Source organism: Cnephaeus nilssonii (assembly GCF_951640355.1).
Source record: "Cnephaeus nilssonii genome assembly, chromosome: 11".
Lineage (NCBI taxonomy): Eukaryota > Metazoa > Chordata > Mammalia > Chiroptera > Vespertilionidae > Cnephaeus > Cnephaeus nilssonii.
The window spans coordinates 66376446-66448534 of record NC_137082.1 but is presented as its reverse complement, the minus strand read 5'-3'; the positions used below and the strand labels follow the sequence as shown (position 1 = coordinate 66448534).

The 72089-nt window shown below is 45.1% G+C and overlaps 2 protein-coding genes across 2 annotated transcripts in view; both read right to left on the bottom strand.

Moving 5' to 3' along the window:
* H1-10 (H1.10 linker histone) overlaps window positions 1-775 on the bottom strand; it is a 1520-nt gene extending 745 nt beyond the window's left edge. The window contains exon 1 of the mRNA XM_079783779.1: window positions 1-775. This exon is cut by the window's left edge and continues 745 nt beyond it. Coding sequence (XP_079639905.1) covers window positions 1-283 — 283 coding nt within the window. The 5' untranslated portion in view covers window positions 284-775.
* A 17958-nt stretch (window positions 776-18733) lies between these two features.
* On the bottom strand, window positions 18734-64361 carry RAB7A (RAB7A, member RAS oncogene family). Its single transcript, XM_079783584.1, has 6 exons — window positions 64152-64361; window positions 37576-37636; window positions 34993-35119; window positions 28710-28928; window positions 26778-26906; window positions 18734-23055 (listed from the first exon to the last, which is right to left on the bottom strand). The coding sequence occupies exons 2-6, from the start codon at window positions 37626-37628 to the stop codon at window positions 22960-22962; spliced, it is 624 nt and encodes a 207-aa protein (XP_079639710.1). The 5' UTR covers window positions 37629-37636; window positions 64152-64361; the 3' UTR covers window positions 18734-22959.
* Between the last annotated feature and the right edge of the window lie 7728 nt (window positions 64362-72089).

Genomic DNA, 72089 nt, shown 5'->3' with positions numbered 1-72089 from the left:
GGGCCTTGATGGAATACTTCAGGTAGGTGCGCCCATTCTGCTGGTCGAACCACGGCACCTTCTTGGCCTCCGTGTAGATCTTGGCCAGCGACGAGCCGTTGCGCTCGCCCAGCCTGCGGATGGTCTCCACCACCAGCTGGCTGTACTTGCCCGGCTGGTTTTTCTTCTTGTTCTTCCTCTTCTTGGATGGGGACAGCGCCGCCGAGCCGCTAGCTTTGGCCGCCTTCTTGGCCGCTCCGTCGGCGGTCGTCAGCGGCAGGGCCTCCTCAAGCTCCACAGACATAGTGGCGAGCGGGTTGGTGGCGGGCCGGACGCGGAAGCCGGGTGGCCGCGCCGGGAAGAGGAAAGCGAGGGGCTGAGGGGACGCCGGGGAGCTGGGGGCGCGCGGCGGCTCCAGGCGGGAGCGGCCGCGGCCAGGCCTGGAGCCAGGCGGCAGGGCTAGGGCGGGGGCGGGGGCCGGGCCGGCTGGCGCCCCGGGCCGGGCCTGGGCCGGAGAGGGAGGAGGAAACCGGAGCTGGGAACGCGCCGGAGCGGAGAAGCCGCCCGAGGGAGCTGCCGCTGCCACCGCGGCCGCCAGAGCTCTGTGAGCGTGCGCGCTGCGCTCCGCCGGGGCGGGTGCCGCTGTTCCCTTTTATGGCTCCGCGGCGGACCACGTTGAGAACAACAACAGCCTGGTCCGGAGCCAGCTCCCACTTGTGCTTTTTGGAGCCCCTTCCTCGGCCGCTGGCTTCCCGCTCCGCACCTCCCCGGCCTCGGCGCGCGCTCAGTCCAGCGTCCCGGACAGTACCCGAGCCCGAGGGGCAGCGAAGAGGCGGCCTGTGCCTGGGAAGGCCCCGGCATTGGGGAACGGAGGGGCGCACCCTAGGCTGCGGAGCGCGAGTGGAGGGGGGCACCCGGTTTGGGGACGAATAGCGCAGGTCCTGGGGGAGTCCCCGCGGCCCTGAGCTTGGCGGGTGGCAGCCAAGAGTGCGCCACGTGCACCCACGCCCTGGCCGCGTCCAGGGAGCCCCCGTCCTGCTCGCGGGACCAGCTTTAATTTGTCCGAACTAACACAGGGCACGCCCTCACGTGGCCGGCTGGGGCAGTAGCTGGGACGTCTTCGAGGGGGCTTCGGCCCGGCCCGCCTGCAGCCGCCAGCCCGCGGCCTAGTTATGGGGCCTGAGTACTGCACCGGAGGAAGCCAGGAAGATGGCTGTGCCTCTCTGAGCGCGTTTTCTTGCCTCCCTCCCCCCACCACACACTGTTGATGTTCCAAGTACCCATTTTGTGAGTAACCACCACTGCCCCCCCTCCAAGCCAAATGGGGGCTCCTGGGTGGGACTGAATGGAGGGGTGTAAGGCCGCGGGGTAGTTAGTTGCTTTTAGCTCCCGAGCACACCCCTGCCCCCTTTCTAGAAAGGGAAGCTGAGAGTGGGTCCTGGAGAGACCTTACATACCGGGCGAAGACCCCTGCCGAGGCTGGTGGACATGAGCTTTGCTGGACCCAGTATTGGAGGCGCTTAGGAGGCGCGCGGAACAGTCTTGAATCCAAAGAAGCCTCCACTTTGGGGAAGCTGAGACTGCGGGGAGACACTGGGGAGGAGAGCTGACCCCCTTTGGAGTAAGTGATTTAAGGCCCCGGACCAAGGGGCCACTGCAGAGGTGCAAACAAGAACAAGCCCCCTGGGAGCCAAGCATGAGGAAGAGGAGGTGGATGGCAGGCTAGAGAATTAGGGTTCCAGAGTGCAGGGAGCTGGAGGCTACGAGGTCTCTAAATGGTGGGGGCATGGCACGTTTCGGGTCCTTCTGCCCCAGCAGGCTCCTCTGAGCGGGCGTGATGGTCCCCTCCTCTCTTGTAGGTTCTCATCTCTTTCATGGCGCTTACACAGACCCCATTTGCCCTCAGAGAGCTAGTGCATAAGCCCCAGGATGAAGCTGGGAAAGGTGAGCCGGTGTTCTTTGGGGGAGGAGGAGGTGGGGGAGGAGGAGGTGGTGGTGGTGGTTCAGGAACGGACTCCTGCCCCTTAGGGCAGTGCCTACATGCTATAGGAGAGAGGATAGATTGTAGTCCAGGTCCCTGCAAAGAAGGCCAACCCCTTCTCCCACAAAGGAGGACCCCCTGAATGGAACTATCTACCTAGATTTCTGAAAGTGACACAGAGCTGAGCCCCGGAAGCTGAACTGAATAGTGGGAAGGGTCTTGCAAAGACCCCACCGCTTGAGCAAAGACCTCGAGTTCTGAAATGCAGGGTGTGTGCTGGCTGGAGACTGGGGGCCGGGATTCATAGAGATGAGAGAGAAGTGGCAAAATGCAGATGCCACAACCACCCCACAGACACGTGTCTGCCCAGCGGGGGAGCCTGCCAAGAATGAGCAGAGGGCTCGCTGGGGAGGGGCATGGCGGCCCTCTCTGGGTTGGCCAGAGTGCCTGGAGATGGGTTGGGGACAGGGACACCCAGAAGAGAGCGGGCCAGAGGAACCCAGGTGGAGAGGAGGTGGCCAGGTGACTGGCTGAGAGGGGCTTGAGCTTTGGTCTCTGAAAAGTCAAAGGGAAAGCAGAGGGGAACACCCCTGATGGAACCCCAGTGTGGGCGGCAAGGGCGCCTCCCAGATGGACGTTTGTGCCGCCATCACTGGAGAGGAGGTCGCTGGAAATGTGAATCTGGAGCTGGTGGCAGCAGCATGGTGGGAGGGAAAGGAGGACGTGGGAATGGTAGGAAACGGAAACTGCTCCTTTGGAGTCGGAGGAGAATGGGCAAAGAGGAAGGAAGAAACCAGGTGTAGTTGGTGTCGTGGAGGCAGAGGAGGAGGGAGTTTCAAGAAGGAAGGGCTGGGCCATCAAAGTGTCACCCTCTCAGAAAGTGGATCTATCATCAGAGCGGAAGACTCAGCAAAGCTGAGGCGCCTGGTGAGCTTCCAGCCACAGAGGCCAAGCTCACCACTCCCAAGACCCACAGGCTGGACTCCTCATTTCACCCAGTGTTTTTGTTTTTTTAAAAAACTAAATTAGTTCCAGGATTTTTAAAAAGCAGGCGATTTCAGATAAAAATGCAGTCCACATTTCCGATTTCCCTTTTTAAAAAAAAATCTGATTTGACCTGGGTTGGGGAGAGATGGGATGGGCTTCCTGCAGATAAGCCAGACTCCCAGAACCGTGTGGGGCAGAGAGAAAGTTCTGGAGCCCTGGCCATAAGTGGAGGAGAGAAGGAATCACTGGCGGCCCAGCAGGCAGGCAGTGTGGTCCAGGCCAGCGCTGTTCAGAGTCCATCCCAGCCCTGACAGATCCCTTGTCCTGCCAGTGGAGGGGGTGCTTTCGCCAAAAGGTGGGCTGGCCGCCTGTGGGCCTGTGGGCCTGTGGACCAGGGCTCAGGAAGACTCATTCCAGGCTTTGGGAGCTGGCAGGGACCACGTGGTTTTATCCCACGGGAGGGAGGGGTAGTTAGTGGCTGGGGCTGGGGTCCTGCTAGCCTTCAGGATCCCAGCCCTACACTCCCAGGCAGCTAACTTCCCTGCCACCCTTCTGAGGAAACCATGGAGAAGGCCTCAATGGCTAATGAAAAATGGCAAAGCATGAAAAAAGGAGCACCTGGAAGTGGGCAGGAAGCTCAGGGGAGGAGTTCTCTTTGTTAGATTTGGGGCCAGTGACGCGGTTTGTGAAAGAATTCACAATTAAGAGAAGAGATGTAGCGAGGAAATTTATTTTACTTTACAAGGGAGAAAAGGGCCAAGTATTGATTGATAGGCAATACATGGTGGGGAAGAAAGAGTTGGCACTTTTAAAGAGCAAGCAGTTGCTGTTGCTAGGCGACAAGGGAGGGCGGGGATTGTGTTAAATGAGCGGTTCAGCTGTGACCAGATACCTGGAGTTGTCTTTGAAAAGTCACCGTTTCTGTGATTTCCAGGAGACAGCCCACAGGTGTACCAAGGAGGTGTCTTTATCAGCATTTTTTCAAGCCTTTTAAACAAGCTTAGAACCAAAGTTATAAAAGAGGCTTTTCTGAAGGGGAGGGAGAAGGGAACTTTCTACTAACTGGAGACTCCTGGGGGGGAATCCCCCTGGAGCTGGTAAAGCAGCGGGGGGTGGGGGGGTGGGGGGTGGGGGTGGGGGGAGGGCAGCCTTGAGCACAGCCCTTATCTGTCTCCATGTTTGAATAGAGAGGCTGCTTGAATCCTAAGAGCCGGCCAGCAGTCTCTGCGTTTAATCACCAGGTGCTTCTCATAAATTGTGGAAAGGCCACAACACAAACGGAGAGGCCTGTTTTATGTTCTTACGCTCTTCTCTGCCCAGGTGAGTGAGCTCGTCCAGGCCTGGGGCTCCACACACACCATACAGTGAGGACGCTCCCTTTCTGCCCCAGCCTTGATTTCTTCTCTCTCCCAGCAATAGACTCTGGTATCCGGCGGCCTGCGGCCCTCTCCACAGCTCTTCTGTGCAGCGGCTGAAACAACGGGTTTTCTCTTGAGAACCTGCTCCTCCCCCGGCTTCCACAGAATGTTCTAGCCCGGAAGCACGCCCCCTCTCATTTATTTTTTCCCTCTACCAGGTACCTGCTCACCCAACCCATCATCAGGTTGGCCCCCAGTTGGCCCCACATTCACCCACTTCTCCCAAGCCACTGTGCTCTCCTCCCCCATCCTTCACTCTGGCTTCTCTAGCCCTCTCCTTGCAGCAGCAGAGGGAGTGGTTAACACAGTGATGGGCAACCTTTTGAACTCGGTGTGTCAAACTTCGCCAAAAAACTGAGCATAACTCGGGTAGTGTGTCCCTTTGAGGAAAAAACATTATTTCGCCATATTTATAGTTTAAATAACATAAATGTTTCATCCTCGGCATGCGGCCACCTCAGCGGCCGCGTGTCATCAGAAATGGCACTGACATGCGTGTCAGAGGTTCGCCATCACTGGGTTCACAGAAGCCCAATCCAGTGGGTACTGCCTCTCGTTGCTAAAAGGCCTCCGATGAATTCTCATCAAACTTCGGGGGAATCTGCACTCGGCCACGCTGGCCGTTTTGTTCCTCACACACCCCGGGGGTTCCCATTTCAGTTCCTTTGCACTTGCTGAGTGGCTCACTGCTTTCATGCAGATGGCGATCCGTAATACCTCTCCAGAGCGGCCTCCCTGCCGGCTGTGCCAGCATCCCTGCCGCCACCCTACTTTATTTTCTGCACAGCACTTATCATCATCTGACCCTATCTTGCCTGTTTCCTTGAGTGCTGGGAGCGAAGAGCAAAGCTGGGTCAGCCTTGCTCCCTGCCAGGCCCCCACCTGGGCACACCTTTCCCGGCTGACACAGCGCCCACTCGCTGTTTTCTGAGCCCGAGCAGACACAGGTTTGCCTGGGCAGTGGAGACAGGAAGGTGGACCGGAGTCAAGTCCCTAGTTTGGCCTGAACCGCTGCTCTCCCACACATTCCGTGTGTGACCCACTACTCCCACCCACACTGCCCGGCCTGTTCCCCCGTTTCTGAAAAGGAGTTGGCTGTTTGGCGTTTGAATGATCCCTTTAGCTTTAACCGTCTGAAGCTGGACTTCTGAACAGAGATGGATGGCCCCGAGAGAAGTAAGGACCCGGAAGACTGCAGCCTGGCTGGAGAATGGGACAGAGCCGGAGGCCCAGGTGTGAGGGGCGTTGTCTGCGGGGTGTGGTGGGACGTCCAGGACTGGAATTGCACAGCTGTGGGCTCTGGGCGGGCTCTGTGTCTCTCTGGGCCTCAGTGTTGTCGTCTGTGAAAGGATCACATGCACATGAGCTGGAAAGGTGTCTGAAAGCCTGGGCAGGAGCCCAGGTGGTGGGGAGGCTGAGAGGGGGTGCAGGAGTCACAGGCCTGGGAATGGGTCCCGAGGCCCTGCTGCCTGAGGGCCCTGGACAAGGAAGGCCCTGATGGCTTGGGCCAGGCTGCCGAGGGTAACAGCTGAGGGCCAGAGTCTGTCTCCCCAAAATATGTTTTAAATCCAGAGGTTGGCTCCAGACTATGCCTGGGCCGGAAGGGAGGATAGCGGTGCCCCATTTTGGACTTAAAATGTAAGTAGGAACTTAGTGCTTTTCCACATTTAAGGGGAGACAAAGGGAAATAACGGGAAGGTTGCCTTTAAAGCGCAAATGTGTATTGTGAAGCCCTGAATGGGCGGTGAGCTGAGGGGCAAGACGGTGAAGAATGAGGTGGAAGGGCCCGAGATCAAAGGGCCAGGGTCAGAGTTGCTGCTGAGGAAAAGGAGGGGCTGGGATGGAATGGAGTTCCCTGAGGTCCAGGTGGAGGGAGCCTGGGGCTGCTCCTGCCCAGGTGGGAGTGGGGGTTCAAGGAGTTGCTGGGCCCAGCTCTGCGGGGGGACTGGGAAAGCACCGGGCACGACGCACTCTCCGCCATCTGCCCGCAGCCCACACCCAGGGCACGAGCAGAGCCAGAACCTCTCACAGGGTTCTCATGTCAGAGGCATTACTCAGAGAACGGGGTTAGAAGCACTCATTACGGAAGGGACCAGACCTGGCAGGACTTCACACAGCATCGGTGCTATTTGTACTTGGAGTCACATTAAGGGAGAGGGCCTGGGCCCCAGTCCTTAGCTGCCCCCGGCCCACACGCACACATCTGCGTTATTGAACCTCAAGGGAGGGCTTCATTCCGGGGACCAAGCACCATGATGCCAAGGAAGACTCCCCAACCTAGAGATAGGACCCGAGACGCTGCAAGAGTTGTGCACGATTGGAGATTTGAACCTGTCGTCTGAAACAGGAAGTTTTTCATCTCCAGAAAGGATGTAGCCACCTCCCTCTGTCGGTTCTCCAAGAACTGTGAAAGCGCTGGACCGGGCATTGTGGTGGCACAGGAGAGAAGGGAAGGTGGGAGCCCCAATCCCGCTGTGAGTCACACAGCCTTCAAAAGCTGGTTAATCTTGCCCTGGCCGGTGTGGCTCAGTTGGTTGAGCGTTGTCCCGTGCACCAAAAGGTCCCCGGTTCGAGTCCCAGTCAGGGCATATACCCAGGTTGTGAGTTCAATTCCTGCCAGGGTTTGTGTGGGAGGCAACCAGTGGATGTTCTCACATTGACATGTCCCTCTCCCTTCCTCTCTCTTTTTTTAAAAAAAAAAATCTGTTTAGTTTTTTCTTAAAGTCATTCATAGTGTAAAATCCGAGTGGTATAGAAGGATGTGTAGTGGAAACAAAGTCCCCGTCTGTTAGGGTCGCCACCGAAGGAGGAACGCACGAGGCCAAAGGTGTGAGGGATTATTAATTTATTAGGTCATCTGGACACCAGATGGGCTGAGCCCCACAGTGGCGCCAGCACCCGGGGCAGGGAGTCAGAGACTTTAAAGGACTCTAGGCGGGCTTTTTCTGGGTGGGGAATTCTCTGGGCAGCTATGGATCCTGGGAAGGTCTGGAGGGGAAGGATAATGGTCTTAGCAAGTGGCATGGGCTAAGCGAAAGGGAATGTTCCTTGTGACGTGGCCTAAAGGTCAGTTCCCAGGGGAGGGATATTGATTCAATTATTTGATCAGACCTAACACCGTCCTTACTCCCATGGCCGGGATATGGCCACAGCTTGTGGGGGGCATACAGCCGGACCTACCCAAGTGCACACATCAGTGACCGTCACTCTTGTGTTGCTTGCAATGGGATACACATACGCACTTCTGCATCCTGCTTGTTTCCTCTGAGCATCTCCATCACTTCACCTGGGTGTAACTTGTTCTTTTGAATAGTTGCAGAGTCCGCCAGCTGGCTGGGCTGAGTTTGTTTAACCAGTCCTCTTGATGGCGCACAGTGCTAACACAGTGCTGCAACCCCTATCCTTCTGCTGGCCAGAAATACCTACAGGATCCTTACTAATGAGGTTTCTCTGTTAAAGAGAAATGTTAACCCTTGACCTGTGACCAGGCTGCCCTCAGAGCACGCACCCCTCCCCCCTTCCTCCTACCCATGCCTGTGTCCCTACCTGGGGCCCGATTCCACATATCATGCCACCTGGTGCGAGCACCCACACCTCAGGATCCGTTTTCCATCCCTCTCACCATTTGTGACCGACCAGCTCGGTTTACACGTGTCCTCCCCTGGACCCCACTTCAGGCGCTGCCATCACTGCCAAACTCTCAGTGACCTGGCCCCCCCTCCCCCTCCTCCCCCTCCCCCTCCTCCCCCTCCCCCTCCTGGTCTTCCTGCCTGTGCTCTCCCCTCGCCCCACTGCCATCTCTTCTGGGCCATTGCTCAGTCTTTCTTGGGGGCTCGAACGCATGTGACTTCATGTGCCCTTCATAGTCTGGCTCGTGCCCGCTTTGCTAGCTTCATCTCCCATTCTTCACTCCCACCAGATTCCACTCCTGCTCTCGGCAGCACCGCGAGGGGCCCGCTGCCTTTCCCCTGGGTCTCACCGGGGACTTACGCTGCCTCCCCCAGAAGCCTCCCTGCCCTCTGCACCCTGCGGCACAGAACTGGGGCTCCTGCCTGGCTCTCCAGCCTGTTGGCTGTACAGGGCCTGGTGCTGGAGCTCAGAAAGCTTGGACCAGGGGTCAGGGATGAATGAGGGAAGGAGCATTGGAAACTAGCTAATGGCTTCTCCACGCCCTGCCCTCAAATAACTGGCAGGCGTGAGTCAGGGTAAAAGAGCTCCTGGCCAGTGGAGAGGGAAGCTCGGAGGAGCTCGGTCATTCAGGAAACATTGTGGAGTAAAGGCCTTGGAGGAGAGGGAAGCCAGGCTCTTGCAGCACCAGAGAGCCTGGCTCCCAGTCCCCGCTATGTCTGCTTCAGGGGGTTTCCTTTACTTTGGGGGCCAGGGTCTTCTGGGTACCATCCTGAACCTCCGTGACCCGAATGCCAGTTGAGAGGCTCAGAGAGAGCACTGGCCCGGCTTGAGCCCCCAAGGACCCCAGCCGCAGCGTCTGTGGCCGCCTGGCCTCTGGGAGGGCCCCTCAGTGGCTTCCATGCAGGGGCAGGGTTGTCTTCCAGCCTCAGAATTGGGGTAGAACATGACATTTCTTCTCTAGAAGCCCCAAGGATTGAGAGTCAGGACAGGATCAAGAGATCCTTCTGGCAGGGGGTTCTGGGCAACCAGGACGAACCCGACAGAGAAAAGATCTTCCAGTGTCTTCCTGTGCAGTCAGCCCCGGCATCCTGCTCTGGCCACCGCTGCAACGGGGCCCCTCTTGGCTGAGGTGCAGGCAAGGGAACCTTGGTTTTATGTCTCTTCCTTCGAAGCAGCCTCATTTTGTGGAGACTGCCTTCCTGGGGAAGAACTGAAAGCCACAATGGGTGTGGGAGCAGCCTAAAGCCACATGCGCAGCAAGACAGAGCGGAGGCACCACATAGCACGGTCTGCTTGCCAGGAATTGCACATTTCTATGGAGGGGGTTTTTCTACCTCCACTGTCCAGATGAAGAAACTGAGGCTTGAGAGAGACTGAGTATTACTGCCAATGTTATCTGGCCTGGAAAAGGTGGCAAAGCATTTGCTGCTCACTCCACTTAAGTCACCCCTCTGCCACCCCCAGTCACTTCCTAGTACTTTGTTTTATACCACTTATCATTTTCTGAAGTTGACCTGTTCCATACCTGTGACCTCTGCTACAGCAGGAGCCCTAACTGCAGCTCAGGGCCTGGCACATAGTAGGTCCTCAATAAATATTTGTTGAATGAGATGGGATTCAAACCCAGCTCTGGCTCGGTACTCTTGTGCTTCCTGTCACAGCACTAACCCTATGCAGGTCCTAACGCAAAGTGTGGGTGCTGGGCCCCACGAGGCCGCCTGGCAGAGCAGGTAGTGCCACCCCCCGCCCCGCCCCAGGGGTTGTGACACCTTTGAAAAGCTTAATGGAAAGCCTACTAAGACATTTGCAAGGCTCACAAGTTTATTTCATACAATTACTACTTGTCCAGTCTTGGGGATCCTGAAATTTTCTTCTAGTCAAGAATGGGTGAACAGCTGAATTGAGAGTTTCCTCCTTAGATGAGAGGTCCTCAACCTCAAACCAGACTCTGCTCCCCAACTGCCATTATCTGGGGGGGGGGGGCGGGGGGGCGCTGGGAGAATGGAGACATGGCTCCATCAGGCAGAGTGTAGCAAAGGGATTTACGGCCACCTGGCCCATACTACCATCATCTTCTCCTGCCTGGTCCCCTGCCTCCCCGCCCTGCCTTCCCAAGTTCACTCCAATCCTTTCTCCACTTCGAGGCAGCCAGCGCGGCCTTTGAAAAAGTGAAGCAGAGCTTGTTGCTCTCCCGCTCAAAATCCTTCAGCAGTTCCCCCGCCAGGCTCTGCAGCATCGGGGCCGCTGCTGATCTCTTTGACTTCATCTCCCAGTGTTCCTCCCCTCCCCGTGGCCTCCTTTCTCTGTCGGGCACAGTGTCTGATGGGCTGCGGTGCTGCCAGCTGTTCTGCCTGCCTGAACCCTCTCTTCCGTGCCTCCCTTAATCTCCACAAGCTTCTTCAATTCTGTCACCCTGATTCCTTTTCTCATACATTTTCTGCAGCTAAATTACCTTTTATTTACAGGCTCAATATATTTCCCTTGACCCCCAGGACCTTGTCTGTTTTGTATAGCATCAAAGGATGAGAATCTAGAACTGAATCTAACTCCTGGTCCTAGTCAGGACTCAGAATTGTATTTGTAGAAGGGAAAAAAAAAATTAAAAGCCAACCAACCCAGTACCCAATCTGAGAGCCTGATATAAATGGGTCTAAAAAATGTGTTCCTTCATCCCCCTCTAATCAGGTAATAATTCTTGAACAAGGCAGCCCTTGAAGAACGCTTTGGGACCACTGAGGGGTTGAATGGTAAGGATCCTCAGACCATCTTGTTGTCTGCCGTTTCACATGAAGAAGCCAAGGTCCAGGGAAGAGGCAGGCCCCAGCCAGTGTGTTTGGATTATACTCCAAGTCTAATTCCCAGTCCAGTGCTCTTGCCCCACCTGATCCTCTTGTCTGTCCACTTAGCTGGGTGTGGGGAAGGGGAAGCAAGGTCAAGGAGAAGCCACAGGCTGCAGTCAGGCATTCGGCTGAGCGCCTCCCTGGTGTGGGTGCAGAAGACAACCCCTGGAACCACGCCTCACTGGGAACAGTGTGAGGAGGAACTGAGCACTCTTCTGACATCCACACTACACTCTGGACCTGCCCATTTTGTACAGTTTGCCCCAGATGGAGGAAGCCTCAAAGTGGGTCTCTTTGTCGCCAGATCTTCACAGAGGCCCAGGTTTTCTCAAAGCCCTCAGTGGATCCTGCCTGCTCTGCTAAAACACTTGGGCAGCCTCCCATCACACTTAAGAGTAAAATCCAAAGGTCTCTCCTTGAATGCCTGACAAGGTCTGAGCTTTCTTCTCCTCTTCATGGCCTGCTTTACTGCCCATGCCTTGGTCAGCTGAGCCCAACCCCACTGCCGTGCCTTTGTGTGGCTGTTCCCCCGCTCCCAGACTCACAGGTCCCATCCCTTGTTGCCCATCAAGTTACTATCACCTCCGTAAGGAAGCCCTCCCTACACACCCCATCTGAAGTAGGGTCGCCTCCCATCTTTCATTATCACGTTCTCGTGTTTTTCTTCATAGCACTTACAACTACTTGGAGTTTTTGCATTTTTCCTAGTTTCTCCGTCCCACCCAAAGATCAGCTCCTCTGTTTCATGTATCACTGAATCTTCTGTACCTGGCACACAGTAGATGCTCAATAAACATGTTTGAAGAAAGGAAACATGAAGGGCACTCATGGAATACAGAGATTTGGCCTAGTCTTTTCTGCCCAAAGTATTGAACTGGGTGTCTGGAGAGCCTGGAGGTGAGGACCAAGACAGCATCTTCCCCTGTCTCTCCTACTTGATATCCTAGGATTGGGGGTGAGCTGCCCAGCTCGGCGAGGACTGAGCATTTACAAAGGTGGAGACAACTTCTCTTGGTCTGTCTCCGCTTCCCCACTGTAAGCTCCCCTGAGAGGGACAGGCGCTCTGCGCTGGCCCAGTGCCTTCGAGCAGTGCCGATTTGAAGGGTGGCTTGGAGTGGATGTTGACAGAACATGCACGCCAGGTGTGGCATGAGGGACAGCTTTGGTTCTGGGGAGCTGGGATGGCTCTCCCCAAGGACGAAATCTTCAACCCTAGTGTTAAAAACGGCCTATGAGGATGTTGCTCAGCTCGGTAGGTAAACCGAGGCCGGAGTCATCGTTTTGGAGGCCTCTGGGGAGATCATGAAAACGACCCCTGGTTACACCTGAAGGAGGTTTAGTGCTGGCTCCTAAAGATTCTGGGCCCCTGAAAGGATGGTTCTCTATTCCAGGGGGGAAGCGGGAGCAGGTTCCCAACTACCACCATATTTAGCAAAGTTCAGAGCCTCTTCAGAGTGGGAGGATGTTCTCCCAGTTAGCGCCTGCAGTTTCAATGGGGCGCCCACACCGCGCTCCGCTCGGTCCTGGACGAGCGGGAGGCGCGGCCCGTTCTGGCCTTTGCCCAGAGGGGTCACAGGGCCGGCCTTTCTGCCCCTCTCGCCCCCACACCACCAGCTCCCTAGGGTTAGATCCCGACAGGGCAGGTCCCCGGGCTGGCACTGGCCGCCACCGGATCGCTGGGCTCCGCCTGGTTCCGAGCGGCAGTTAGGCGTTGGGCGCGCGCCCCTCCCCCAGTGTCACCGGGCAGGGGCCTCGCTGGCGTCTTGTCTCCATGGAGACCCGCACGCCTCCCAACGGCAGTGCCGGAACCTGAGCTCCTTGCAGCAAGCGACTCCCCCCACTCCTGGGACCCGCGCCTTTCCTGGGCTCAGAGGGCTGGAGTCTCCAAGACTTGCCAAATCCTAAAACCACTGGAGACGTTGACTAACATGCAGACTCCCAGGCTCCGTTCTCTAAGGAGTCAGTCAGTAGGTCCAGGGAGGGGCGTGGGATTCTCTGTTTTAACAAGTAGATTCTGATGATCGATGATCAGGCAAGGTTGGCAAAGGAAATGGACTCAAAGCCTAGAGAGTTGGGTTTCTTGGGTATTGTTACTAGTAGTCCAGGACCTACCTGCACTAGAGCTTTTCTCCAACAAGGCTCTCCGGAGGCGTGGCTAATGTTTCCCTGGGGTGGGGCCCAAGTGTTTGTCCCCTGGGCACAGATCATCCTGATAACTTGCCCCATTACAGACTGCCTTGCAAAGGATAGAAGCCCCAGGGAGGGCATTCTTGCTTTGGCAACTGCCTCCCCTGTCCCCTTAAACCCTGGCCAGGCCATCACAGTTCTGCAAAGCTGACCACTGTCTTTGATCTCTACCTGGGAGTCTGAAATAACATTCTTCTAGCACCCACCTGCAGCCCCTCACACCTAAGCCTGCCAAGGAGACCAATTGCTGGTCACCGCACAAGACCCTCTGCATAGACTTTTAGATGTCCAGAGTTCCAGTAGAGCCAATGGGTTAAAAATATACTGGGGCAGGCCCTAGCCAGTTTGGCTCAGTGGATAGAGCATTGGCCTGTGGACTGAAGGATCCCCAGTTGGATTTCAGTCAAGGGCACATGCCTGGATTGCGGGCTTGATCCCTAATGGGGGTGTGCAGGAGGCAGCCAATCAATGATTGTCATCGATGTTTCTCTCTCTCTCTTCCTCTCTGAAATCAATAAAAATATATTTTTAAAAAATATACGGTGTGTGTGTATATATATATATAAATACTGGGGCAGACTGACCTGAAAGCTGACTTCTAGGGTGATCTGGCGAAGGGAAAGCTGGTACAGTCCTGATGCTGCCTTCAAGGCCTGTGTGGTTGGACCGTCAGCCCCTGTGGTTAGATGGACACTGGGGAGTGGTGCTTCCCAGGCTTGTCTGATCAGAACTCCACCAGAGATGTGTTTGCAGGTAGAAGTACCCCACTCCACCTCAGTGTCTTTCTTGTCCATGCTGCCCGTGCCTCTGTCTGGAATGCTTTTTAAACTTTGTCCCAGGAAGCCAAAAGAAAACAAGGGTTTATTTTTGTATGTTCCAGAATTCACAAATTTATAGGCCCACCTGGACAGGTAGATAGCATAAAAAAATGAAGTGATTTTCGAAGGACTGGTGACCTGAAGGGCATAGTGGAGCCGTGAGGAGGCAACTGAGGCCAGCTCCGGCTGCTGTGCCAAGCAGAAGGTGGGCCCCGGGCTGCAAGAGATGCTGAAGAGAAGTGGAAAAAGTGTTTTTAAATGTGTAATCTCTTGTCTTTTAAACATTGAGCATTTAAAGTTCAGGTTAAATAAAAAATTGTACGAGGTGAAACAAAACGCGTCTGCAGCTTTGGGTTGGCCCATAGGCTGCCTGTCTTTTAATGACCCTGGACTTCAGTGCAGATTCAACCCTGCCTGTCCACAATCTTATCGAAACCTCATTTAAACACCTCCTGTGCAGACCCAACACCCTTCTCTGCTTGTAGCTGGTGCCACAATGATTCCTCCATTAGCAGGGCTGTCTGCCCCATGAGCCTATGAGCCCCTCCCTACCTTACTTAGCTTCCTGACATGGTTCTCCTGATGAATGCCAGGAAACCTACTGCTCACTGAGGAGCAGCAGCTGGCCAAAGACTCTACCAAACTGACCCGGGAACCCAGCCTGGAAGGAGCTGCCCCATGACAAGAGGGAGCTGGTCCGAGGCCCCTCGGTGTGTCTCACCGCTAACGGCCACTCAGCATTGCCAGGGTGGCTGCCAGGGTGCTCTTTTCTCCCTGTAAGTTTCCACCACAGACTTGGAGGCCAATTTCTCCGAGGCTTCTCCTCGCACCGCTGAGCCTAGAGTTCCGGGGAGAAAGCAGTACAGCACTCGGGCAGTGCACGCCGGGCGACTTCCACAGGTCTGGTGCACAGCCAGCCCCGACATTCCCAAACCCGGTGCCGAAAACCTGCAACTAGTTCTTGGGCCACTTTTTGGCTGGCTTATGTGCTACTGAGCAACCTGCCTTTGTTCATCACCCAGCAGGGCACTCAGGTGCGCCAGCGGTCAGCTCAGGGACCGCATTTTTCAGGGAGCCCTTGCCTCCTCCAGATTCAGTTTGGCTTCCCCAAGGAATGTAATAGCCACAATTTCCTCCAGTACCATATCCATGTGCACACAATAAGGGGCATGTGAGAGCAGTTCCACGGGCTTCCCCTCCTAACTAACAAAGGAGAAGGGATTTTCTCATTTCCTACACAGAAACACACAAAGCAGGAATAGAAAGAAACCTCTCGTCTCTTGCCAACCTGTCATCTTACAGGGCAACGGATGCTGGATACAATTCTGCAGCTCCTTTACTAGTTTTGTAAGGAGTCGGCCATGATTTCAGGGAAAAGGCTTTTTTGGTCTTTCATCACTGACGATGGTGTTTGCTGTGGAGGTTTTCATAATGACTTTCAATATGTTGAGGAAGTTTACTTGTATTGCAATAGAAGTTTAAGTGTTTTTTTAAAATGAATGTTGCATTTCTTTTTATATGATTGACATAAAACACACATATTGTTTTGTTTTGTTTCTTAAAACACAGGAGCCAGGCAGGTAAGTTTTTGTTTTGTTTTTTTTTGGGGGGGGGCAGGTAAGTTTTAAATAAGGTGGGTCCTCAATTACTGATCACTGTGAGGAATTCACGAATGAGATCAGTGTTGTATTTTCTTCCCATTTTTAAAAAACAGCTAGAAAACTGGATTTTGTATGGTATCTTCTCATTTTAAATATTGGTTAGATATGTGTAGGGGAGTGGGTCAAAAATATGTGCAGAATTACAACGGTGGTGGTAGTGGGTGGGGTTAGAGCACATTTGAGATCTTTAATTTTTTTTTTTAAAGGCTAAATCTTCTGTCATGAAACAATAATGAGCCTTACACATTATTGTTGTTCAAAATACTTAGGGAAATATTTTTATAGCGGTTCAACTCTGACTGCCCTTTAGAATTACCTGGAGAGGTTTCAGAAGGATGCCTGGGCCCCACCACACCAGTGCTGTCAAGTTCAGTAAATTAAGTAGGGTCCAGGCTCTCGTTAATTCCAATATTAATTCCAGCCAGGTTTGCGAAAGGAGCCTTCTCCCAGCCAACTTTTGGCAAGTAATGAAGTAGTTTTCTCCCTTTACAGAGGGTAGTTTGTACCTTAACAAGTTTTTAATTCTTGGAAAGGGGAAGCCAGCTTTAAGAAAGTAAAAGTTATTGTGACTGTATTTGGAGACAGGCTCCTTAAAGGTGTAATCAAGTTAAAATAAGGACATATGGGTAGGCCCTAACCTGGACACCTTTCTCTGTATGTGATTGGTGCCACAAAGATCCCTCATAAGACAAGGAGATTAGATATACCTAAAACTAGTATTTCATGTCAAATGAAATTGAAAAATTAAAAATATAAATATTTAAAGAAGAGATTAGGACTGACACCCGGAGGGAGGTCCAAGTGAAGACATGGAGAAGATGCCCATCTACAAGATAAGGAGAGAAGCTCTCAGAAGGAACCGATTCTGCCAACATCTTGATCTGACTTCTATCCTCCAAAACTGTAAGACAATAAAATTCTGTTGTTTAAGCCACCCAATCTGTGGTATTTGTAAGAGAAGTCCTAGCGAATACAAGAGCCATGAAAAACAACAAAATGGGATCTTTAGGCAACAGCAGAAAGAGGACGCCATAGGAAAAGGCCTCTAGAAGGGCACGTCATGGTCAGGATCAGAGTTGGCTTCACGATCAAGTTGAAGGTGTGACAGTGAAGAGCAGAGTCATGGTGAAGGTAAAAGTGAGGGTAGATATCAGAGTCAGTCACTGTTAAGGTCAATCTTAAGGCTAAGATCATTTAATAATTGGGATGGGTCAAAGTATGAATGATGGTCTGTGACCCAAGGATGGTAAAGATCAGGACAACACAAGGTTCAAGGTCAAAATGGGTCCTTTTCAGTACAGTAGCAGGATCAGTGTACAGGTAAGATTATTTCAAGGCCAGGCTGAGAAAGGTCAAGATGATTGTCAGTGTCAAGATGAGAATTTAGACCAGGGTCAGGTTCAAAATAAAATCAACACAGGAACATAATGTTCAGGATCAGAATCGGTCAAATTAATGAAAATAAGAATAACAAACTCGAATTCAAATTCACTTCAAAGTCAGAATGACTCAAGGTAAGTAAGACTTCGTGTAAGGAAGAAGGTCATGTTAGGAATCTGTCAGATTCAAGGTCAAGTCAAAACTTAGGAAAAGTTAGTTAGGATGCTGCTTGGCCTCAGGATGAGGGTCAGGTCAAATGTCTGAAAAAAGCTAAGGATTAGGGCCAGGATCAAAATAATTTTAAGTTGCCCAAGCCGGTTTGGCTCAGTGGATAGAGCGTCAGCCTGTGGACTGAAGGGTCCCAGGTTTGATTCCAGTCAAGGGCACATACCTGAGTTGCAGGCTCAATCCCCAGTAGGAGGCTGCAGGAGGCAGCTGACCAATGATTCTCATTATTGATGTTTCTATCTCTCTCTCCCTCTCTGAAATCAGTAAAAACATATTTAAAAGATCATTTTAAGTTCAGGGCAGCTCAAAATCAGGTCTATCAGTGACAGGATGGCAGATTCAAGATCAAGGATAAATTTAAGGCATGACATGACCAGGACAATGATTAGGGTGTTTTAGATTAAGGTTCAAGGTCATGAAAAGCATCAGTGTCAATATTTGGTTCAGTATTACAGTCAAGGTCAGTTTCAAGGAAGAGTTAAAAACAAGGGCAAAATATGGTAAGAACGATAGGGTAAGAACAAGGGTCAAAATTAGGGCTTGGTTCAGGGTCACTTTCAAATTTCAGATCAAGTTCACGGTCATTTCAAGTTCAGGAAGGGTTATAAAGTCAGGGTGATTATCAGTGTGCAAGGTTCATGATCAATGTGAAATATTCAAGGTCAAGTTCAATTAAAATATGGTGAGACAAAACATTAATGGATCAACGTCAGATTCTAGGTTAATTTCAAAGCTAATACAACGTCACTTCAGGGGGATAATGGTCAGGGTATCCAGCATATGAAGGACAAGATTGGAGTCAAGAAGTTCAAGGTTAAAATCAGTGACTGAGGTCCTAGCCGGTTTGGCTCAGTGGATAGGGTGTCGGCCTGCTGGGGCATGCAGGAGACAGCCCATCAGTGATTCTCATCATTGATGATGTTTCTCTCTCTCTCTCTCTCCCCCCTTCCTCTCTGAAATCAATAAAAATATATTTTTAAAAATCGGTGACTGCCCTGGCCGGTTTGGCTCAGTGGATAGGGCGTCGGCCTGCGGACTCAGGGGTCCCAGGTTCGGTTCTGGTCGGGGGCATGTGCCTTGGTTGCGGGCACGTCCCCAGTGGGGGGAGTGCAGGAGGCAGCTGATCGATGTTTCTCTCTCATCGATGTTTCTAGCTCTCTGTCCCTCTCCCTTCCTCTCTGTAAAAAATCAATAAAATATATATTTTAATAAAAAAAAAATCGGTGACTGAATGTATACACTGGTGGGATGATCTGAGTCAGAATAAGGGTCAATGAAAAAATTTATTTTAGAATTCATTATTGTTGAAAGTATTACACATGTCCCTCCCCCCGCCCCTGCCATGGACCCCCTCCTGGCCACTCCCACCCCAGGCCTTCACCACCCTATTGTCTGTGTCCATGGGTTATGCATATATGCATAAAGGTCTTTGGTTGATTACCTCCTATCCACCCACCCTACCCCGCCTTCCCTCTGAGATTCCACACTCTATTCCACGCTTCCATGTCTTTGGATCCAGTCCGTTCATCAATTTGTTACTAGATTCCACATCTAAGTGAGATCATGTGATACTTGTCTTTTTCTGACTTATTTCACTTAGCATGATACTCTCCAGGTCCATCCATGACATCTGAAAAGGTAAGAGATTCTTTTTTATTGCTGCATAGTATTCCACGGCATATACGTACCACAGATTTTTATACACATCTATTGATGGGCACTTGGCCTATTTCCAGATCTTAGCTATTGTAAATTGTGTTGCTAGGAACATAGGGGTGCATACATTCTTTCTGATTGGTGTTTTGGGTTTCTTAGGATATATTCCTAGAAGTGGGATCACTGGGTCAAATGCTAGTTCCATATTTAACGTTTTGAGGAAACTCCATACTGTTTTCCATAATGGTTGCACCACCAGCAAGTGTACTGGGGGTTCCCTTTTCTCCACATCCTCACCAACACTTGTCATTTGTTGATGGTAGCCATTCTGAGAGGTGTGAGGTGGTACCTCATTGTCGTTTTTACATCTCTCTGATGATCAGTGACTTTGAGCATTTTTTTCACGTCCCTTGGCCATTTGTATGTCCACTTTGGAGAAATGTCTATTAGGTCCTTTACCCATTTTTTAATTGGATTGCTTATCTTTTGTTAAGTTGTATGAATTTCTTATATTTTTTGGATATTAACCCTTTTTCAGATGTATCATTGCCAAGTATGTTCTCCCATACAGTGGGCCCCCTTTTCGTTTTGTTGATGGTTTCTTTTGCTGTGTAGAAGCTTTTTATTTTGATGTAGTCAGAATAAGGGTCAATTTTAAGGACAACTTCGCATAATCAAATCCATAGCTTGTTGGAATAAACTGAGATGAAGGTAAGCACAGCAGTATTTCACATCCATACTGTGAGAGTGAATTTGGATTAACCCAAGCAGAAGTATTGAAATGAGTTCGTGTTAGTGCAACAAATTCATTCCCATTCTTCTCAAAAGTAACTTATTGCTGCCGGGCCTGTGTGGCTCAGGGGTTGAGTGTCGCCCTATGAACCAGGAGGTCACAGTTCAATTCCCAGTCAAGGCAAATGCCTGGGTTGCAGGCTAGATCCCGGGTGTGTGTGCACGCGCGCGAGTGCACATGCATGCAGGAGGCAGCCAATCGATGATTTTTATCATTGATGTTTCTCTCTCTCCTTCTTCTCTGAAATCAATAAAAATATATTAAAAAGTGACTTACTGTTAGAGCAAACAGATGAATGTAAATATAGCAACACACATTCATCTCAATTCACATTCTTTCTGGGCGGCAGAGCAAATTCAAATGAACCTCAGTATAACCGAAAAGAATCCTTACTGCTTGGTGAAGCAAATGGACTTGTTTCTCTCAAAAGCACATTTATGGTGAATCTAAGTAGGAATATGGAAAAAGACAGTGTATTAGTGCCAACTTCAGTTGTAGCCATTGCTTCTTACTGTAGATGAACCAAATTTAGATGAGCAGTGTGTATGTGTACAATTTAGGTATAAACGATAAAGTCAAGGTCAGCCAGACATTGGGCTGATGGGATATTAGACTGATTAGTCCCAGGTTGGAGTGTAAGCAGAGTTGAATATTAACTTCAAAGTCAGGATTGATTAGGGTCCGTTTCTTGTTTTTAATATATTTTTATTGATTTCAGAGAGGAAGGGAGAGGGAGAGATAGAAACATCAATGATGAGAGAGAATTATTGATCGGCTGCCTCCTGCATGCCCCCCCTCAGGGATCGAGCCCACAACCCGGGCATATGCCCTGACCAGGAACTGAACCGTGACTTCCTGGCTCACAGGTATTTGCTCAACCATTGAGCCATACTGGCTGAGCAAGGGTCAGTTTCAATGTCATTTCAAGGGGACCATGTTTATAGGATGGCCATCAGTAACAAGATGAGGGTGAAGATCAGAGTCAAGGTCAGTTTATGATCAAGATTAAAATTAGGGTGAACTATTAATGGGATCAGGGCCACCTGCAAGGTTACATTCAAGCTTATTTCAAGGTAAAGTAGGTTAATGTTAGAATGATCAGTTTTAGAATGATGGTCAAGATCAGAAGTCAAGTTCCATTTTCATGTCATGTTCAAGGTTAAGACTAGAGGAACAGGTAGAGGAACAGTAGCCTGGTTTGTAGAGCTGAGCATCACACCAGGTCCATATACCATAGCCCCAAGTTGGAGAGGACTCTGTTTCTCTAGAAGCCAAACAGAACACCAGTTAGGCCCAGCTCAGGGAGTGGGACCAGAGAAGATTTAAGCCACAAACCCTTAGCCATGATGGAATTGTAATGGTGAGCTCCTAAGAATGCTATTTTTAATTCATGAAGTATGAACCAAATGCAGGTACAAGAAACCAACCGAGGAGCCTGAGAATACAAAATTCTACACCAAAGTAGAATCCAAGAGCTATGTAAACAGGGCAATTCTGCAAAATCTACACTCACCCACTGACCAAAACGCTGTACTTTATAAAACTGGTTCTAGGTGGCCTCTCTTCAGTTGCAGTTGGTGGCTTACATATGCTGGAATACAGGGCCCCTACTGCCAAATCTATGAAAAATCAGAAATCCAGAACTATGTAATATCTAAGGACCAGTAAGTACACCAATTAAAAAACAAAACACAATACAACACAAAGGCTAAGTTACACTCAGGCTGTGCCTGGTCCACGGGTCACCAGCAGTTTGTGGCTGCTCCTCTAAAGGGCCAATATGTTTTCCATTCAGGCCCCCCTTCCCCCCAATACCATGATTAAAAAGACAAAACAAAAAAACAAACAAACTAGGGATAGGTACTGCAGGACTGGATATAAGGCCTTTCTGTCTCAAAGAGCCACATGTACCTGGTTATGGAGGGCTCTTCTGCTTAAAAAAGCATTGGTTATGACTAGCTAGCATGGTGTCTACTGAGCCAATGGTCTAGAAGAAGGAAAAAAGACAGGGAAAAGGCAGATGACTTTGCTCTTGTTACATTTTATTGGCATCACGTTCATCTCTTTACAGAAGAACTCGGCCCACACCCTAAAATGTAGACCTTTGGAAAAAACGGAAGTGCTTCATTAAGCAAGCTACAATGCAGGGGCAGATCCTAGGGAGGGCGCAAAACTGCCAGGGTTCCATACCAAAGAAACAGGTTAAGCAATAACGGGCAATATTGGGGAGTCGGTGGGGAAAAGGAGAAAAAGGTTTGCTAACCTAAGGATGCCACAACCCTGAAAGGAGTGCCTTCTAGAACAAAGGTAAAATCACTAGGACAGATCTGTTAGGATTTTCCTTTTCCTCATATAAGCAGGATGGTGATCTAATGGGAAGTTTCAAAGTGTGGAGCAGGGGGGGAAAAAAAGAATGAGAATTTTAACAACAGTCATTTATCCACTGCACACACCACTGTATTATGCAAATCAACCTTTTGGAAAATTTAGATACAGAAGGGAACTAGATAGGTTTCCCCCTGGAGAGATGAAAAGCTTTTTGGCTCTTAAGTCTTTGATAAAAGGCGTACATAATTCTTGTGCCTACTGTACAGAATACTGCCTCTAGCTGGATTTCTGAATTCTGAGTTGCTAACAATCTGCAATCCAGACAGGGTTCAACCCTCCATCTTACATGCCTGCATTACAGGACTTAAACACATAATCCAAGAATTTCTTACACTAATTTATATATTTTTAATTGGTTGCATATATTAACATGTACTATAAGATTCTTTTCTAAGAAGCATTACATAATAAATGGATACTGTAAAAAGATCTGATTAGTTAAAAGTAACAAGCATTAACAGATACATACAAAACTCAGCCTGATCAGACTGGGTGTGAGCCTGTAATGAAGCATGGGGCACCAGCCTTCCCAAGTGATAGCCTTCACAGAGGGGGGAGGGGAGGGGTAAAAAGATCACAAGACCGTTTTTTTAAAAAAAATCAAGATAACTAATTAGACACAGATTAACTGTAAACAGTTCTCTCTCCCTGGTGGACAAAAAGAATAGGCTTCTGATTCGACTCTACACCAGAACAATTTCTACAGCTGGCCCATCCTGTTGCCACATGAGGGCGGATGCAGTGTGTGGGGCAGACCCTGATGGAGCCACCACAGGCCTGGGCTGCTGGAGTCTGTCTGCTGTGCCTCGTGTGTGTGTGTGTGTGTGTGTGTGTGTGTGTGTGTGTGTGTGTGTTATGGAGGGGGTGAGTGTGTTTGGTGGGATTTCTTTTGGCAGCTGGATATGAGATTGCTGTATATGTTTTGTTTGAAAGAGGAGAGGGGAGTTTGTGTTGGAAGGCCTAAGTGTGTTCTTGGTTTGTGAAGGGCTCTGTGCTCTGCTCGGACTGCCCATTCAGCAACTGCAGCTTTCTGCCGAGGCTTTGGCTCGGTCGTTCTTGTCCAGTTTGATGGGTTCAGGAAATTCATTGTACAGTTCCACCTCCGTTTCCTGGGTAAAGAGAGAGACAGAAAGGTTTGTTACTCAGGGCACTGGGGAATCCCTGTGGCATATTTCCACCTAGGCACAGCGGGTAGAGAGTGGGGACAGACCTAGCAGTGAAGGGAGGTCTCTGGCAGAAGGCACCCAACCCTCAAAAGCTGAGCAAGAGGAAGAAAGGTTTTGTGATAGTTCCAGGACAATGAGAAGAGAGAAATTCACAGGAACAGCAGCAATTGACACTGGGCACTGAGGACAGAAGGCCTGCATCAGATCACAATCTGGTGGCTTGGAGACCACAGCCAGCTCACAGGTGCTTTAGTGTGGTCCACAGTCACCAACACAAAGAAGATGCCTGGACTTGGGCAACGCCACAGGCAACAGTGAGCTAAACCCAAGTGCTAGCTGCTCTCGGTTCCAAACATTCCTCCAGTTCTCTATTTGCCACTCATTTTTCTGGACTTGGGGTCTCTTTTCTTTTATCCCCAAAGGTTTAGGAGAGTTATGTTTCCAAATGCTGCATGTTTAGAAAGCAGCTGTGGATGAATTTTATCACCATCTGTGGTAAGAAGGGACTGTGACAGTTTAGTGGGACTTTTGCTGAATAACATTTTTTCCAATGAGGAGCAGGTTTCTACTTCCTGGTGTAGGAAAACAATTTGTCACTTAAGCACTGAGTACCAGTGTGCCAGGAACTGTTCTAGGATCTAGAGATTGAAGCAGGGATGTTTCTATTCATTAAAAGTTCCCTTGGAAAAATTACTCCATTCGCAATAGCTAAAGTAAAAGAGAGAGAGAGAGAGAGAGAGAGAGAGAGAGAGAGAGAGAGAGAGAGAGCGCGCGCAAGCGCCCTGTCTCCATCTGACATTCCTAACCCTTGCCAACCACCTATCTACTTTCTGTCTTAACAGATTTGCCTATTTTGTACCTTTCATGCAATGGACGTTTGTTTGGGCTGTTTCCACGCTTTGACTATTATAAATAACGTCATCTGTGTACACGTTTTTGTGTAAACCTGTTTTCATTTCTCTTGGGTATATACTTAGGAGTGGAATTGTTGGATCATATGGTTATCTTACATTTAACTTTTTCAGGAATGGTTTTCCAAAGTGGCTGCACCATTTTACATTCCCACCAGTACATGGGAATACATTTAATAATGAAAGGCAAAGGATCTGAAAAATTAGACAATCTTACTGAAGGATATAACACAAGGCCTAAAATAATAGCTGTTATGGACTGAATGTTTGTATCCCTCCAAAATGAATATGTTGAAGTTCTAACACCCAATGTGATCGTATTTGGATTAAAAGAAAGTAATTAAGGTTAAAGTGAAATCCTAAGGGTGGGGCCCTGATCTGACAAGATAATGTGCCCTTTATAAGAGACATCAGAGTTCTCTCTGTCTCTCTCCACTATTCCCACCCCTCTGCATTTTCACACAGGGAAGGCCAAGTGAGGACAAAGGGAGATGGTGACAGTCTGCAAGAAAGGAAGAGAAAAAGAATTTTCTGGCACCTTAATTATGGTCTTTTGGCCTCCAGAATTGAGAGAAAATAAAATTTTGTTGTTTAAGTTACCCAGTCTGTATTTTGTTATAGCCCCCAGAAGATACTAATACAACAGCTATAATGTAATTCCAATCAGAATCTCAGTAAGGTTTTATTTTCGGGAAGGGTGAGGAAAGAAAAAGGTGGAACTAAAATAAAATTCTTAGTCTTAGTCTAAATGGAAAATGTACCAAAATTGCCAGTAAAAACAACAGCACATAAACAGGACTGTGAGGGGAGACTTGGTCAGATCATACTATAATGGTAGTCAAATCAAGTTGGTCCAGGCAAGAACAAATAACTTACCAGAACAGACTGGGAAGACCAGAAATAGATCCCAATATATATATGAACATTTAATATAACAGGTAATTTTTCAACCCAGTGGTGAAAATAGTTTATTTAACAACTACCTACTAATATTTGAGATAACTGGCTATCCCTCTGAAAGAAAAAGGTGAGTCCCTGTTTCTTGCCATAAGCCAAAATAAATTCCACCTGAATAAGAAAACACGTGAGCTAGACATAGGAAACCCAGAAATTTAAAATGACATACCTAACTAAAAAATTACTTTTTTCTTATGGCTAAAGGAGATGTATATATCTATACATATCTATATACATACACTATACTTTATATATAGTATATAAAAACAGCAGAGTTGGGGGAAAAATTACTTCCAATACAGGTAAAGTTAATTTCAGTTCACAAAGAGCTCATGAGAACGGACAGGTATCCAGGTAAGTGCTGTACTGGCTACCTGTAAAACCCAAAGACTGGCAGAGTGTCAGCAGAGTTACAGATGATGCCTACCACCTGCTGTCAAGGAGGTAAAAGAAAACTTGCATTGCTAGTAGGAACTAAAGTATTACTAACCCTGGGGAAAGCAATCTGGTATCATCTCTTAAATGATACCAATCATCTCTTAAATGATATCATCTCTTAAATTTAACAATCTCACTCCTGAGAGGCTAGTTTATAGAATACAAGCATTATAGTAAGGCTATAGAGACAGCAATATTCAAAGAGAAAAACTCCAACAGTGATGGTAGTCAACAGGGAACTGGTGGAAAACAATTTCTCATACATATTTAGTTTTGCATGCAATCAGGAAAAACACAATAGGTGATTAATCTAAGTGTGAGAGTGGGTTAAAGGCAGGGGAAAGGGAGACAAAAAGGCAGCCTGCATCCTGGTCAGGTCCTTCCCGCTGTATCAGTGTTTCTCAGTGGGTCTCCTGGCATTTTGGGTGGACCAATTCTTCGTTGGAGGGGGCTGTCCCTTTTCATTATGGAACACTCAATGCAGCCCCTAGTCTTTGGAACAACTCATTCCAAATTTCTCCCTGCTCACAGGTCCAGATGCCCTATCCCGTTAAGACCCGCTGCCATCTATAGTTTCCTGGAGCAAGCAGAACCCGCTGGCCCTTTACAACCACTACGTGCTCCCTCAGATGTTCTCTGCATGCCCGATGTGCACCTCACCTCTGACACCCCCTCAATCAGTGCCTGACTACCACACATGACTGACAATGCTTCATGACTTGCCTTACTGGCCCTAATGAAGCTGCTAAAATAAAAAAACCTTCAACTCCCCCATGACAACACATACCATTTTATCAGTGAATAGTTGAGTGAATAACACAAGAAAGAAAATGCAGGAAAATTTTACTCAAGGAATACAATTCCTAGAGCTTCTGGTTAACCTTTCTGATGACAAAAGTAAGCCCATCTCATTTAATCAGTATAACCATTGTGCAAACCTGCTATTCTCATTTTAGAGATGAGGAGATGGAAGCTCATAAATGATCAACTAGAATTAATGATGGGGAACAGAGCTGGGATTCAAATTCAAGTTTATCCCTTCCATAAACTGAAGGAGTAATCCCACCAGGGGCCTCCAAGTGGCCTGATCTCCTTAGCATGTGAAGAAAATGAGAACATGCCCAGCCAAACAAGAGTAGCCTCAGTTGAAGTCCTCACTGCCCTGCATCATTCAGGTTATTCATGAACAAGTGGCATTTCTAGAAGCTTTAGCAGAATGTGCCATTACTTCCCAGATAAACATTTCCTGGCTACATGGAAAAGAGAGTCGGCTAGGAAAGAAGATTAAGGAAGCCAGACAGGATCTGGATCAATGGCCAGTCATCACCACAGGGAGCCAGACAGCTGCCAGAGACCCACCTGTTTAAGTGCATTCCGTGCAATCGTCTGGAATGCCTGCTCCACGTTGATGGCCTCCTTGGCACTGGTCTCGAAGTAGGGAATGTTGTTTTTGCTGTAGCACCAGGCCTGTGCTCGTTTCGTGGCCACCTGGAAGAGGAAGCAGGGGTATGTGTGCTCATTAGAAGCAGCTAGCACTGACTCAATCCTACCCAGGGAGGATTCTCGTCCCTAGTCTACAGGTAGCACAGGTGAGGAAACAGGCTTCAGGCATGAGGATGTGCAGTGGGTAGGGGATGGAGAGAGACCTGCTGGCTATGCATTGTATAGCTAGAATTCAAACTCAAAGCCCGTTCTCTGTCTACAACCCATGGCTTTTGACCCTTTGCTACACATAAAAGCAACTTGTGAAGGGAATAAGAAGCCAGCCCAGGAAGAAATGAATCGTCTCTCCTGGGGCTTCAGAGGTCCCAGCACAGGAAATGCCTAACAGCTTGGTCTTAAGGTTTGCAGTCCCTTCCCCATTACTGCTAATGTTACGTCACCTGTGCCACACACCAAAGTGCCAAAGAATTCTGCAGCGCTCAACAACACTCTTGGCTCTCACATCCTGGTCTAAAGGTAGCTCACACTCTCACGTGAAAATACTAGAGCAATTCTGGGCTTAGCACAGAACCCTTCAAATTCACATGGTCCCTTACAAACACGTGTCTCTCATAGGAGAGGAAATACTTTCAAATTAAAAATGCAGCCTGGCTGGGATGGGTCAGTGGTTGAGCGTTGACCTATGAGCCAGGAGATTGCAGTATGATTCCCGGTCAGGGCACATGCCCAGGTTTCAGGCTTGGTTCTCGGTGGGGAGCATGCAGAGGGCAGCCAATCAATGATTCTCTCTCATCACTGATGTTTCTTTCTATCTCTCTCTCCCTCTCCCTCTCTGAAAGCAATTAAAAAAAAAAAAATAAGGCAGGGCAGGGCCTCTTTAGGGTGAAAAAAAAGAGTGCATGAGCCAGGCTTTAAATTGAATTCTGACTTTATTTATTTATTTTTGTTAATCTTCACCTGAGGATATTTTTTTCCATTGATTTTCAGAGTGGAAGGGAGGAAGGGGGAGAGAGAAACATCAATGTGAGAGAGACACATCAATTGGTTGCTTCCCGCAAAGGCCCTTTGGTATGCAGGTTGATGCTCTAACCCAGTGGTTGGCAAACCGCGGCTCGTGAGCCACATGCGGCTCTTTGGTCCCTTGAGTGTGGCTCTTCCACAAAATACAACGTGTGGGCGCGCACGTACAGCACGATTGAAACTTCGTGGCCCATGCGCAGAAGTCGGTTTTCGGCCTAGGCGAGTCTATTTTGAAGAAGTGGCATTAGAACACTCAAGGGGCCAAAGAGCCACATGTGGCTTGCGAGCCGCGGTTTGCCGACCACTGCTCTAACCAGTTAGTAACACTTGCCAGGGGAATTCTGTCATTAAATCCAAAAGACCAAATTGCAAAATACCACATAGCCTCAAGTCAAATTGTTTCCTAGGGCAGACCATGAGGAGTGGCCAGTACAGGCAGCACCACAGCATGGACTTGCTGCTTTGCTGGCATGACTTCAAAGGGAACACCATTGCAGACTTCACAGTCCCTATTTCACCACAGGGAAGCCAAGATGGCATGCCTTTACCAAGTTAGACAGCAAGACCCCATTCCAAGGGCTGAGCACGTAACTCATTAGCTATTCCTTCCTCCACCCCCCACCCCCATGGGGGCACACAGACATACAGGGTACTGGTCCTTGAGGCATGTGGCATTATACCAATCAAAGCTGAAAACAGCACCTGTCATCCCAAACTTAGCTGTCACTTTTAAAAGACGGCCTTTTCTATGATCCAATAGCCATAACCTACATGAGGGTAGGTTCATAAGCCTCCACATTTATGATTCCCACCATCTTTAGCACTTACTTGTCTGTTTTCAAGGTCAATCTTATTTCCCAACACCACGAAAGGAAAGTTTTCAGGATCCCGAGGACTGGCCTGGATGAGAAACTCATCTCTCCAACTATCAAGGGTTTTGAACGTGTTGGGGGCAGTCACGTCAAATACCAGAACGCAGCAGTCTGCACCTCTATAGAAGGCCACACCAAGAGACTGGAACCGTTCCTGTCCTGCTGTGTCCCAGATCTGTGAGAGACAAAACATTATTCCTTGGGGTAGAAGCACCAGGAGTGAGGGAAGCCAGAGGATATGAGATGGATTACGGAGCCAACCAGAGACAAGCGACTTCAGAATTCAGGAAACAGATTTCACTACCAGAGTATCTAAAACAACCCAGACAAATAGCGTAAACGTGAGTATGTGTGTCTATAAGGGGTGACATTGAGTGTGAACTCTGGGGCCCTAGACAATTTTATCTTAATCCAGGTGGTAGTCACATTGGTAGATATTTAAGTAAAATTCACACTATAAAAATGAACATTTATGTATTCTGGGAACTGTCTGGGGGTGAATATAGGGAGATGATTTCTCACTAAATTGTATATATAAATCTATGCATTTCACTGCATATAGTTTATCTAAAAAAAAACCCCAACAGCTTGTTTATTTATAATGTTTTATTTATACCTCAAATAAAAATCAAAGCAAAGAAAAAACCCTGACAGAGAGATAAAGGAAAGACAACAAGTACACATTCTAGAGAACAGATGAAAGCTAGCTTTTAATCAAAAGAAGACCAGACACTAGTGACCAGCTCAAGGTTCTCATCATACATTGCCATGCTAGGTTCAAGAGCAAGGGTGGATTTCTCGCTGACCTAGATCTCTAACAGGGCCACCTGGTCAGCCTAGAGAGATGACAGTGTTCTGAGGAACAGCCACCTGGTTTAGGAGAGTGCCTCGGTCCGAAGCAGCATGCAGTTACTTCCTGTTGACATGGGTCTTCAACTATTGGATCCACAGTCTGTTTATAGGAAAACCACTTAGGACAACATGAAAACTTGGATCATCGTCATAACCCAAGTAAATTCCAACTTTATGTCCAGATCACCAGCCAACTCCCCCAAAGGCCTGGGGTTCGAACCAAATGGAGTATGGATTTGGCCACTCCAGTTTTATATCCAGAATCAGATTTTGCAAAAGGATGGTTGAGCTCCTCTGTGAAGCCCTTCTCAGGCAGGCACTCCTGCATCCCTGTGATCCTGAACACTTGGAGAACATGCCAACTACACCCAGGCCACAGACTAAGCTCCCCTCCAGGTAGGAGAAGCCTCATTATATAAAATGAGGTAGACTGCTTGGTTAGACTATGTAAATATGCATAATGGCAATGAAGTAGGACAAGGCAATATTATGGGATCAACATTTCTTTATTACTACCAAGGTAAACAAAGCTCATGATGTTCTAAACCCAATACCTCCTAAAATGCTCTCCAAATGGAGTCCTAAAACATACTGTGCAATTCTAGACAGTAGGTTTACTGTTGGGAACTGGCTCAGTGGCAAACAGGAGCAGAGCCATAACTTAAACACTGTCTGGAAGACTGGAAATGGCAGCATTAAAACCTTTAAGAAGCTTCAATAAAGCAACACGACTACATAGGCTGAACACTCTCTCTCACAAATTGGTCAAAAGTAGACCAGGCTAATGGCATGTTGGAAGGAGCTATTCTGGTTACCAATGTCAGTGCTGGGCAGGGAGCGTATCTCAGCTTTCTGTTGAATAATAATTCCCAGAAGTCCAAAGGTTACTCCTGTTAAGGTAGGTCTGAGAAGTCCACCTCATCCTTTCCTCTAATGTACATGGCCTTCCACAATCAGTACATGACAACATGGTCGACCAGACTCTTGGACACACCTCTGGTAGCAGGGAGCCTGACTCTGGTAACCCACTCCCTTCCCAGGCAACTCTAACCAATACATCCACTACTCACTCTGGGAAGAACCGTTCTACAATAGGACATGTCCAAGCAGCCATAGAGGTTGGCCCTGATTATGGGAATGGAGTTGGGAGGCTGTCATGAAAGTCCTCATTCGGCACACAGCTCTAACGACTGGGTAAAGGAAGCAGCCACTCAAATGATGATGTGGTGATGGCTTACATATAAGGATAAAGGGCAATAAAAGACAAATTCAAATCTAATTATTCTATCTGCCTCTCAGCAGGGTGGGGAGACTAAATCCTGCCTGCCCCCAATACAATAAGCATTTAGTAAATACACAGTAGGCAAAATAGGATCTCTATTGACAGTAGATAACCAGTTCAGGGACTGCTGGTGATGTTCACCTTTGCGGTTTTCTGTTTTTTCAACATTCTACACTGAATATATATCTCTTAGGGTGACAAAGTGAGCCTTTTCTCATAAAAAGAGACTAAAGTGGGGGAGAATAAGGAAAGTAGAAAGAGACAACTACTCCTAAAAAGAGAAAATAGGGAAGAAAAATTTTAAATCTAGTCTTGGACAAATATAATAAAATATTTTTCCTTAGAGAAATAACATCGTTATGTAATTTGGATAATCAAAAGAAAAAAATCAATCACTTGGCACCTACCCAGAAAACATCTTCACTAGCTCATGTCTTATTCTAAGTACCCACATGGTAGGGTTTTATGTAGCTGAAACTTTATACCACACTTCACTCTACAAGCTCTCTCGTATCACTCCTCTGCCCCGCAGAACACCAGTGTTCACCCCAGCAACAGCTCACATCTTTACTGTTGCTCAAAAACTAGGAAAACTCAGTGAATAACTACATTCCTGTTTTTTACAAAAACATTGTTGCCAATTTTCCATATTATAAGTAACTTAATAATAAACATTAACATAAAAGCCTTTTCTATATTTCAGATTGCTTCTTTAGGATAGAATCACAAGAGGAGAACTATGTAAGAACTCTTGGGTGGAAGCAAATGGGTATCTGGAATTCCAGATACACAAAGAAGGCAAAGTAAGAATTTTTTTTTAAGCTGAAAAGTTGGGGGAGGGGGGGCAGTTATTCCTAGCAAGTTTCCAGAATTAATTTAACTTCAAACTTAGAAAAAGGTTGCATGGTTGTGATCTTTTAAATTTTTTAATATTTTAATCGAAACATTTCTACATTCAAAATACAACTACTACTCTAATGTAAAAAATACTAACACTGCCATTTTAATGTCCATTTTCTCAAAAATGTATTTTTATTGATTTCAGAGAGGAAGGGAGACGGAGAGAGAGATAGAAATATCAATGATGAGAGAGAATCATTGATTCTTCCTTTCCGGCCTCATCTTATCTGCCACTAAAAATCTCAGAATTTTAAACTTTTGGTTACTGTATTTCATTTTCAGAAGTTGTACTAACTACATGACTTTAGTTTTTTTCTATGCAGATGTGTAAGATTGCCTTAATTCTTTGAAAAGAAAAACACTCTGAAGTCACCATTTCCACTTGTTCTTCTTGCCTGTTTTCTTACTTGGATTATCTTTTATTGTAAGCTGCTAAAAATTCCTGAAAAATATGTGAGGATACCTCAAGATCTAGGATGATGATGCCTTTGTCCAAAGACGATGGCTTTCATTTACTTTAAGTCTTTTAAATTGGCTGCAAAAGCACAAGGGGGAGGAGGAGAGGGAAGCACAAAGGCCGGCCTTTTGTTCACCTCTCAGGAACACATTCTCTGTTCCACTCTTTCTGGACTCCACTCAGTGCCCTGTGGTTCTCCAGATGGTGTTTACTCCAGCACTCCAGGATCCCAGATTACTAGTGTGTGTGGCTCTAGTATAATGGCTCCCAGCCCTGAAGGGCTAGGCTCTGACTTCTGAATCAGTCCACAAGACTATCAATACCACAGCTTGGTTCTCTAGGTCTGTTTCTCCTGGTGCAGGAAGCAGCACGTGTGTGTAAAATCTTCAGGGGTACTTTATCCCCAGCACCCCAAAAGTATTCCATTTCATTCTGCCTTCTGTTGCTGTTGAGAACACATCCGTTGGTCCTTTATAAGTAACCTGCCTTTTCTCTCTACTTGCTCTTATGACTTTGCTTTAAGGTTTTCTGCAGTTTTGAGTTTTTTTTAGAGACAGTGCTTAGTTCTTACAGTTTACTGTTTTCTTCAGCTACTTTAATTTGCAGTTTAACTGTTTATTTAGTTTATTTCAATGACTATTTTTTCACTTCTATGTTATAAGTTTTCCATATCCCCATTTTTTTTAATGTATCTCCTTTCATTTGGTTTCTATTCCTTTTTCAGAAGTCTCTAGTCATTGTGAACATTTTTTGTGGTATATTATTTCCTCATGTGGCTATGAGCTCATCTTCTGTCCATGGCTTATAAGTGTCCCTACAGGGTAATCTCATCTTTGTTTTTGCCCACAGTGATAGGATTTATTTTAAATTCTTCCAAAGATTTGTGTGCAGAGTATAAACTCAATACACATATGAGCATACTGGGACTGAGATTCTCCAACAAGGAGGCAAAGCCCTAAGCCTATATTTCACATACAAGCTTTGCCACTTTCTTTGGTCGAGGTGTTTGGTCCTGTTTTCACATCTTTCCAAAGTCCTAGACAAGTGTGTGGGTGCAGAGGTTTCCAAGGGGATTCTCAGTTCTAGCTCCCCCACCTTGTACAGTCACAACTCCTGTATCTGCTAATTGATACAACTCAAGTTCCTGTTATACAAGTGCAAATCACCACAGCAGGAGCCGCTGAGTTTATCACTAATTTTCAGTTCCCTCTTCTTTCCTGTAATCTGGAAATTTTCTTTTCTCAAGTTTGGCTTCTTTAAATCTGAGTTATATTTTGAACATCTCCAGGTACATGTGTGGGGGAGGTGAGGAAGGAAGATCCACACTGAGCGGCCAGATTATTATGATCTCTGAACGCACAGTAATCTGGCCACTCAGTGTATTTGTATCTCAAATGGGTACCAAAAGTATTCTAGACTTTTGCTGGAGATCAACCATCTATTTGCCCTGAGCTTTCTATCAGCCAGTGCAAAGGGGAAAACTGATCAGGTGCACGATTTATAGTATCTTTGATATCAAATAAATGAGGTACTCAAGAGAAGTACACTGAGTGGCCAGATTATTATGCGTTCAGAGATCATAATAACCTGGCCACTCAGTGTAGAATAACTGTGTCCTGAATGTGAGTCAAGAAAGTATCAAATCCTGCCCCAGCTAGTTTGGCTCAGTGGATAGAGTGGCCTGCAGAATGATGGGTCCCAGGTTTGATTCTGGTCAAAGACACAGGCCCAGGTTATGGGCTCAATCCCCAGTAGGGGGTATGCAGGAGGCAGCCGATCAATGACTCTCTCTCATCATTGATGTTTCTATCTCTCTCTCTCTCTCCAATAAAAAAAATATTAAAAAAGAAAAAGAAATTATCAAATCCTTACTCTCTGGGAGCATGTCACAGCTGAAGATCAACACATGTAAAAACTTACACCTCTAACTTGTATCATTCAAACATTTCAGTGAATCTGGTGCTTGCTAGGACACAATGTATTTATCTCTAGAAACTCAGTCATCCAGGGATGTCATTTTAATAATATGGAGAGGAAACTTCTATGAAGGAAGAAGTTTCAAGACATCATCTGGACAAAAGGTGGAGACTTCAGTAAAGGTGTATATGTGACAAAGAGGCCTTAATGGAAGCACAGTCATGTGTACATGAGTTGGAAGAACTGGCAGGAGTGAAGACTATTTTGTAGCCAGAATGTGAAGGCTTTCCAAAACCCATATAAGGAATCTATATTTTATCCTAACTGTAGAAAGGGAAGCCCCTGAAAAATCAAGCTGATACATGAAACAAACAAACAAAACAGATTGGCTTAACAGAAACACAACTTTGGCAGCTATCAATAAAACAAATTAAAATAATCCAGAAAAACAGGAAAACTATTTAATGACTGCTGCAAGAACCTAGACGGGAGACAACGTTGTTGTTGTTGTTGTTGTTGTTTTGCTGCCTAAAGCACTAGGCAGGGATAGTAAGAAAGGAAAAAAATTAGATATTTTGGACACACAAGTAGGGACCTGTGCTAAATTGAGCAAACAAAACAACCCAGAAAGTCCAAGTTAAATTTTTAGTATGTCTCACACTATATTTGAAACATGCTTGGTGTCTTGTATTTTATCTGGCAATTCTACCTGTAGCAAATGATCCATGAATATAACAATAGGATTTGAAGAACAGGAAGGGGAAATGTCTCAACATGAAGAAAGGGTTAAGATTCAATGAACTAAAGAGGCTTGTTGAGACGTGTGCTTACCTGCATTGTAACTAGTCTGTCATCCACCATCACCTCCTTTGTCAGAAAGTCTGCTCCTATTGTGGCTTTGTACTGATTACTGAATTTCTTGTTCACATACTGGTTCATGAGTGATGTCTTACCAACTCTGAAATTGGAGAAAAACCACAAGTATAAGTCAACTAGGAAGGGAGCGAAGCTGATTCTGATACTTGCAGCTTTGAAGGAACCTGCTGGTGTGAAGAATGGGAAACTGAGCTCACAAAGGGCAGACAGCAAAATTCCCAGCATTACTCATTTGAGTTTGTATTTTCTCCTGGGATAAAAACACAGGATACAAATGTGGGCCACATGTTAAAAGCTGATATATACAGGGTGTCCCCAAAAAATGTATATACACTAACAGCTAATAGCTTAATTGATGTTTCTTTCTTTTCAGAGTTAACCCATTAGAATTAATAGTTATTCAAAGTGTATATATATTTTTTGGGACACCCTGTATATGTATTTTATTGATTTTATAGAGTGGAAGGGAGAGAGCCCATGGGTGGAGGGTGAGAAAGAAACGATGTGAGAAACATGAATTGGCTGTCTCCTGCACACACCCCAACTGGGGATCAAATCCGCAACCTATGTACGTGCCTTGACCTGGAATCGAACCTACAACCTTTTGGTATATGGGATGACGCTCCAATCAACTAAGCCACACTGGCCAGGATACTGCTTATAAGTTTTGGTACAGACAATTCAGTAGGTAGAACTTTTTTTTTCCCTTCCAGAAGGATGCCAGCAAATACACTCCAAAAATATCTCTGCTGTCTTGGGTGTCTCTCCATTTAATGGTTGTTATTCAGTCCAAGAAATAATAGCAAGAGACAGCCATTGGATTGGAGAGATACACAGGACAGTCAGCCAACCAGCTGCTTCAAAGTTTCAAATCTAAAACAGAAAAAGCACCAATATCCCACCATACCAGAATCTACCTCAAAGTATTCTCCTTCCAGACATGCTTTTCAATAAGAAAGTTAAACAAGAGGCCATGTAAGATTTTTCTCCTGATGAGGTTAGGCAGGCAGGCTGGATATAATGCAAAAAGCCTTCCTCACGGCCAATAACATCACCTTCCTTTCCCACAAAGGAGCACATTCCTTTTCATATGCAGATGACCTGAAAATACAGACACAGCCTAAGGCACAATTCTCCAACCCAGACCACTTGAATCAGAAGTTCTAGGAAGCATTTGAAACCAAGGCCTGGTGTTTCTTTTCCGGCAAGTCTGATTAACACAGGACTAAAAGCAGTGCCTTTCAATCCTGACAGCACGCCAGAATCATCAGGAGAGTGGGTGTATGTGTGTGAGTGGGAGAGAAGGGAAGAGGAGCGGGGGGGGGGGGGGGGGGGGGAGGAGGGAGAGGGAGAAAGAGGAAAGAAGTGGGGAGGGGGGAAAGAGAGAGAGAGAGAGAGAGAGAGAGAGGGAGCGGGGGTGGGGGGGGGGGTCAGGGGTGGAAGGGAGAGGGAGAGGGAGAGGGAGAGAGAGAGAGAGGTGAATTCTTGTATGTGCCCTGACTGGGGATAGAACCTGCAACCTTGGCATGTTGAGATGACGCTCTAACCAACTGAGTGATCTGGCCAGGGCCAAATGCTAACTTTTAAAAGGCTACTCAGGTGATTAAAAACCAGCCAGGGCAGAAAAATTGCTGCCTTTTTAAAGGAAGGGCAGTGATCATTGGGATAAGGAGGCACACCTGTATTCATTACTATTACTTTTAAAAAATATATATAGGGTGTCCCCAAAAAATGTATATACACTTAACAGCTAATAGCTTAATTGATGTTTCTTTCTTTTCAGAGTTAACCCATTAGAAGGTCTAAGCTTTCATAAGTCACTTTAGAAGCCAAGTCTAAAAAACCTCCCACAGAATCTTAGCAGTTACTAAATGCCAGATCTTGGATCAGAAACCAGTTCCCTAGTCCCAGGCTCTTTCAAATCCTGAAACAGGCATAGCAGTAGGAGGATACTGCACAACATACCCCAAGCCCACATCTAGTAGGCACAATGCCAATAGCAACAAATCTACATACACAGAAGTCCCTAGTCCAGTGGTTGGCAAACTGTGGCTCGCGAGCCACATGCGGCTCTTTGGCCCCTTGAGTGTGGCTCTTCCACAAAACACCACGTGCGGGCGTGCACGTACAGTGCGATTGAAACTTCGTGGCCCATGTGCAGAAGTCGGTTTTCAGCTCTCAAAAGAAATTTCAATCGTACTGTTGATATTTGGCTCTGTTGACTAATGAGTTTGCTGACCACTGCCCTAGTCTAACTAGCTTGGACAAAAAGGGATTCCGTGAAAAACTATTATTAGCTAAGTTCAAATAGTCACCCTTTTCCCAAAAATCATGCCAAAAATCAGAGAACATAGGGTTACGTAACAAGGAATAATTCCAATTTCTATGGTGCCCCCAAACAGCAGGAAGACCTAGGGCCCTAATGCCACTGCAATTAGAGAAGGAAGTGGCAATGTCAGCATGGCGGGCATGGGTTCCAAGGAAGTGAAGTTTAAATCCAAGACAATTTGTTAGGTCAAATTTAGGAGAAACACTTACCCTGAATCTCCCAGGATGATAACCTTCAGCAACACTTTCTTCCTAGAGGTCATCCTTCAAACTAAAAGAAAGAAGAAAGCACTGTAAGTGGATGGAAACACCAAGGTGAACCACTTTCCTTGGCACAAACACCTAAGTGCCCCAGGAGAACTGTGCCCTCAACCCTCCTACTGGCCATTTCCCCTACTATCTAGGGACTATTATAGAGAGCAGTATCAGTCATTAGAACTCTGGACCCCAAAGTTAGGCAAAGGCACATGGCAGGGTCATCCTGCCCCTGGGGAGTAGTCTGAGAATGGATTGTCCCGCTTGGATGTGGGATCAATTTGGATTAATGCAGCAATTTACAACCTTTTTCATCTCATGGTGCACATAAACTAATCACTAAAATTCTGCGGCACACCAAAAAATATATTTTTTGCTGATCTGACAAAAAATAGGTGTAATTTTTATTCATTCACACCAGATTGCTATCGTTGTGTTGGCCATTGTCATATTTTTATTTGGCAATAAAAATCTAAGGGAAAAGTGGGCAGTGGCCCCTGACTAAATAGTCAGGTATTGCATATTTCAGAAAATGCGCTGGAAATCACTGGATTAATGTTCCAACTTACTCAGCTACATCCTACTTCCTTCAGGTCTCTGCTCAGATATGCCTTCCTCAGAGAGGTGATCTCTTTATCTAAAGTAGCACACTCTCCCCTATTTGCTCTCTATTCCTTTATTCTGCCTTATTTTTCTTCAGAGCATTACCACTACTTGACTTTTTTCTGTTTGTTAATCCTCACCTGAGGATATTTTCCCACTGATTTTTTTTTTTTAGAGAATGAAAGGGTGGTTGAGAGACAGAGAGAAACATCGATGTGAGAGAGACACATTAACTGGTTGTGCTTGCACCTGTATGCGCCCCAATCACTGGAACTGAGCCTGCAACCGGGCTACGTGCTCTTGACAGAAATCGAACCTGCAACCCTTGAGTCCGAAGGCCAATGCTCTAAACACTGAGAAACTGGGTAGGGCTACTTGACATTTTTATGTATCATTTTGTCTGTCTTCTCCCTCTTTTAATAATCTCCTTGAAGACAGTTTTATTCCCCACTGTACCTCCAGTGCCAATTAGAGAATTATTATCAAACTAGAGGCCCGGTGCACAAAATTTGTGCATGGAGAGGGGGTGTCCCTCAGCCCAGCCTGTACCCTCTTCAATCTGGGACCCCTCGAGGGATGTCCGACTGCCCATTTAGGCCTGATCCCAATGGGATCAGGCCTAAATGGGCAGTTGGTTATCCCTCTCACAATCCAGGACTGCTGGCTCCCAACTGCTTGCCTGCCTGCCTTCCTGATTGCCCCTAACTGCTTCTGCCTGCCAGCCTGATCACCCCCTAACCACTCTGCTGCCAGCCTGATTGATGCCTAATTGCTCCCCTGCCAGCCTGTTTGCCCCCAACTTCCCTCCTCTGCCGGCCCGGTCACCCCTAACTGCCCTCCCCTGCAGGGTTGATTGCCTCCAACTGCCCTCACTTGCAGGCCTGGTCCTTCTCAACTGCCCTCCCTTGCAGGCCGGGTGCCTCCCTACTGAAATTTTTATCTCAGCTTTGCTACCTGTTATTAGCTGTGTGACCTTAGGCAAGTCACGTAATATCTCTATAGGAATAATGGTTTTTATGTCCTAAGGATGATGTGAGGCCTGAATGAATAAAATGCACAGGACAGTGACTAAAATATAGTGGCTAATAAATGTTGACTGTTATCATTTTAATGTGTGCAAAATACAGAGATGAATAAATTACAAAGGTAATGAGAGAACCAGTATGTCACAGAGAATAGGCAAGGTATTTAAGCTACACTCTGCTGTTTCCAGATGCTTGACTGTCAACTGTTCTCTTTCAACAGGTGATACTATACCAAAGACCACAAACTGAAAGGAAATATTAGACCTGACCACAGCTCCACAAATATGATTAGATAACAAGCACTATGCTACTGAAAAGTAGCATTTTCCATGGCTTCAGAAACAATGTGGGAACGGGACTAGACTAGAGGCAATTTACTATGCACTTAAACCAGGCCCCATTACCCACACCTCGAGGTTCAAGCTGTCTCAGTGCCCAAAGCCTCATACCCATGGCTGGTCTATGAAGATCCCCAGTATTTGTCTATAAAGCTCCCACTTGTGCTAGTTAGAAGGTAGTGTAAGATGAGGGGGAGTTGTGCGAAGCCCATTTACTCTAGGCTTCCACTATAACTAGGTGTTGTTTTTTTTGTTTCTCCTAACAGAATATATCAGAATATTGCATATCACAATACAGCAAATATCGCAATAAAGGGAGTCACACCAAGTTTTTTGTTTCCCAATAAATATAAAAGTTGTTCTCAATATACTGTAGTCTAGAAGTGTGCAATAACATTATGTCTAAAAATAATGTATATACCTTAATTAAAAATGTTTTATTGCTAAAAAAAAATCAACATTTGAGCCTTCAGTGAGTCATTATCTTTTTGCTGATGGAAGATCTTGCCTCAATGTTGATGGCTGACAACTGATCAGGGTGGCAGTTGCTGAAGGCTGGGGTAGCTGTGGCCATTTCTTAAAAGAGGACAGTAATAAAATTTGCTGCATTGATGGACTCCCTCCCCCCCTTTTTTTATAGTAAAGGTGGAACAAGTACAGACTCCCACGTGTGGAGAGGGAAAGATTCCCACAGAACGGATTCTCACGTGGGGAGGGGGAAAGGGTCCCCGACTGACTCTTCCTTTCATGGTTTCTCTGTAGCATGCGATGGTGTTTGGTAGTATTTTACCCACAGTAGAACTTATTTCAAAATTGGAGTCAGTCCTCTGAAACCCTGCCACTGCTTTATCAACTAAGTGTATGTAATATTCAAAACCCTTTGTTGTCATTTCAACACTCTCCATGGCATCTTCACCAGGAGTACATTCCATCTCAAGAGACCACTTTCCTTGCTGATCCATAAGAAGCAACTCCTCATCCATTCAAGTCTTATCATGAGATTGCAGAATCAGTCCCATCTTCAGACTCCAATGTAATTCTAGCTCTCTTGCTGTTTCTACCACATTTACAGCTACTTCCTGGACTGGGTGGGGTCTTGAACCCCTCAAAGTCATCCATGAGGGTTGGAATCAGCTTCTTCCAAATTCCGTTTAATGTTGATATTTTGACTCTTCTCATGAATCATGAATGTTCTTAATGAAATCTAGAATGGTGACTCCTTTCCAGAAGGTTTTCAATTTACTTTGCTCATATCCACTAGAAGAATCACCTAAGACTTGAAAGTTAAAATTACTCCTTGGTCCATGTGCTGCAGAATAGATGATATGTTAGCAGACATGAAAACAACATTAATCTCATACATCTCTTGGGTGACCAGCTGCATTGTCAATGAGCAGTAATATTTAGAAAGCAATCCTTTTTCTGAACAGTAGGTCTCAACACTGGGCTTAAAATATTCAGTAAACTATGTTGCAAACAGATGTGCTGTCATCCAGGTTTTTTTGTTCCATTTATAGAAGACAGGCAGAGTAGATTTAGCATAATTCTTAAGGGCCCTAGGATTTTTGCAAGTTTAAGTGGGCACTGGCTTCAAATTTACGTCATTAGCTGCATTAACCCCCAACAACAGTCAGGCTGTCCTTTGAGGCACTGACTCTCCTCTTGCTATGAAGGTCCTAGATGGTATCTTCTTCCAATATAAGACTGTTTCATCTGCAGTGAAAATCTGTTTCGTGTAGCCACCTTCATTATTTTAGCTAGATCTTCTGGATAACTTGCTGCAGCTTCTACATCAATACTTGCTGCTTCACCTTGTACTTCTATGTTATGAAAATGGCTTCTTTTCTTAAACCTCACTGATTAACCTCTGCTGGCTTCAAACTTTTCTTCTGCGGTTTCCTCACCTCTCTCAGTCTTTATAGAATTGTTTTGAATTAGTCTTTGTTTTTTTAAAAATATGTATCTTTTTATTTATTTGAGAGGAAGGGAGAGGGAGAGACTTCACTGATAGGCCGCCTCCTGCACAACCCCCACTGGGGATCGAGCATGCAACCCTGGCATGTGCCCTGACTGGGAATTGAACCGTGACCTCCTGGTTCATAGGCTGACACTCAACCACTGAGCCACACCAGCTGAGCTAGACTTTGTCTTAAGGGAATGTTGCAGCTGGTTTAATCTTCCAACCAGACCACTAAAACTTTTGCCACATTAGCAATAAGTCTGTTTGGTCTTCTTATCATTCTTGTGGTCACTGTAATACCACTTTTAATCTTCAAGAACTTTTTCTTTGTTTGCATTCACAACTTAGTTAACTGGCGCAAGAGGGTGAACTTTCGACCTATCTCAGCTTTCAAACATGCCTTCCTTGCTGAGCTTAATTATTTCTAGCTTTTAATTAAAAGTAGGAGACATGTGACACTTCCGTTTACTTGAACACTTAGAGGCCATTGTAGAGTTATTAATTGGCTAATTTTAATACTGTTGTATCTTAGGGAATAGGGCGGCCCAAGGAGAGGGAAAGGCGAGGATGACTGATTGCTGGAGTAGTAAAAATACACACAATGTTTACCGATTGCATTCACCCTCTTATTAATATGGGCATGTTTTGTGCTACCCCACCCCAAACAATTACAATATTAACATCACAGGTCACTATAACAAATCCAATATAATAAAAGGCTAATATGCAAATCGACCGAACGGTGGAACAACTGGTCGCTATGATTCGCACTGATCAACAGGGGGCAGACACTCAATGCAGGAGGTGCCCCCTGATGGTCAGTGTACTCCTACAGGGAGAGCGCCGCTCAGCCAAAAGCCAGGCTCACGGCTGGCAAGCGCAGCGCAGTTGCAGGAGCTTCTCCCGCCTCCACAGCAGTACTAAGGCTATCTGACTGCCGGCTTAGGCCCGCTCCCCATCAGTTAGACATCCCCCAAGGGCTCCTGGACTGTGAGAGGGCACAGGCCGGGCTGAGGGACACCACCCCCCCAGTGCATGAATTTTGTGCACCAGGCCTCTAGTATATTAATAATGAACAATTTTGAAATATTGAGAGAATTATCAAAATTAACAGAGACATGAAGTAAATGTCAGAAAAATGGCGCTAATAGATTTGCTCAAAACATGGTTACCACAAACCTTAAATTTGTAACAAACAAACAAACACCCCCTCCTCCCAATATCTGCAAAGCACTATAAAGAGGTGTGAGTTTATATTCCAAACTACCTGTTAAACTACCATCTTCCTCCCAAGGGACTGCCCTGACCAAGGTTTAAGAGTCTCATCCCAAGGTCTGGTATCACATTTTGGACTAGAGATCAGAATATCACACTTGGGGCAAATTTCAAATCCAAAGAAGGGTAAATTAAGGGAAAGGATAAATAGAAGATAAGAAGCTTTACAAAGAAATTCTTGAAGAATATTTAAGAAAGTCATTAATTTTGAGGATGGGAAAAGGGATTTCTATAACTTGGTTTACTGAGTTTCACTAGTGTACTCAGTATTATTAATATCAGAAAGAAAGCAAGCAGGAAACAAGCTCCCTAGTCCTGCATGACAGATTTCATGTTTGTTCCATTTGCCTTTTTGCTTACACAGGCTGCAGGCTTGTCTGTGTGGCCATCTTGTCAGGCTGACCCTATTGGGCAGCAAGGAGCCTTTCCTCGTTTGCAAATCCCAGTGGGAGAAATCCCAGAAACGACCTGAGGATGCAGTGTGCAAGTCCCATAACTCCCCACTATAGCAGTCGCAAAGCCTCAGCACGCAATCTAGTATTTTATCTCTCTCACATTTTCACTTAGGGCTTGCTAAATATTTGGGGGTTGTTGCAAATGTTGATCAACAGTTGATCCAAAGAAATCACACATCTGGTTTCACTAGGACATAAATGGTTTTAAACTGATAAAGGTTAAGAGATATGTTTCTGGCCCTAACTGGTTTGGCTCAGTGGATAGTGTGTCGGCCTGTGGACTGAAGGGTCCCAGGTTCGATTCTGGTCAAGGGCATGTACCTTGGTTGCAGGCACATCCCCAGTAGGGGGTGTGCAGGAGGCAGCTGGTCGATGTTTCTCTCTCATCAATGTTTCTGACTCTCTATCCCTCTCCCTTCCTCTCTGTAAAAAATCAATAAAATATATTTTTTTTAAAAAAAGAGAGAGATGTGTTTTTGTACTTTAATGCTCTCCAGGATCAAGAATGGGACATGTGTTTCTAGGAAAAAAAGCTAATAAAAAAAAAACACACAAAACTTGTACACAACTTTTGCCACAAGAAGCTACCCAAGCCACATGTCATTAAAATCTCCACTGGTAGTTTTTGCATACTGTAATCCATCTCCATCACCATCTTCATGGATTTCTGAATATTGTAATTACTTTTTAACAACCTATAGAAATATGTAATTGCAAAACAGTTCCCTAATACATAGACAACTTATTTTTACAGGAGAAAATGAATCAGGCAGAGCAGAATAAGTTGTTATGTACCAGGTGTACTGGTTAATGCGGATTTTTTTCAATAGGTGGAGTAAAACATATCCTATCTAATAAAGAGGGAATATGCAAATTGACCATCACATCCTCACAAAGATGGTGGCGCCCATAGCCAATAAGGAGGGAATATGCTAATTGACTGCCACACCATCAAAAGATGGCGGCACCCAGTCCCCTCAGCCCCGCCGGGGTGGCAGGCATGTGGCATAGCCAGGCCCGCCCCCAGGTGGGTCCGGCTGCTCTGCACTCCTGCCTCCGGAGTCCCCCAGGCCCCTCAGCCCCCCAGCTGCCCAGGGCCAGCCCAAGGCGCAGGCAAGCCTCCGATGGCAGCTGCACAGCCGCCCAGGGCTGCCTGAGGCTCAGGTAACCAGGGCTGGCCGAGGTTTGTGCTGCCGGCAGTGGCAGCAGTAGAGGTGTGATGGGGGCGTCGCCTTCCCCTGATCGCTGGGTCGCCTCCCGCCCCTGAGGGCTCCTGGACTGTGAGAGGGGGCAGGCCGGGCTGAGGGACCTCCCACTCCAGTGCATGAATTTTCATGCAACAGGCCTCTAGTATTGACATATATGCGATTTGATATTTATGCTATTTTGTTGTATTGACAACAAGCTTCAAAACTTCATATGTCAAATTTGCTGAAAGTGTTAACATCATAGATCTTTTTATGCTTAAAAATGTCGAATTTCGTGCCAAAAAAGAGCATTTGCGGGAAGTTTTAATTCATTACTTTATTTTGAAGGAAAGTGCTACTGAAAGTTATCGTATACTTTGGGAAGCTTATGGTGAACATGCTCCATCTCAAGATACTTGTGAACACTGGTTTAAATGCTTTATAAGTGATGATTTCGATGTGAAAGACAAAGAACATCCAGGTCAACTGAAAAAGTTTGAAGACCAACAATTACAAGCATTATTGGATGAAGATGTGTGTCAAACTCAAAAACAGCTTGCAGAAAGATCAAATGTTGCTCAGCAAACAATTACCGATAGTTTACAAGCAATGGGAAAGATTTTAAAGGAAGGGAAATGGGTGCCACATCAACTGAACGAAAGACAAATGGAAAACCGAAAAGTCATCAGTAAAATGTTGCTTCAATGGCACGAAAGAAAGTCTTTTTTGCATCGAATTGTGACTGGCGATGAAAAGTAGATTTAGTTTGAGAATCTCAAATGCACAAAATCATGGTTTGATCCAGGTCAACCATCAACATCGACTGCAAGGCCAAATCACTTCTGAAAGAAGGCAATGCTCTGCGTTTGGTGGGATTAGGAAGGTGTGGTATTATTATGAGCTTCTAAAACCAGATGAAACAGTTAATACTGATCGCTATTGACAACAAATAATCAATTCGAACCATGCTTTGATCATAAAACGACCAGAATGGTCCAGAAGACACGGCAAAGTAATTTTGCTTCATGATGATGCACCATTACACTCTTCAAAACCAGTTAAAGACATGTAAAAAGATCCTGCCTGGGAAGTATTAACGCACCTGCTGTATTCACCAGACCTTGCTCCTTCAGATTACCACTTGTTCCGATCGATGGCACACACACTTTCTGAGCAGCACTTCAAAATGTACTGCTCGGAAGAAGTGGAAAATTGGGTGTCTGAATGGTCTGCCTCAAAACAAGAAAAGTTCTATTGGGACGGTATCCACAAAATACCTGAAAGATGGTGGAAATGTGTAACTAGCGATGGACATTACTTTGAATAAAGCACTTTTGATGTTTCTCTTGAAATTATCCTGTTTTCTTTGATTACAAAATCTGCAGTTCATTGGAAATGAACATTATAGGTAACATTCATTAATCGATTATATATAAGCATCTTCTAAAACCTTTCTAGAATAAGGTATATTCAGAACACATTTTCTTTCTTCTGCTATCAAACGAAACCTCATCAGTGAGCTTTAGAAAGAGTTCCCTAGAAGAACAGCCACTTTGGTGACAAACACTAACAGTATTCCATATGCTGAATTGATTCTTTCCCTCAAGTACCTTTCTTATGTAATCAATCAAAACGTAGAGTTTCTCTCCACTAGCCTGGAGTTATCATCACTTTTCTCATCTCTGAAGCAGAGAAGTCAAATGACCATGTAGACAGACACAATAAAGAAACACCAAGCAGGTAAAAAGGTCAGGGAAAATACCTTTCAAGGATCTAGGCTGGGCAGGGTTAGTGAGGGCAGAAAAGGCCTGACAGACAATGCAAAGGTGTGTGTGTGCGCGCTCTGAGAACAAAAGCGTGGGAAAAAGAGCAGGGAAGAGTAGTAAGTTGGGGGTTAGTGGGCCATTTCAAAGTCTGAATTTCTGTAAGTAGGACAATTTTGCATGGTGATCAGAAACACAATGACAGCTCAAGTGGAGGTGAAGCCATAAAGGTAACAGTGTAAAATGCAGGGAATTAAGCTGAACCAGGAGTTTATTAGACTCAAAGGCACAAATCAAATAAGGTAGAGCTGGAATTATCAGGTGTCAGTGCAGGCCCAGTAGTTAATCATGCTGTTCTGCAATACCACCAGCTCTCACTGCAGAAAGGATTCTGATTCACCAGGGCTAGGGAGCAGGTTCCATCAGGCATTTTTAAAAGTTCCCTCTGGTGACTGAGGCAATAATCACTGTTCTGATTTACTTGTGTGTCTGATACAAAATTGTAATGATGACTCTAAATATCTGAGTAAATGTTAAAGATTCAATAAGACTGGGACAGTTAAACCAACTGATTTTCTATAGGCTATTAACATTTTTACTTGCTTTTTTGTGTTTCCAAGCTACCTACCTATAACAGCTAGATCTTTCTTTTTTTATATACTAAAATTTTTTTTATGTTGACATTATTGCAGATTTTCCCCATCTCCACCTACCCCCTCTCCCCCTCCCATCCTCCTCCCTTGGCCTTTACCACACTATTGTCCACATCCATGGGACATGTATTTATGTTCTTTAATCCCTTCATTTTCCTTATCCAATTATCCCCACCCATCGCCCCTCTGGCACCCTCCAATCTGTTCCATGTATCAGTATTTCTTTATTTAAAAAAAATATATATTTTATTGCTTTTTTACAGAGAGGAAGGGAGAGGGATAGAGAATTAGAAACATCGATGAGAGAGAAACCATCGATCAGTTGCCTCCTGCACACCTCCTACTGGGGATGTGCCCGCAACCAAGGTAAATGCCCTTGACCGGAATCGAACCTGGAACCCTTCAGTCCGCAGGCCGACGCTCTATCCACTGAGCCAAACTGGTTAGGGCAGTATTTCTTTATTTTTAAAAAAGATTACAAAGTTTCTCCCTGAGATTTCCAGTAAATATGACACCATACACAGTTATTACACTATTATGGACTATATTATAATCCCTGTGCTGTACTTGACATCCATGTGAACAACTAAATCTTAACCAAAAAGATGACTTTTGGCCCAGCCAGCATGGCTCAGTGGTTGAGTGTCAACCTATGAACCAGGAGGCCAGGGTTCGATCCCCAGTGTGGGGCATGGAGAAGGCAGGAGGCAGGAGGCAGCCGATCAATGATCCTCTCATCACTGATGTTATTCTCTCTCTCTCCCTCTCCCTTCCTGTCTGAAATCAATAAAAATATATACTAAAAAAAAAAGACTTTTGTACTGCCCTGTCCCCCATTCACCACCTCCAGTTAAAGTACTGAATTGTAGAAAATTCAGGTAAGTACAAAGGAATGGGAAAAAAAAAGCCACGCACAATTCCATCTCCTAGGAGCAATCACTACTAGCATCAAGGTATAGGTCTTTACAGGTTTCCTGCAAATGGTTGAGATTATACTGTATATAACTTTGCAGTCTGTTTTTCTCTACTTAAATATCTTCCCATGCTATTAACATTGAGATTGCATGATATTTCAGCATATGGATAATGACACTCCTTTCCTGGTTATTAAGCACTCAGTTGCATTTAATTTGATGAAATGAATCTATGTATATAATCTCACAAATGTGTTACTATGCAGGTAAACAGTATGGATATTTTGAATATTCTTGAAATATACTGACAAATTAATTCCAGAATAAATAATTTTCCCTACCAGCAATAAATTAGTATTTTCATTTCACCATACCCCAACTATCATTAGCACAGATCATACACAGATATACCTCAGAGACACTGTGAGTTCAATTACAGACCACTGCAATAAAGCAAGTGTCTCAATAAAGTGAGTCTATCCTTTTGCTATATAGGATCTTGCTTTCAATGTGTAACAAAACACACATCTGTGATGCACAATAACACGAGGTATACCTGCACCCTCTAGAAATGAGGACCAACTGGTTCCATTTGCACTTCTTAGATTAATAAGTCAAACATTTTCTAAAAAATGTATTTTATTGATTTCAGAGAGGGAGAGGGAGAGATAGAAACATTAATGATGACAGAGAATCATGGATTGGCTGCCTCCTTAACACCCCCCACTGGGGATCGTTCATTTAACAGATGAGAAAACAGAAGTTCATAGGTAGTCATTGGGTTTATAAAAATATTCAGATGTAAGATTGGAGCCCAGGACTAATGACAATGACCCTCATATTAGCCAAGATAAAAAGGCGTTTCAGCCTTAGCTGGTTTTGCTCAGTGATTAAGAGTGTCGGCCTGCGGACTGAGGGTCTCAGGTTCGATTCCGGTCAAGGGTCAAGGGCATATGCCTGGGTTGCAGGCTCAATCCCCAGTAGGAGGCATGCAGGAAGCAGCTGATCAATGATTCTCTCATCATTGATGTTTTTTATTTCCCTCTCCCTTCCTCTCTGAAATAAATTTTAAAAAATATATAAAATAAGTAAATAAATAAAATGCATTTACAAGGATTCAGTGAAAGGTAAGAATAGTACAAACTGAAACAGCCAGGAAAAGCTTTAAAATGGAGCTGATGAGCCCTAACAGGTTTGGCTCAGTGGATAGAGGTCGGCCTACGGACTGAAGGGTCCCAGGTTCGATTTCAGTCAAGGGCATGTACCTTGGTTTCGGGCACATCCCCAGTAGGGGGTGTGCAGGAGGCAGCTGATCAATGTTTCTAACTCTCTATCCCTCTCCCTTCCTCTCTGTAAAAAATCAATAAAATATATTTAAAAAATAAGTAAAATAGAATGGAGCTGATGATACCTGAATGAAAGGAACTGGCAGAAACCAAGCTGAAGGGAGCAGGGAATAAACTATAGTGTGGAAAAGGTAAGTAAAGCATTTCAGGGCAATATGGGATGTACATCAAAAGAAGACCAAAGCAAGGAAGACAAGTTAGGGAACACCGAGTTCTGTGGACAGGTGTTAAAAACCCAAAATGGAGTCACTTGTACTAAGCTCCACGTCACCAAACCGAGAATTAATGCCTGACTTAATTACAGTTTTAGCTTCCTCCAGCAATAGAATCTTAAACTAGTCAATCTGGAATTACCTGTTCAGAACTTGTGAGGTAATCTGCTTGATAGACCCCTGCTATCCCATAAGGGAAGGTTACCTTACCACCAATAATCCACTTTATTTGTTAACTTCCTTGTCTTGCCCCCTCCTCCCTAGAAGTCTTTTATTTTGTATAGCTCTTAAGTGCTCCTTTCTATCTGCTAATGAGATGCTGCCTGATTCCTGAAAAATTAAATCCAGCCAATAAGATTTTTAAAATTTATTTGATTTTTTTTTTTAACACAGGGAAGGAATAGGACCTAAACTTATGTCATGCAAAGGATATTTCAAGTCGCATAAACTGAGCTTATCACACTTATTCTTTAAAAGAAATAGATTTCGGCATAGATGGACCTGGAGAGCATTATGCTAAGCGAAATAAGCCAGTCAGAGAAAGATAAGTATCACATGATCTCACTCATTTGTGGAATATAAAGAACAACATAAACTGATGAACAAAAACAGATCCGAGAGACACAGAATCATCGAACAGACTGTCAAACCTCAGAGGGAAGGCAGGGGCGGGGGTGGGGGGTAGGAGGGTGGGTGTGGGGGTGAAGAGAGATCAACCAAAGAACTTGTGTGCACATAAGCATAACCAATGGATACAGACAATGGGGCAGGGGGTGACGGCCGGGGCTGGGGGCCGGCGGGGGGGGTGGTGGTGGTGGTGGTGGCAGGATAGGCTGGGAGAGGACAATGGGGAGAAAGGGGGACATATGTCTATGTAATACTTTCAACAATAAAAAATTAAATTAAAATAAATACTGACAAAAAAGGAAATGGATTTCTATGGAATACTATGCAGCAGTAAAAAAGAAGAATCTCTTACTCTTTGAGACAGTGTGGAAGAACCTGGAGAGTATCATGCTAAGTGAAATAAGTCAGAGAAAGACAAGTATCACATGATCTCACTCATATGTGGAATCTAAGTAATAAAATACACTGATGAACAGAGTGGATCCAGAGACATGGAAGCATGGAACAGAGAGCGGAATCTCGGAGGGAAGGCAGGGGAGGGTGGGTTGGTGGGAAATAATCAACCAAGAACCTTGTATGTATATATATACTAGTGACTAGAGGCCGGGTGCACGAAATTCGTGCACAGAAGGGGGTTGTCCCTCAGCCCAGCCTGTACCCACTCCAATATGGGACCCCTCAAGGGATGTCCGACTGCCTGGTGGGATCGGGCCTAAACGGGCAGTCGGACATCCCTCTCACAATCCAGGACTGCTGGCTCCCAACTGCTTGCCTGCCTGCCTTCCTGATTGCCCCAAACCGCTTCTGCCTGCCAGCCTGTTTGCCCCCAACTTCCCTCCTCTGCCGGCCTGGTCACCCCTAACTGCCCTCTCCGGCAGGGTTGATCACCTCCAACTTCCCTCCCTTGCAGGCCTGGTCCTTCTCAACTTCCCTCCCTTGCAGGCCGGGTGCCTCCCAACTGCCCTCTCCTGCTGGCCATCTTGTGGTGGCCATCTTGTGTCCACATGGGGGCAGGATCTTTGACCACATGGGGGCAGCTATATTGTGTGTTGGAGTGATGGTCAATCTGCATATTACTCTTTTATTAGATAGGATAGAGGCCTGGTACAGGGGTGGGGCCAGCTAGTTTGCCCTGAAGGGTGTCCCGGATCAGGTGGGGGTTCCCTTGGGGTGTGGGGCGGCCTGAGCAAGGGGCCTGTGGTGGTTTGCAGGCTGGCCACGCCCCCTGGCAACCCAAGCTGAGGCCCTGGTATCTGGAATTTATTTTCCTTCTACAATTGAAACTTTGTAGCCTGGAGCGGAGCCAAGCCTGCTGCTCCCTCCGGGGCAGCAGCCATTTCTGTGGCAGTTAATTCACCTTCTATAATTGAAACTTTGTTGCCTTAAGCGGGTGGGCCAGGCCAGGGTGTGCGGAAAGCTTTGCTTCCCTTGTTGCCGGCGGCAACCCTGGCCTGCTCTCTCAAGCTCCAATCTGCTGCCATTTGTTTGAATTTATTTACCTTCTATAATTGAAACTTTGTAGCTTGAGTGGAGGCTTAGGCCTGGCAAGGGCAGGCGGAAAGCTTGGCTTCCTCTGTTACCTAGGAAACCTTGTTCTCTGTGGCTGTAGCCATCTTGGTTTGGGTTAATTTGCATGCTCGCTCTGATTGGCTTGTGGGCGTGGCTTGTGGGTGTGTTGGAGGTATGGTCAATTTGCATATTTGTCTATTATTAGGTAGGTAGGATGTGACCCATGGCTTCGAACAATGGGGTGGTGAGGGCCTGGGGCACGGTGGAGGCGGGCTGAAGGGGGCCAATGGGGGGAAAAAGGGGGACATATGTAATACTTTCAACAATAAAGAATTATTTAAAAATAAATAAAAGAAATGGATTTCTTAGGACAGGAAAGTGATGTATCAGTGATGATGGGTAGCTTGGTATCTTTTTTTAGCATTTTAAGTATCAGCCGACTAAAACAAAAAATTTTTTAAATTACAGTAACTGTTGGAGGAAGCATTCCCTCCCCCCGCCCAACAGTTATTACCTATTAAAGCAAACCGGTATAAAACTAGCACCATTTCCCCAAATATTCCCAACTCTGCTTTCCAAGTCCATAGTAGAATCACACTTCTTGGTCTCTTGTGCAATGTGACTCATTCTGTCCAGTGAGTTGTAAGCAGAAGTGACATGTCATTTCTGGGCTAGGACAGTTAACTATAGGACTAAGACTCACCAATAGTTTTGTTGTTGTTGTTGCTGTTCACTTTGTCAAGACAGCCAGCAATATTCCATATTGTGGCCGCTCCTTCAGCTGCCGTAAGAATGACACAGAGCTCCAGGAAACCCATGCTGAACATGCTGCATGAGCAGCAAATAAGCCTATATTGCTTCCAGCCATTTTAAGATTATTTGTTGCTACAGAATAACCTAGTATTTTTTAGTCTGATAATGCTTGAAAATTCACTAGCTGGAAATTTACATTTCAAAAGAAACGGAATAGTCAAAGCATCCTTCTTTCTTAAAAAACAAAACACACACAAAAACCTAAACAAAAAAGACACACTTAAATAAAACTAAATAATAAAATTTAAATAGAAGATACTATTCTTGCTATTCTTCTCACCACTATTAAGATTACAGAAACCTGCCAACTGAGAATACTGAGTGTGAGTCCTGGTCCCATGACTCTATGGCATTAAGCATGTCCTTTCAGGCCATTTTCTCATCTGAAAAAAGACGGTGGTAACTTAAAACTTAAATTCTGTTGTTTGAACTCTGGAACGAAGCTTAAACAAGGTAACAGTTGAGCTCTATAAAATGTAAAGACATTGTGTGTGTGTGTGTGTGTGTGTGTGTGTATGTATATACTTTGTTTCAGGTATCACATTCATCTAGGGAGAGAAAATACTAAGGCAACTTTCATAAAGAAGCAAGTTCCTTGGGAGGGAATTCCTGTTTAGAGGATTTTGCAGTCCAGGTCAATAGACTGGATGTGATGCTCCCACTGTTTTCAAGCTTTCCAAATGCAGGTACCAAACCAAGAGCTAAGAGTCTTTTAATAAGAGACCAGGGCCCATTTCCCTTCTTTTTGGTATGGCAGACTGGAAAGCAGATAGCTAGTAAGACAGACAGTTACACATAACTATTATAACAAAGCTTTTGATATCAACCCTAGATCATCTCAGGCATTTACCCAGTAAAACAAATTGTTCATAAATTGCTAAGACGAGCCCACACTGGAAGGGCTGGCTAAAGGAACAAACTATCTCCCACCATCCTATCTCCTGAACCAGCTCCCACACTTTAACCTGTGTTGAAGGCACTGCTGAGGAAGCAAATCTGTGAAGGTTTAAGCATAACATTTGCACTTCAGGCCTGGTCCCACCAATCTCTAAATATGTGCTGCGTTAGATAAATTATAACAAACATCAAAGCTATTCCTCATTCATAATTTGGATACCAAATCTTATTCTATTCTAGCATCATCCAGTGAAATATCACTTTGGCTGATACTTACTTTTTTTTAAGATTTTTTAAAATTGATTTTTAGAGAGAGAGAGGGAAGGATAGAAATATCAATGTGAGAGTGAAACACTGATCAGCTGCCTCCTGCACACCCCCTACTGGGGATCAAGCTTGCAACCTGGACATGTGCCCTGACAAGGAATCAAACTGGCAACCATTGGGTGTATGGGATGATGCCCAACCAACTGAGCCACACCAGCCAGGGCTTGGCTGATACTTTTAAACATAAACTGTTCAAACATGGCATTGAAGTGCCTACCTTTCCCTCTGCCCCTCCCCAATCTGCCCCCATACATATAGTCATTCCCAAATTGGAAATACTGCAGTCCCTTCATTTGCCTTATTACCATTTCCCTATCTCCATTCATGTGCTAAGCCTTCCCTACAACTGTAATGGTTTCCCAAGTCTTCCCTCCATATTAAGTTATCCAAGAATCCACTGAGCATCCACTTAATCCAGCCACTGATCACCTCTAGCATTTTCTTTAAGCTATTTTTATGACTCTCATCTGCCTTATTTTCACAATTATTCCTAAACCTCCAGTGCTTTTTATTTTATACTCCCCATAGCTGCCAGCAGTGTTTTCTTATAGCATACAATAAAAATCTGTCAAATGAAAACAGAACACATAGTTTATAATTCAGGAAAGCTATAGGTATTAATTAGTGGCTTAAAAGCATAACTGACATGCTACAAATAGTTACTTACTATTCAAAGTTAGAACTGGAAAATATCTTTTAAGTTGACTGAGTAATACTTCAAGATCCATCCTAGAATAATGACTTCTCCCTGCCCTTAAGGAAGTCAGAGTGAGGAAGAGGCAAAGTCTTGTAATAACATTCCAACCAAACTAAGCTCTTCGGTGGATGTACAAACCTCAAGATCACTCAGCCAGAAAGCTGTTTGTCAAATACCAACTAATATCTAGATTATCAGTCAGGACATGCAAAAGAGAACTACTTCTAGCATGTATGTTAGGAATACATATTGTAAGGACTCATGTGTCAAACTAAAGAAGAGTTTGAATGAAGCACTATTACTATGGATAGGTTTATAACACACAAATGATATTTTGATGCCAATTCTACCACTGGGAATGGATCCAGATTATAAAAGCAAAAACTAATCCACAAGGTTAACTATGAAGAGCCAACTGCTCACTAGTCTCAAGCCATTCTGCTTGTCTAGTCCCAATGGATTTCAGAAGCATTTACAGTGAAGTGGAACCTCGGTTCTCTAACTTAATTCATTCTGGAAGGCTGTTCGAGAAGCGATATGTTCGAGAACCAAATCATTCATTCCAGACACCCAAATGATTCCTTGTTTTAACCTTTCTTACATATAGTACATGTCTAATGTACTGTTTAATCTATTAAAAACCCTCACTGCTTTTCTTACTTTATCAAACCACCCCCTACTAGCCTTAAATTAATCACTTTCAGCACTCGTTCCAGGAGTATCTTTCAAGAAGTAAATATGCAGCCCTAGCCAGCTTGGCGGGTTCGATTCCGGCCAAGGGAACGTGCCTGGGTTGCGGGATTGATCCCCGGTGTGGGGTGTGCAGGAGGCAACCGATCGATGATTCTCTCTCATCATTAATGTTTCTGTCTCTCTCTCCTTCTCCCTTCCTTTCTGAAATCAATAAAGAAATATATTTTTTAAAAAAAGAGGTAAATATGCAGCATCTTCGCGTTTACACATATCACTGCCTTCAAAATGCTGTCACAGGCTTCTTTTATTAAAGTAATTTTTTAAAATTGATTTCAGAGAGAGAAAGGGGGAGAGAGAGAGAAGTCAATGATGAGAGAGAATCATCGATCCGCTACCTCCTGCATACCTCCTACTGGGGTTTGAGCCCACAAACCAGGCACGTGCCCTGACTACAGTAGGAATCAAACCGTGACACCTCCTGGTTCATGGGCCGATGCTCAACCACTGAGCAACACCAGCAGGGCACAGGTTAACTTCCTTTTGTTTACCCAAATCAACAACAATTTTTCTACCTCTTCAATTGCCTGTGATCATTGTTTCAGGAGCACTTTCACACTTTAGCAACATCAGCACTCTATTTATACTCTATTTATTTACTTATTTAAATTTTTTGTTAATCCTCACCTGAGCATATTTTTTCCATTGCTTTTCAGAAAGTAGAAGGGAGGGAGGGAAGGAGAGAGAGAGAGAGAGAGAGAGAGAGAGAGAGAGAGAGAGAGAGAGAGAGAGAGAGAACGAGAGAGAGAAAGAAACATCTATGTGAGAGAGACACATCGACCAGCTGTCTCCCGCAGGTATGAAACCCAGGTATGTGCCCTTGACCAGGAATCGAACCTGCAACCCTTCAGCGTACAGGACAACACTCTAACCACTCTGGCCAGGGCAACATCAGCACTCTTTATGGCCTCTTTATGTTTTCAAGTTGTGTTAATCATCCATTTTGCTAGCAACAAAAGCCAAAAAAAACACAAAAATATTCACAGCACAATTTCCTGAGATGTTAACAAGGCAAGGTTTAGAGGTAACCTGACTCACACTCCTGCATTCTCTCCTTTGTTTGTGGCCTGAGAGACGCTTTTTGTCATGCTGATATATGAAAGGTTGTCAGGTCAAGAACCCAATTTGTTCCACAACCAAGACATTTTTTACATGAACCGCTTGGTTGAGAACTGAATTGTTCAAGATGGGACATGTTCAAGAACCAAGGTTTGACTGTACTCTCAAACTATGACAAATTTAGCTACAAAACAATCTCTCCATCCTCTCAAGGATTGCCTACGCTGGTACTGAATGGAGCCATAAAGAAGCAGGCTTGCCGAAACCGGTTTGGCTCAGTGGATAGAGCGTCGGTCTGCGGACTGGAAGGTCCCAGGTTCGATTCCAGTCAGGGGCATGTACATTGGTTGCGGGCACATCCCCCGGTGGGGGGTGTGCAGGAGGCAGCTGGTCGATGTCTCTCTCTCATCGATGTTTCTAGCTCTCTATCCCTCTCCCTTCCTCTCTGTGAAAAATCAATAAAATATAAAAAAAAAAAAAGAAGAAGAAGCAGGCTCATACCAGAAGGGCGAAAATAAGAGACTGAAAATAACAAATGTTAGCAAAGATGTGGAATATGTAGAACTCTCATACACTGCTGGCAGGAGTGTAAATTGGTACAACTTTGAAAGATTGGCAGAAACTACCAAAGTGTAATAGGCTGAACTGTGTCTCGCCAATTCATATGTTGAAGTCCTAACCCCAATACTTCAGAAGATGACTGTATTTGGATAGGGCATTTAAAGGAGATTAAGATTAAATGAGGTCACGAGGGTGGGCCCTAATCAATATGACTAATCTATAATAATAAAAGCATAATATGCAAATCGACTGAACAGAACGACTTTCCAGGCGACCATGCTATGACACGCACTGGCGCCAGGCCAGCCAAGGTGGGTGCCATGTGACTGGTCGGGGGGTAGGGAGGAGGGGGCTGCCATCACTCCACGATCGCCCCACAGGGGGAGGTCCAGGCTACCAGCCAGCAGGGCGATCAATCGAGGGGCTCCGTGGAACTGGGGAACCCAGGGTGTGTGGCAGCACCAGGCAAAGGCGGGTGCGGGCAGGGGCCGGGGCTGGGGCTGCAAGAGCCGGGGCTGCAAAGGCAGAAGCTGGGGGAAGGAAGGCCTACCCTTGCATGAATTTTGTGCATCGGGCCTCTCGTGTCCTTATAAGACAGAGAGATTAGGACACAGACATGTACAGAAGAAAGACCATATGAAAACATCAGAAGATGGTTATCTGCAAGGAAAAAGAGAAGCTTCTAAAGAAACCAACCCTGCTGACTCCTTGATCTTGAACTTCTAGCCTCCAGAATTATGAAAAAATAAATTTCTGTTGTTTAAGTCATCCAGGCTGTGGTATCTGTTAAAGCAGCCCTAGCAAAAGAATACAGATACATACTCTAAAACTCAGCCTTCCTCTCTTCTGTATTAACTCAATGGAAATGTGTACTCATACAGTTTTATTTGCAACAGCCATAAACTACACTGTACACAAATGCCCATCAATAAGTTAAAAATAGTCTAGCTACTGTAGCCCAGTGGTTAGGCATCGACCTATGAACTAGTAGGTCATGGTTCAAATCCCAATCAGGGCACATGCCTGGGTTGGGGGCTCAATCCCCAGTGCGGGGCGTGCAGGAGGCAGCCGATCAATAATTCTCTCTCATCATAGATGTTTCTGTCTCTCTCCTGCTCCCTTCCTCTCTCAAAAGAAAAGAAGTTAATAAATACATTCTAGTATTTCACATAATAGAATACTACTGAGCAATGAAAATGGAATTGCTACTACACACAACACAAAATGTCACAAACAATATTGAGTCATAGAAACCAGATGCAGAATAGTACATAGTATATGATTCCATGTATACAAAAGCTCAAATCAGACAAAATTAAGTGTTAAAAATCATCAGACTCATTACTGGGGAGGAGGGAATGATAATGACTTGAAGGAGGCACAAGGGAACTTCTGAGTTTATGGAAATTTTCAAGTTCACTTATTTGTGCACTTTTCCATATGTATGGTTCTACTTCAAATTCTAAGTTTATAAAATATAGTAATGATAAATTACTGAAAATTAAGGGCAACATGCTACTTATCCAGTGTCACCATGGCAAATAAACCTTATTCTGGAACGGGATGCATCATTAGGCTCTTTACCTACTGCCATTAAACATTTGAAAAATATAGAGTCTTATGATCCCCAGGAGATCATTTCCAGCTTCTCATCTCTGAGTGTTTATTAGAAGTCCCGAAGGTCAAAGAATCCAAGAGTGTTCAGTCCCTTCCACAGTTAAATTCTCACACCATATTTTGTATTCAATTTCATAAAGGAAGGTATTAAGGTATATATTCATAGGAAGAAAATAACCAGTTAACACCTTGGTCTTCCTCTAGGTCAGGGGTGGGGAACCTTTTTTCTGCCAAGGGTCATTATAACATCATTCATGGGCCATACAAAATTATCAACTTAAAAATTAGCCTGCTATATTTGGTCAAACATTTAATTAACTCACCCCTAATGCTTTGGCAGGGCCAGACATTCCCCACCCCTGCTCTAGGTAATGAATTTAATTTTTCTTCTTTTTACTTCTGTATTTTCCTAGCTTCCCTCCCCCTCTCCCATAAGAACTGACATTTAATAATCAGCGAAAGAGAACGTCATTTAACTAAAATTATGGGAGAAAGATACATTTTTTATAAGCAGTCAAATGCTGAGGCCTTTATGGCAGTCATGTATAATAAAAAAGACAGGATGGTGCTTCAGGAAGAACACCGAGCTATGTTTCAACAGACCTAGATTAGCATTCTGGGTAGCTGGGCCACCTGAGCACCCAGCCTCAGTCATCTCAGACAGAAAATACAGAAATGGCTACCCCTTTAAGCCTACACAGTTGTTGGGAGCATTAAATGAAATCCTATCCAAATTGCAAGCACTACACAAATATTAGAAAGCATTTAAAAATAAATACTGTGTAGGAAGATTTCTACAAAACATTAATGGTCTTTAACAACCATCAGAGGATTTAAGAGCGACACTTAACCTGTGGGCTACTCAGATGACCCAGTTACTTCAGGGATTCCCAGATTTGTAGGTGCATAGAGAATTGTTGGTAGACTGATTAAATACCATATGTAATAGGCACATATTAAAGTCTATGTTGCTACGGGTTTTTTTTTTTAAATTCATAGTAGCTTTGCCATGTAGTCTCAAGTAACTCAAACTAAAAGGTTTGTCATATGGAAATAAATTTTTTTAATTAAAATTGCATACAAAGACTGGAGACCAATGATATAACTACTTATAATGCAATTTTTTAAAAATTAAAAAAAATTTTCAAATTCAAGCTTACATCCAATATTATTCTGCATTAATTTCAAATGTACCACAATGTAATTGTTAAAGGATTCCTGAACTGAGCTGGATAACGCCAGGAAAGTAGTAGTAAGAAGCAAGGCATCTTTTCTTGAAAGAGAAGGGGAAAACAGAGCCAGCCAGCCGCTCCTTCACTGTATCTGACAGCAGTCACACAAGTGCATTTGAGAATCAAGCAAGTTACAGAATTCCTAACACTGCCCAGTGCCAAGGCCTCCCTTAATACGCTTCCTCAGATTTGTTCTGTACTGACACAAAGCAGTCCTAGGCGACCAGGAAATGGACAACAGAATCAGTCAGACTGATATCCACGGTAGTGATGACATCACCTAAACAGGGAGCCATAGGCAAGGCTTAAGGTCCCCTGCATTAAGTACTGCATCTTCAGGCAAATGAACAAGGTCAATACTGTATGTCACCACTGGACCCAATATCCAAGCTCTCTTTCTTCCCCAAAAAGACATTTTGCAAGTAGCTATTCTTAAATTTGATTTTGAAATCCGACTGGAGTACTAAAATTGAAACTAGTCAGAAACACTGCTAAAAAGCCTGTTCTGATTTTACCCACCACATCACTTTTACCACAATCACCACTGAGAAGTTTTAAAACATAAATGCAAACTATTATTTCTGTGTATAATGCCTATGTGGGGAGAAAACAGAAAATGTGAGAGTAAATAACTGAAAATATAGACATATTGCAGAACGTTGCTGCAGCAAACTGCAGACAAACATAGAGATCTATGAGATGGCATTAATAGGTAAGTGCCTAATAACACATAGGAATGGATGCCTGGAATACATGGCAATGTTACATGGGAGGTTAAGAGTCAGCAGAAAGTCAGTGGGTACAAAATGGGATGGAAGGGAGTAGTTAATTTTTAAAGCTTCAGTCTCCTTTAGAAAATTGCGTCAGTACCAAGGGGAACCACTCTTGAGTCTTACTCAGGGAGGACTCCTCTCCTTACTTCCCTGGAAGACCTTACCTGTAACTCTAAGTTCAATATCTGGTCAAATCTTTCTTAGCTATATGTGTTGAATTATATAAATGGAATATTAAGACAATTTATCACAGCAATAATGGTAAATATGTCAAATCTCAGAGAGGAACAGTGCATAAGACAACTGTCACATGTGTGTGGTCTGGGGTCTGGGTTTGCTACATTTTTGCATAGAAAGGCTAATATCAAATCAAATGTTAGGGCAGAAAATGTTATTAGTGCAGATGTCTTTAGAGATTTATTCAAAGCTAATCAAAAATCAAAACCTTTTTGCATCAGTTGGTTGTGGGGTCGGGAATTGAATTCAAAGACACACTTTTATTATAAAGCAATGCTTTTTAATTATGGGGTTTGTTAATTATGGGGTTTGGGGGCTTAGATCCAGTTGCTGCAAACTTAAATGAAAATAAAAATGTTGCCCCAAGTGGTTGCTAACAATTATCTGGAGGGATATACTATAAAAACCATTTTTAGTACCTTCTCCTACATTCCACCTTTGTTTGTTTACTCTGCAGTTCTATAAATGTAAACTCAGATCCCCTTTTAATGAAGAGGGAGCCAAAGAGTTGTGGGAGATGGGTGGCATACGATTTATCTAGGTCAGTGATGGGCAACCTTTTGAGCTTGGTGTGTCAAACTTCGCCAAAAAACTGAGCATAACTCGGGTAGTGTGTCACTTTGAGGAAAAAACATTATTTCGCAAATGTTTCATCCTCAGGAGCAGCAAATATTTCATCCTTGGCATGCGGCCGCCTCAGTGGCCGCGTGTCATCAGAAATGGCCACGCGTGTCAGTGCTGACACGCGTGTCATAGGTTCGCCATCACGTGTCATAGGTTCGCCATCACTAATCTAAGATGATGCTGGTACTGTGGCTAGTAGGCACTACATTAAACTTTCCTCATCAGATGAAGAAGAAAAAATCCAGCATGCCAAATGTGTCTTTGTTCAAAGGGCGCTGCAACAGCTAGCATCTGCAGCGTTAAATGGCAGGACATGAACTCCCTCCCACCAGAGCAAAAGGAGAAACAAGCTTATTGTTGAAGGTTACTCTTCAAAAAACATGATCAATTAGAAACCGTAATATTCTCTTCCATACTCTCTTTAAGAGCAAATCATACAAATGCTGTTAAATTAACAAAGCCTTCAAGTTAGCCAAAACACTGGATTACTATGGATTTACTCGCAGAGATAAGAAACAACTCCTCTTTCCAAAAGCCTCAAGTTCTACAGCCAAGCCATTCCACAACAAAATGCTTGGCCATGATCACTCACCATTTTTTATTTTTATTTATTTTTATTATTTTTATTTTTTAAATATATTTTATTGATTTTTTTACAGAGAGGAAGAGAGAGGGATAGAGAGTTAGAAACATCGATGAGAGAGAAACATCGATCAGCTGCCTCTTGCACAACCCCTACTAGGGATGTGCCCGAAACCAAGGTACATGCCCTTGACCGGAATCGAACCTGGGACCCTTCAGTCCGCAGGCCGACGCTCTATCCACTGAGCCAAACTGGTTTCGGCGACTCACCATTTTTTAATTCCTTGAGGACGGGAACAATGACTGTCTCCCTGAGTCAATATCCAGCAATGCCTGATACATGGCAGATACTCAAAACATTTGATGACTAAATGAAAAGGTGCTTATCATACTCTCCTCTAAACTTTAACATATTACTTATAGCTACCATACTTATTACTCACTTTAAATATATTAGGCTGGGTAGCAAAGTTAAAAAAAAAAAAAGAGCCCAGCCAGTGTGGCTCACTGGTTGAGCATTGATCTATGAAACAGGAGACCCCGGTTCGATTCCCAGTCAGGGCACATGCCCGGGTAGTGGCTCAATCCCCAGTGTGGGGCATGCAGGAGGCAACCAATCAAAGATTCTCTCTCATCATTGATGTTTCTCTCTCTCCCTTTCTCTCTGAAATCAATAAAAATACATTTTTTTAAAAAGAAATTAGAATTGTAATACTAAGCTTGAGTTTGGATAGTATCTTCAGATGTACTCACAACTTGACCCTGGCTGGGTAGCTCATGGTTAGAGCATCGTCCAGATATGCCAAGGTTGCAGGTTGGATCCTTGGTCAGGGTACATACAAAAATCAACCAATGAACGCATAAATAAATGGAACAACAAATCACTGTTTCTCTCTCTCTAAAAATCAATAAATAAAAATTACAAAACAAAACAAAAAAAGAAATATTTACAACTCCCTTTCCAGTTCTTAGACTTACATCTGAACAAACTCTCCCAAGTCTGAAGAGAGAAACACACTAATAGGGGACTATTATTCCACGGATGAGAAGTCATACAGCTAATAAGCTGCTTAAGTCACAAGCAAGAGACAAAAGCCTATTCTTTTGGAATCCAAAGAGAAGATATAGTTATTTTCAACAAGAAAGAACCTACTAGCTATACACCATGTACTAAGGTTTTAAGAAAGGTCGACGTGGCAGGATAGCCAGGCCTACTTCATTTGACAAAAGATTTAGGTAACAAAAATTTTCAAACTCAATTAAGTACTTTGCTAGAATTCTAGAGTTCCTAATTTACTGGCATTACACTACAAAAAGATGTGTTAAAAGTCACAACTGAAAACAAGAGTGTTTTATGGCTTTAAGGTAGAACTAATTTTACCAAAGGAGGGTTTCAAATGACATTACTAGAAAAGAAAGGAGACAGAGAGAGGGAGACAGGCAGAGACCAGGTGGCAAAAGATAAATCACAAGCTTCAGGGTCATGGGAAAGCTCTGTACCCACAGACTGAGTACAGTGCTCTGGAGTTTGACGGCCTGCGCTTGAATCTCTGCTCTGTAACTTACCAGCTGTGTGACATTAGACAAATGACAACCTCTCTGTTCTCTGATTTCCCTATCCATAATGGGCACAATAATGGTATTTTATAACGGTTGTTCTGAGAATTCAAGATAATCTCTGCAACGATCTTGCCATGCTGCACAGCATATTATAAGTAGTCAAATGTTTTGTTATTATTATTCTCCATTTTCCCACTTTGAGGAACCATTATGCAGCAAGACGGCCGCCGACGCGCGGCTGTAATTCAAACACAGCTCTACAGCCAACCACCACCTTTCCCCCCAGTAAGTGTGACAACTTCTTTCAGGGTTTACTGCAACATGTTTATGATAAAAAGTTCCCTGCCTCCCAGAGCCAGAGGCGTGTCACATGTATACAAGTGTTTGAGGCGAGCCCAGTGCATGTGACCTGACTCACTGCCTTTATTCAGGGGACCTCTCGCACTACAAGAGTCAGGGCCTGTCCAACTGAAGAGGCAGAGAAGTGGCTCAGACCTGGGCGACTTTAACAATGCTCCCGCGGGATGGAGACTCGGTCCCCACCCGACACAACAGCTGGGGATCGGCTCCGACACCTTCCCGATCGCCGCTCCCAGGAACGCAACCGGCTAGCGCGTCTCCCCGCCGCACACGGCTCCCAGCGGCCACCGAGTCAGGGAACCTTCCCGGGTTTCCAGTCTGGACGCCACCAGTAAACAAGGCGTCCGTGACCGCCGGCCAGGGGTCGGCCAGCCGGCCAGAGGTCACAGCCGGCAACCTCTGACCTCTCCCAGGCCGGGCCTGCTCCTGAGGCCGGAGCGCCGCGGCCTCTCCGCGCCCAGCGCCGGCCGGACCCGGAGCCTGCCCAAGAGAAGGATGACGCGAGGCCTTGGCGACTGAGGGGCTGAGGAGGGGGATGGGGCCAGGCAGCCGGCCGCGCTGGGCCCGCGGCTTACCTCGGCCGCTCCGCTGGGGGCTCCGAGCCGGGCGTGTCACAAGGGCTCCCGCCGAGAAGGAGGTGCAAGGGAGGACGGGGACAGGGAAGTCCAAGTTCCAATTCCAGCAGACTCTTCGGCGATCTCCCAAGGCTCCAGCACCAATGCAGCCGCCGCCTTGGGCTTTAAGGCCAAGACTCCGGCTCCGCTCCCACTTCCGCCACCGCCGCCGCCCCGAGCGGAAGTACCTGTCACGAGGAGCTCGACGTCAAGGGTGCGGGGAAGGAGCCCCGCCTCGACCTTGCGTCACGCTCTGGCAGCCTCCGGCCTGGGTCTGGGTCACGTGGGACAAACATGTCTGCTCCCAGTGGTTATCGCCATCTTGGAGGCTCCTGCAAGGAAAAGGACGGCGCCATGTTAAATCCAGACGCCTGTTGAAGCCATCCTCTAGCTCCCCCGGAATAATGAATGCGGGGGGTGCGGGGAGGGGGTGTGTGCGCGAAGAAGTAGGATGGAAACGAGGGTAAACTGCACCTTCCATTAGTGTCCATTTCCCCGCAGGCACTGATCAGCCAAACAAGTAATCCTGTGTGCCCAGAGCTGATCATGATCAAAGTTTGCTCTTCTAGGAAAGGCTTTCCCAGGGAGAAATCTGAGTAGTGGGAGACAAGACAGTGGTTATTTCACGAATTTATAGCAGGGTGAGGAAGAGCATCCATGTCTACAGTACTCAGCACATACTATACAACCATACTGCACCTTTGGGGTCTCCATTTGTCCTTACTTGAACCACTTGAGGGAAGATTATTTTTGCCGAGTTTTGCAAATAGGGAACTGAAACCCAGCACAGGTCACTTGATCTAGCTCACACAGTAAGTGTTAGTGCAGGGATTTGAACCAAGTATGGCTGATGCCAACGTGTGTGATGTTTCTAGTAAACTGGAAATGACTGCACCAATGATAGCAGAGTGATGGAGACACGGAGGTGAATTAGACATTAGCAGAAAATTTTGTCTGGCAGAAGACTGAGGACTTATAAAAACATTAATTCATAATTTGTGGCCCAATTTTGGATTTTTACAGGTTGACCTCTGAAGCTGCTTGCAGTGCATAACTTTGCCCTTTTGGGCTCTGAAACTGCTTGCAGAGCCAGCAGCTCACAGGCCCCCCCTCACCCCCCCCTGGTGATTGTACTGTGATAAACTTCACTCCTGGAATCATTGCTAAATAATAGTCCCTATTGGCTCTAGCCAGGTAGCTCAGTTGGTTAGAGCATCGTCCTGATACATTAAGGTCCTGAGTTCAATCCCCAATTAGGACACATACAAAAATCAACCAATGAATTCATAAGCGGAACAACAGCCCCACCAGCGTGGCTCAGTGGTTGAGCGTAGACCTATGAACCAGGAGGTCATGGTTTGATTCCCCGTCAGGGCACCACCACCACCAACAACAACAACAATAAGTGGAACAACAAATTGATGTTTTTCTCTATTCCTCCCTCTCTCTCTAAAATCAATCAATCAATAATAATAATAATACTCCCTGTATTATAATTGTGTGATCAAAGACAGCCTTTTTCTTCTGTAGGCCTGGGCTGAAACTAATACTTGATAAATGCTTAGTCACATACTATCCATTGTTCTCACCTCACAACTCCTCTTCCTTCATCACTGAGTCAGCAGTTACCCCACCAATCAGAAAACAAATGATGTAAGTTTATGGTTTTGTTTCCCCTAGCAACTCATCTCTTTGGTCAGCAGTTCCTTGCAACCTTTACCTTTATACCTCTTTTTAAATTTATTTTTCATTTTTAATCTTCATTCGAGGGCATGTTTGGAGAGAGGAATGGGAGGGGGTAGAAAAAGAGAGAGATGGGAACATTGATGTGAAAGAGAAACGTCAATCAGTTGCCTTTTGTATGTTCCAAGACTGAGGATCAAACCTGCAACTCAGGTATGTGCCCTGGCCGGGACTTGAACTGACAACCTTTCGGTGCATAGGACGATGCTCAACCAAGTGAGCTACTCCAGCCAAGCACTAAATATCCTTTTTAAAAGTTATATCTGGGCATTTGTTTACAAGAGCTCTTAGGAGTGTGGAGCAGCTTACCCCATCTGAACACATTAACATCTACTCAGAACTTCATCTTTAACAGCAAGCTCTTCTCATAATCTTTTCCTATCTTAGTTCATACAAACTTCATTCTTTCAGTTGCTTATTCCAAAAAATTTTTAACTATTCTTGACTCATGTAGTGGGTTGAATAGTATCAAAGTAAGAAATATTCAAACCTTTGAAGAATTTTTGTCAGTTTATTTGGGCCAAACTGTTGACAATTGCCAGATTGAGCTAATGCTCTGTAGAATGGCAGTTTTGCACATTTTTAAAAAATATGTTTACATATTTATTGATTTCAGAGAGGAAGGGAGAGGGAGAGAGAGATAGAAACATCAATGATAAGAATCATTGATCCGCTGCCTCCTGCATGCCCCCTACTGGGGATAGAGCACACAACCCAGGCATGTGCCATTGGCTGGAATCGAACCTGGGACCCTTCAGTCCGCAGGCTGACGTTCTATCCACTGAGCCAAACCTTACTTTTTAAAAGATATTTTTATTGTTTTTTAAAAAATACATTTTTATTGATTTCAGAAAGGAAGGGAGAGGAAGAGGGAGATAGAAACATCAATGATGAGAGAGAACCATCGATCAGCTGCCTTCTGCACGCCCCCCACTGGGGATCAAGCCCACAACTGGGCATGTGCCCCTGACTGGAGTCAAACCCGGGACCCTTTAGTCCACAGGCCAATGCTCTATCCACAGAGCCAAACCAGGCTGCACCTTATTTTTAAAAAACATTTTTAAATTGCTTTTAGAGAGGAAGGGAGAGGAAGAGAGAGATAGAAACATCAATGATGAGAGAGAATCATAGATTGACTGTCTCCTGCACACCCCACACTAGGGACCAAGCCTGCAACCCAGGAATGTGCCCTGACTAGGAATTGAACCATGACCTCCTGGTTCATAGGTCCACACTCAAATACTGAGCCACACCAGCCGGGCTTGCGCTTTATATTATACATTACAATCAAAAGAGAAGACATATGCAGGTTACATGAAATCCATTGGTGATATATTAGGGAGGTGGGGGAAAGTAAAGAGGGGAACCTCTGGGATTGGTTAGACACATACTTCTTTTACATAGGTGGATATAGGCTACTTAATAGACAACAATTGGCTCAATAACAACGAGGGGATTTCTGGTCTCCATAGAATGATGCCTGTGCTTTGAGGGGTTCGAAGAAAGGAAAATTACATTGACATTACAACAATATGTTATGGTAGATACAAAAAGATAATAGATAGGCTCAGTTCAGGCAATGATTGACCTTTATCAGGGAAGATACTGGCCTAGGACATGACTCCCCACCATAAACTGCTTTTAAAGTTTTAATTTCAGATCATCCTTTTGGTTATTTTAAGTCTCTGAGTTTGCAAGGCCGCCATGCAGGCCTTTCCTGAGCTAGTCAGGTTAGCATGTGGCCCATTTTCATCCACAAAAGATATATCCACATCCAGATATATCCACATCTGGAACCTGTGGATGTAACCTGATTATCCAGGTGTGCCCTAAATCCAATGACAAGTGTTTTTATAAAAGACACACAGAGTACAAACAAAGAGAAGTCCATGTGAAGATGGAGTCAGAGACTGGAATGAGTAGCCACAAGCCAAAGAATGCCAATAGCCACCAGAAGCTGAAAGAGTCACTGAAACAGGAGGGGGGCACTTTTATTTTGGACTTTTGTATTTGAGATGTATTTGAAAAGGTACATTTCTTGCATTTTAAGTCACCAAGTTTGTGATGATATATTTCAGCAGTCCTAAGAAACGAATTCAACTCCCCTCTATCTCTTGTACCCCTCATCCATACCCTTCAAAAGATAACCAGAATATGACTTGTCACTCTCTCTGCCACTGTTTGGTCTGAACCTCCATCATTTCTCACCTGGATTATTGAAATAACTTTGGTTTTCTGCTTCACCTCATCTCCTGCCAATTCTCAATACAGCAGCCAGAGTAAAAGTCATTGTCCTGCTTGGAATCTTCCCATAGATCAAGTAAAAACTAAAGGCTTTACAAGCAAAGGTCCTACCCCATCTGACCCCAAAATACCTCTTTGACCTCATCTCTTTCTAATGTCTCCTCTGACCAGTCTATTCAAACTATACAAATTTAAGAAAAGAGAAGGCACACATCTAATTCAGGCCTTTGCAGTTGTATTTCTTTCTGTCTGGCCACTCCTTCACTTTACTCAGGTCTTAAATGTTACCTTTTCAGTGAGACTGGCCTTCCCTATTTAAAACTGAAGTTCCCCACCCAGCTGGTATGGCTCAGTGGTTGAGCATTGACCTGTGAACCAGAAGGTCATGGTTCAATTACATAGTCAGGGCACATGCTGGGTTGTAAACTCGATCTCCAGTGTGGGATAAATAGGAGGCAGCCAATCTATGATTCTCTCTCATCATTGATGTTTCTATCTCTCTCCCTCTCCCTTCCTCTCTGAAATCAATAAAAATATTAAAAACCAACCAATCAACCTGAAGTTCCTCTTTCTATCATCACTAGATACAAAAACACCCACTTGCTATCTCCCTTCCTGATTTTTTGTTTCTTTATATTGCTTACTTGTTTTCTTATTGTCCATCTCCCCATCTAGAATGGCAGTTCCATAAGGGTGTTTTTTTGTTTGTTTGTTTTTGTTTTTTGTCTATCTCATTCATTGCTATATCCCTGATTCCTAGAACAGTGCTGGGAACAGAATTGGGAACAGTGCTCACTGAGTACCACTTACAGAGTATTCAGAGGAATGGAAATGGGAAGTAGTCTCAAAGGCAAAGAATTATGATAATTCCACTCCATTCTGCAGCCATTAAAAATGCTAGGTATGCCCGGCCAGCATGGCTCAGTGGTTGAGCATCGACCTGTGAACCAGGATGTCACAGTTCGATTCCCAGTCAGGGCACACGCCCGAGTTGCAGGCTCCATCCCCAGTGTGGGGTGTGCAGGAGGCGGCCAATCAATGATTCTCTCTCATCATTTATGTTTATTATTAAAAAATATATTTTTATTGATTTCAGAAAGGAAGGGAGAGAGATAGAAACATCAATGATGAAAATCATTGATTGGCTGCCTACTGCATGCCCCCTACTGGGGATCAAGTCCGAAACCCTGATATGTGCCCTTGACCAGATTGAACCTGGGACCTTCAGTCTGCTAGGGCTGATCATTGATGTTTCTATCTCTCCCTCTCCCTTCCGCTCTGAAATCAATAAATATATATAAATATATTTTTAAATGCTAGGTTCAAAGATAAAGTAACAACTAGAAAACACAAGAAAAGGCAGAGCACAAAACTAAAAAGAGGAAAATAAAGAGACTTGTGAACCCCCAGTCTTCTAAGAAGCTGACTGAGAAGTTTATTCAGATGCAAATGTAGGCTATTTTTTATGGAAAAGAAAGACTCAGAAAAAACCAATGAGCCAAGAGGGTGAACTCAACAGCTGCAGAGAGTCATTTCCAGGGAGCAAAATTAGACCTTACACAAAGAATTGACAATATGGGCCCAACTAGATTTCAGAATTGCTATGACCCAGTGGTAACTATATCACTCCTATTTTTCAGCTTTTTTAACAGAAGTGTTGGGCAACTCCAGCCCTTTAAAAAAATTTCTTTTTTTTATTTTTTATTTTAAAAATATATTTTATTGATTTTTTACAGAGAAGAAGAGAGAGGAATAGAGAGTTAGAAACATCGATGAGAGAGAAACATTGATCAGCTGCCTCCTGCACACCCCCCACTAGGGATGTGCCTGCAACCAAGGTACATGCCCTTGACCAGAATCAAACCCAGGACTCTTCAGTCCGCAGGCCGATGCTCTACCCACTGAGCCAAACTGGTTAGGCTCATCAGATATTTTATTCACTCCATTTTTAGATTCACTTGTTGATAGATATGTATTTGTTGTTCATAATTTTTATCTTTACCTTTTTTTTCTTCCTCTTCTTAAAGAATACCCTTCAGCATTTCATATAATACTGGTTTGGCAGTGATGAATTCCTTTAGCTTGTTCTTATCTGTAAAGCTGTTTATCTGCCCTTCAATTTTAAATGATAGCTTTGCTGAGTAGAGTAATCTTGGTTGTAGGTTCTTGCTATTCATCACTTTGAATATTTCTTGCCACTCCCGTCTGGCCTGCATAGTTTCTTTGAGAAATCAGCTGACAGTCGTATGGGTACTCCCTTGTAACTAACTGTTTTTCTCTTGCTGCTTTTAATATTCTCTCTTTGTCTTTTGCCTTTGGCATTTTAATTATGATGTGTCTTGGTGTGGTCCTCTTTGGATTCCTTTTGTTAGGGGTTCTCTGCACTTCCTGGACTTATAGGTCTATTTTTTTCACCAGGTAGGGGAAGTTTTCTGTCATTATTTCTTCACATAGGTTTTCAATATCTTGCTCTCTCTCTTCTCGTGGCACTCCTATAATTCGGATGTTGGTATGCTTGAAGTTGTCCCAGAGATAGTTGCACTATCTTCATATTTTGGATTCTTTTTTCTTTTTGCTTTTCTGATTGGGTGTTGTTTGCTTCTTTGTATTTCAAATCTTTGACTTGATTCTTGAGATCCTCTTGTCTGCTGTTGGATCTCTGTATATTATTCTTTATTTCAGTCAGTGTATGCTTAATTTCTAGTTGGTCGTTTTTTATATCCTTGAGGGTCTCACTAAATTTATTGGAAGTTTCTAGAAGATTATTTTTAAAATATATATATTTTATTGATTTTTTACAGAGAGGAAGGGAGAAGGATAGAGAGAGTCAGAAACATCAATGAGAGAGAAACATCAATCAGCTGCCTCCTGCACACCCCCTATTGGGGATGTGCCCACAACCAAGGTACATGCCCTTGACCGGAATTGAACCTGGGACCCTTCAGTCCGCAGGCCGACGCTCTATCCACTGAGCAAAATCGGTTAGGGTTAGAAGATTCTTGAGTAACCTTATAACTGTGGTTTTGAACTCTTTATCCAGTAGTTTGCTTTCCTCCCTTTCTTTCATTTGTGACCTGTTTCTTTGTCTCTGCATTTTGGCTGCTTCCCTGTGTTGATAGAGTGGCTTTGTGTGCTAGGTGTCTTATAGGGCCCAGTGGCTCAGCCTCCCTAATTACCTGAGGTGGATACTCTTGGTGCACCCCTTTGTGGGCTGTTTGCAGTCTTGTTGTAGTTAAGCCTTGATTACTGTTGGTATCACTGGGAGGAATTGACCTCCAGGCCAATTGGCTGTGAGGACCAGTTGTGTCTACAATGGGAGAACTTCTGTGCTGGAGACACCCTTATGGGGCATAACTTGCTTCAGTGGGGCTTTGGAGCTCACTGAGTCTCCCCCCTGAGTGTGTCTCTTGTGGATGTGAAGAGTTGTAATCTGGATGGTCTCACTCTGACTACTGGGTACACTGGCTCTTGGATCTCCAAGGAGGTGCAAAGTCAGCCACTGCCTGAGGCCACCCAGCAGGAGCTACAGAGAGATCTGCAAATCCTCATCTTTGTTTGGGGTTTTGAGGTGCCCAGCTATGAAGCAATGCAAGCTGCTGTGGAGCCTTGGGACTTCTTTTTGGAAGCTCTGGGGCTCTCTGACCCAGCTGCAGTTTGTTAGGTCTTAGATTGCAAAAGGCCAGGCCATTTATATGCAAAAGCCTCTGCCCACAGCTTGGGTGGGGTTGTAAATTGGGTGAGGCGGGGTCTCAGGGAATCACCAGGGCGGAGCCAACAGCAATGACTGACCATCAGCCCTGCCCTGAAGAGGCCCCTGGGTCTCTGTGTCCAGCAGCACCTTGCAGGGACAATGATCGCTGCAAGCACCTCTGAGAGAAAGCTGCCCTCGCGTTCCGGCCCAATGCCAGACAG

Bases quoted from the DNA above. Each gene is read 5' to 3' on its own strand.
- RAB7A (XM_079783584.1), bottom strand. From the start codon at position 37,628: ATGACCTCTAGGAAGAAAGTGTTGCTGAAGGTTATCATCCTGGGAGAT. The intron at 35,120-37,575 runs GTAAGTGTTTCT...CTCCAATTTCAG, and splicing joins ATCATCCTGGGAGATTCAGG to AGTTGGTAAGACATCACTCA. The intron at 26,907-28,709 runs GTAAGTGCTAAA...TTCCTCTTCCAG, and splicing joins TTGACCTTGAAAACAGACAA to GTGGCCACGAAACGAGCACA.